This window comes from Vigna angularis, chromosome 10 (assembly GCF_016808095.1).
Source record: "Vigna angularis cultivar LongXiaoDou No.4 chromosome 10, ASM1680809v1, whole genome shotgun sequence".
NCBI lineage: Eukaryota > Viridiplantae > Streptophyta > Magnoliopsida > Fabales > Fabaceae > Vigna > Vigna angularis.
Genome location: NC_068979.1, coordinates 18,021,091 through 18,093,179, shown reverse-complemented (window position 1 = coordinate 18,093,179; position 72,089 = coordinate 18,021,091). Strand labels below are relative to the sequence as shown.

Genomic DNA, 72,089 nt, shown 5'->3' with positions numbered 1-72,089 from the left:
AGTCCTCCTCCTCATCATCATCTTCCTCTTCTTCATCTCCATCTTCATAATCATCATCTTCATCATCATCCTCCATGGCCAAAACTTCAGCTGCTCCAGCTCCACTAGCTTGTGCCTGATCCTCTGGTCATCCCACCACAGTGTTAAACTCGTCCATCGTTCACTACCGTCTAGGGGGTGTATCATACATCCCTATAATCATCTCTGTAGTGTTAAACTGCTTTTTGCTTATGTTTTTGGAAATAAGAGAGTTGGACAAGTTTTATGCTTGATTTTCTTATTTTTTTGCAGGTTTTGAGATGAATTTGATGAAAGAAGTGAAGTGGAACATAGATGGAATCAGAAAAGGACACAAAAAGTGCAAAAGAAGAGAAACCACAAGTACCGCTCAGCGCCAATTACCGCTGAGCGACACTCTCAAAGACCCATTGGCACCGTTGAGGGGAGAAATGCCGCTGAGGGAAAGAATTGATCACGCGCTACTACCGATGAGCACCACTTTTCTGGGCTTGGGCCTACTTTTCTGTATTTTTTAGAATATTATATAAGGTTTTAGTTAACCTAGGTCAGTCATCTTTGGTTGGAACGAAGCAGAAAGACATTTTTCACCCCTTGGGGGTAGAATTAGAGATGGTGACGGCTCTCCTCTTCTCTTTCTCGGGTTTTTCTATCTCTTCCATTCTTTCATTCCATTGTTCATCTAGTTCTTCCATGACGATGAAGAACTAAATTTTTATTGTTGTTGGGGAGTCAATGTAATCCTTTTGAAACTCTCATGTATTGAATTTGTTCTTCAAGATCTTTTATAAGATACATGCTTTCTTTCATTAATTGTTAGGGTTTTTCCTCTTTGCTCAAAGCATGCATTATTTAACTCATTTGATGTCATGATTATTAGTTTTGTCGATATGGACACATACGGGGAAATCTAGATCTGGGGAATCTCTCCCAACAGTAGAATAAACCTAGACATAGGAGTATGATGGTGGTTGCCTTTAAGCTTCTGTTCACTATAATGCATGATTAATTGCTAGGGAGACAAGACATTGTAAACTAGTGATTATGATTAGGCTTTCTTCACCGAGACATCGGGTTTAAGGTAATTTAGAGAGTGGCATTAACATTAATGAAAAGAAAGACGAATTCATGAATACATGAGAGTGCATAAGGATGAAATTGATAAACCCCAACAACATATTCATTCATATAATTCAAATCACATGTTTTGTTTCTTCTTACCATTGATCAATCCATACATTCATATTTACTTTTGAGTATTTGCATTTAAATCTTAATCAATCGGTTTTGCAAGTCTTAGCTAATCAACAAACCACATAACTATCTAGGCCGTGAGTCCTTTAGGAGAACGATACTTGATCTTACCAGGTTTATTACTTGATACGATTCAGTTACACTTGCCGAGGGTTAACAAGTTTTTGACTCCGCTTTCGGGGATTGAAAATTTGTTCATCATGTTTTTGGCGCCGCTGCCGGAGACTCGTGGTTTAACTATTCTATTTGTGTGATTATTGATTACCTTTGACTTGATTTTTGAATTTTTATCTTTTTGTTTAATCTTTTGATTTTATTTTTATATGTTTATCTTTTTGTTTGTTGTTTTTATTTTATCTTTCGATATTGGAACTCATCCATAGTCCACCTGTGTGTTGGGAGTGTATCATATAACCCAATAATCATCTCAGCAGTTGCCACCTATCCTCTGTGGATGGATTGCATTTGTGCACCTATAAGAGACATGTACATGTCTCTCATCTGGAATGGCTCTACCTCATAAGTCTCTACAGATGTTTGACTCTGTGCTGGTCTTCTTTCTCTTCGAGGACGTTGTGGTGGAACTGGCTGAGCTGCCTCCTCTCCTCCACAATTTTGCCTATAATAGGCCTCATCAATGGATTTTCTCGGCCTCTCCAATGGTGAAGCAGAAGTATCCACCCCAGCTATCTTGCACAGGTATGTAATCAAGGAAGGGTGCCCTAAAGGTGCTTTGTTGTTCATTGTGTTGGCACACATTTGTATTTCATTGGCAATCACTTGGCCAATGTTAATGGTCATATTTCTAAGCATACAGTAGAGGAGAAGTGCCCTATTGAGAGTGATGTCTGAAACATGAGAGGACGGCTGAATGTTGGCATGGGAGAATGCCATCCAATACTTAGCAAGAGGAGTCAAATCAGTCCTCCTGATATTCACTACTACACCATTTATGTTCCTCTGGAAGTGTCCTCCAGGTACACATAGAACACTCTCCACATCATTAAAATCAGTGCCTTCCTCCATACAGAGAGCAAACTAGCACTGCTCTCCCACCCATTCAATATCCAAAAAGTTGTTGATAGAGTTAGGATCATACTTAATAGTGTGGCCTCTAACATAGGTTAGGTAATCCTCAGTCGGATAATCACCCAAACTTCTTGCATTGGTGTAAAATTCCTTTCCCAAAGCTATATTGGCTGGTGCAGGGTATGTGGCCAATTTCCTCTAATTTCTTCCCATTAGTTGCTCTCTAAATTGAGGAGCAAAGTTAGGTATCATTCCAGCTTTCCTCTCCATCAGGAGTCTCCTATCTTGAACAATTTTAAAATGCTTCTCATGTTTGCGAGATAGGAACCTACTAGAATGAGGATGTTCAGGTTCCTTGTCTTCCTTTTGGGGGCAGTGGTCTTCAATCTTTTGCCAGAAGAGGATGCCATCCCTAAATCAAACACAAACTACAAAACCACAAAACATGTCGTTACTCATTAGTAAACCATAACTAACACCCCAAATCCATTCTAAACCACCACTGAGGGTTAAAAGAACCCCTCAGCGCAACCAGTGCACCAAGCCAGCAAGAAAAAGAAGCCAAAAACCAAGTCTGGCAGAATCGCACTCAGGGGAAATTTCCGCTGAGCGACGATTCTGCAGATTTTGAAAAATCCATTTTTTATGCTTCCTAACTCCACCCACATGCAATTTTCATACTTCCAGACCAAAATCAAGCATTTTAATCGGTTCAATCATCAATTAATTCATCAAATCATGCATAGAAATCAAAATCCCTAAAAAAATCATGCTTTGAACATCCAAATTCATACTAATTCATGCTTTCAAGAACCCTAGAATGAAAAATGCTTGACTTACTTGGGTGGAGATGCTAGATGAGTAGAAGATGCTCTACAATTATGAAGAACTCAGCCCCAACAACAATGCTCTCTCCATACCCCAAACTTAGATGGAAAACTAGTGAGAAAGTGAGTGGAAGAGGGATTTTGTAAAGGGGAATGAAGGGAAAAGATGTAGAGAACTCTTAGAAAAGTTTTTAGAAGTATGTGAGAGGAAAGAAATCTGAAAAAAACCATTCATACATAATTAAAGCCTAATGGGCTCGGGTCCCGCTAAGGGCAACCCGAAAAAAACCATTCTTCATAATTAAAGCCTCACTCACTTCATGCATTTAAGTTCTCAAATCATTCATACATTCAATCCGTAACATGAAACTAAAGCAGAATCAAAACAAACAAATAAAATATAGTAAATCAACTGGGTTGGCTCCCAAGTAGCGCTTGTTTAACGTCACGAGCCTGACCCAAAATCCACCAACACCTATCAATAGGTGTAATTTTACCTTACCAACACCCATCAGTAGGTGTAACAAACCTGTTAATAAACCTAGTATCCTTCAGTAGATACTTAACCACCTAGCATCCATCAGTAGATGCTAACTCAAAAAGTTTCAACATAAAAGTAATGTCCAAAAATTACAACCAATATCAAAATTTGAAATAATGTTCTTAAATAACTGGGATGCCTCCCAGAAAAATTCTCTTTTAACGTGACTATCTTGACCCAGTAAAGCTCACGTTCCATCTTCAATGTTGGTGTCTATCTTTCTATCATCACACCAACTCATCAGATGCTTCTGGTCCACCTCTTTGACTCTTTTTGAATGTGGAGACTCAATTTCTATCACTCCATCTTCTTTATAGTCTTTAACAATCCACAACCTGTTTTTGAATCTCACATGTTTACCAGGTTTAGGTTGTGCTTCCCTTGAATCATCATGAACCGTCCTTCCTTTGTTATCTTGTTCTTCTTCCTTATCTTGAAACAAAAAACAATTTTTACCTTTGAAGCTTGGCTTTGAATTTGTAGAACTAGTCATGGGTACATCCTGACATGTAGCTTTATAACTAGTCTTTGTCTGTTGTTCCTCTTTGAAGACATCAATCACCTCATTTTTTCCTCGGTCTTGAAACACCACTATTCCTTCATCTACATCAATGATGACTTTAGCCGTTCTCATAAACGACCTTCCAAGAATAATAGGAACCCTTTCATCCTTCATCTCCATCACCACAAAGTCCACCAAGAATTTTAGTTCTCCAACACAAACCATAACATCCTCTGTTATACCATACAGATTCTTTGAAGAGCCATCTGCCATTAATAAATTCGTCTTTATAGGCTTGACTTTAAGATCACCCATTTGTTCAAGTAAAGAATAAGGCATTAAATTAACGCTTGACCCTAAATCAAGTAGGGCTTTATTTACCTTTTTCTTTTCTATGACACATGGAATGGTGAAACTTCTTGGATCTTTCTCTTTTGGAGGGAGTAGCTTCTTCTTGATCGCTTTATAATCATTTGTCTCCTGTTCTCTATGTCTTTTCTTTGTGGAGACTTGTTCTATGGGTTTTGTATAATTTTCAATTTGTTGCAATATTTCCTTCACAGGTAAATCACCCTCCAATTGTTTGAATATTTATGTAAAATGCCCAAATTGTCTCTCTTTCTCTAATCTTTCATAATCTGTTGGAAAAGGAAGAATATCTTCAATTTTTATCTCTTCTCTCTCTTGTTTTTCTTTTCTCTCTACTCTCTTTTCTTTTTTCTCCACTCTCTCTTCTTTTTCTTCTACTCTCTTTTCTTTCTCTTATTTTCTCTCTAACTCAACTCCTTCAACATCTACACTCACTATAACTCTACACTCTTCTTTAGGGTTAACCTCAGTATTAGCCCCAAAACTCTGATCAGGCCTTTCTTCCAACTTCATAGTTAACTGTCCGATTTGCATCTCCATACTTATAAGGGTTGCTTGAGTGCTGTTATGATTGGAGATGGTTACCTACATAAACTGGTTAAGAGTTTCTTCCAACTTTGTATGCTTTTCAGTGAGTGTAGACATATGTTGTCATAATGATGGTTGTTGTTGTGGCCTATTAAATTATCCTGATTGCCCAGCTTGTCCATATTGTCCCTGACTTTGGCTCATGCTTGGGTAAGGTTTCCATCCTTAGTTGAAATTACCGTGGCGGTATGGAAATTGATTGTTCATGAAATTTACATCTTCTAGGGCCTCCACTAGAAAAGCACATTGACCATTAATATGGTCACCACCACATAATTCACACATTTATTGTTGAACTTGAGCAACAGTTTTTAATTCCTTTGGCAATTGAGCAAGTGTCTTTGTTAGATTCTCCAACTGTTGAGTTATAATCTTATTTTGAGCAAGCAAGGCATCATTTGACTGCAATTGTAGAACCCCTTTCGGTTGAATAGAGGCTCCTCTTTCACTATGCATTTCATTGTCATTAGCAGCCATGTTCTCTATCAATTCTGTTGCTTCCTCTGGAGTTTTACATTTAATATTACCTCCAGCTGAGGCATTTAGCATCAACTTGGTTTGTGAACCAAGACCTCCAAGGAAAAGTAGAACTACTGCTGCTTCATCAAAACCGTGCATGGGAGTCTTTCTCAAAAAGCTTTTGTACCTGTCTCATGCTTGACCTAATGTCTCCTCCATGCCTTGTCTGAAAGAAGAGATCTCTTGCTTCCCTTTGTTGACTTTAGATTATGGGAATTTGTTCAAAAACTTTACAACCACAGCTTCCCATTCTTTAAAACTACCTTTTGGAAAAGAATTTAACCACAACTTAGCATTGCCTCCCAATGAGAAAGGTAACAAGCTAAGCTTGATTGCTTCATCTGACACTCCATTTATCTTTACGGTGTTACAGATTTCATTAAAGGTGGTGAGATGTTCATACGGGCTTTCATGTGATAGCTCATTAAACTGATTGGTTTTTACCAACTGTATCAATGCTGGTTTCACCTACATCTTTGTAGCATTGACCCTCGGCCTTGCTATACTGTTAAAATGTTGAGGGCCAACCAAAGTGTAGTCTGCAAGAGTCCATCTACCATTATTTTCCTCAGTCATATTTTCAGTGCTATGGTAAGACCTTGGTGAGAAGGTTGTAAGAGTGTCTCACGAGAAGGGAATAGTTCTCGTGAAGTTCTAATTCTCCTCCTCCTTCTACTTTCGTCCATGCCTTCAAGAAGAGGTTCAGAAATCTTTTTGCTTCTAGTCCAAATATTACCCTGCATACACAAGGAAACAAAACCCTAGAAAAATTTTGTTAGCACAACAAGATAGAAAAAAGAAGAAATAATCAAAAGATATAATTGAAAAGATAAGAGGATAAGAAATAAAAACCGAAAAATAAAAACAGAAAATAAAAACAGAAAAATAGAAAAATAAAAACAGAAAAACAAAATTCACAACAAGTCAAAAATAATCAAAAATCACACAAATAGACTAGTTAAACCACGAGTCCCCGACAATGGCGCCAAAAACTTGTTTACCCCTCGGCAAGTGTAACCAAATCGTATCGAGTAATAATCCTGGTAAGATCAAGTATCGTTTCCCAAGAGACTCACAACTAGACAGTTATGTGATTTATTGATTAATTAAGACTCGAGAACAAATTATTGTAAGTTTCAAATGCAAAAGACTGAAAAGTAAATATGTATGCATGTGATGATCAATGGGCAAGAAGAAACAAAACACGTGAATTGAAATATATATGGATGAATATGTTGTTGGGGTTTATCAATTTCATCCTTTCCACTCTCTTGTATTTAGGAATTCATCATTCTTTTCATTAATGTTAATGTCACTTTCTAAATTACTTCAAACCTGATGTCTCGGCGAAGAAAGCCTAATCATAATCACTAGTTTACAATGTCTTGTCTCCCTAGCAATTAATCATGCATTATAGTGAACAAAAAGCTTAAAGACAACCAACTATCATACTCCTATGTCTAGGTTGGTAATATACTGATGGGAGATATTCCCCAGATCTAGATTTCCCCGTATGTGTCCATGTCGACAAAACCAATAATCATGACATCGAATGAGTTAAAGAATGCATGCTTTGAGTAAAGAGAAAAACCCTAACTATTAATGAAAGAAAACATGTATCATATAAATGATCTTGAAGAACAAATTCCATACAAGAGAGTTTCTAAAGATTTACATTGATTCCCCAACAACAAAATAAGTTTAGTTCACCATATTCATGGTGAAACTAGATGAAATATGATGGAAAATTGAAGGATAAAACCCTAGAAAGTTGAGAAATGAGCCTTAGCATCCAAAATCCTCCTCCAAGGGGTGAAAGAGTGTGTTTTTGCTTCGTCCCAGCCAAAGATACAAACCCTAGAACGTCCTAAAGCTTATATAATATTCTAAAAAATATAGAAAAGCAGGCCCAAGCCTAGAAAAGTGCCGTGATGACAAATTTATGAACACCGAAAAACGGCGCCACAAACTTGTTTAACCCTCGGCAAGTGTGACCGAATCGTATCAAGTAATAAACTAGGTAAGACCAAGTATCGTTCTCCCAAAGGACTCACGGCCTAGTTAGTTATATGATTTGTTAATTATTTAAGACTTGTGAATAAATTCTTGAGGTTTCAAATGCAAAAGACAATAAGTAAACATGTATGCATGAGTTTTGATCAATGGAAAAGAGGAACACAAACACTTGAATGAATTAGATGGATGAGTATGTTGTTGGGGTAATCAATTTCATCTTATCAACTCTCATATACTTTTAGGAAATCATCATTCTTTTCATCAATGTTAATGCCACTCTCTAAATCACCTTGCAAGAAAGCCTATCCTTAATTACGAGTTCATACAATTCCTAGCATCCCTAATAATTAATTCTGAAGCACAAGAGCTTAAAGGCAACCAACCTCATATCCCTATGTCTAGGCGATATTACTTCTGGGAGAAATTCCCCGGATCTAGATTTTACTGTATGTGTCCATATCACTAAAATCAATAATCATGACATCGAATGCGTTAAACAATGCATGCTTTGAGCAAAGAGGAAAAACCCTAACTAATGATGAAAGAAAGCATGTATCTCAAATAAGATGTTTAAACACAAATTCCATATATGAGAGTTTCACAAGATTACATTGATTCCCCAACAACAAGAAAGGTTTAGTTCACCATATTCATGGTGAAACTAGATGAACAATAATGAAAGAATGAAAGATAGAACCCTAGAAAGATGAGAAGGTAGCCTAAGCATCCAAGATCTTCCTCCAAGTGGTGGAAAGGTGTGTATTTGTTTCGTCTCCAGCCAAAGATACAAACCCTAGAAAGTCCTAAAGCTTATATACTATTCGTAATATTACAGAAAAGTGGGCCTAAGCCCAAAATACCACCGCTCAGTGGTAAACTGCCACTCAGCGGTACTAGCGCAAAGTCCAATCTCCCCTCAGCTGCACTTTCACCCCTCAGCGGAGCCAACGTGTGTTCCTGAGTGTCGCTCAGCGGTAAACTGGCGCTGAGCGGTACTTACAGTTTTTCTTCTTTTGCATTTTTTGAGTTCTTTTCTGATTCCATCTCTATCCTTCTTCACTTCTTTCATCAAATTCATCTTAAAACCTGCATAAAACATTGAAATCAAGCATAAACCTGTCCAAATATCTTATTTCTGAAAATATGAACAAAAGCATGATTCTAAGCTAGTTTCTAAGTGTTAAAGGTTGCTTTTAGTATCAATTTTAAGCATGAAAATAACAGTTTTTCAACTGTTATCACAACCCCAAACTTGGAACTTTGCTTGTCCTCAAGCAAACAAGATGTAACTCAATCTTCTACCAACCAATACAATGGTTCACACCATTCAAAAATCTTCTTTCAAGATAAGTAAATACTCAATTAAGCTCATGACAAAGAATTCAATCAAGACATGCACATGCTTTTGTGTTCACACAATCACCTAATAACCAACAAATTCTACTTTTCATGAATGATCAATCACTAAGCATGGATGTTCATGTGCTCATGGAATCTTTCCTCACTAGATAAAGTGTTTCACTCAAACACACAAGTGTATAAGAGGTAATCACTCATTCACTCTACTATCACAATGTCACAAGAATTTACTTTGCCTTTCATTTAACCATAATCAAATACATTCACAAGCATGCATCATCACAAGGACTTTTCAATGGCTTATAATGTGGCTGGGCTAACAAGAAAATTGGTTTTTCTAGATCACAAAACGATTGAGTTAAGAGAATCATATAAACACAACCATTCTTACTTATTCCCAACTTTCCTTTGCATTGAGCTTTGCTTTTTCTTCTCTTTTCTTTCTCTTTTTCTTTTTTCTTTTCACATACTTTGTTCTTAGCTCTTAGCTCAATGCTTTCAATTTCCCTTTCATAACTTCCCAACAACCCCAAACTTGAACATTTATCAATACCATCAGATATTATCTACTTAACTTAAGGTAAAGCTTTTCACAAGGGGTTTTCAAGTCATGTTCAAGGCTAAGGGTTCAAAGGATAGAACATATAGTGCTCTCTTTTAGTGGGCTAAATTCATGCATTTGGCTAACAAAAGGGTTGCCAATAAATGGCCTTGATCATATGATGCAAACAAGCAATTGATTCAATCATAGAAAACCTGGGCAAAATCATTCATGCTTTCAATGTAATAGCATTCAATCACAAAAATTCTGGAGCTCAAAACCTCACATATAAGCTCATTCACATTCCACTTGTACACATCCTGCTTAGCATCATAATCACAATCACAATATCAAGCATTTGTTCACAAAGCTTGTGAATCACCTGTATAAGCATATAATGTGCACATCTCAACATCCGTCATCATCAAAACATCATCAAGCATTACTTATCAAACAACAATCATAAGCAAACCATCATAACAGACCAAGTTCAAATTGAGTACATCAAACCCTATTCTAAAAAAAAAAAAAATAAGTTCAGAACACTGGGTTGCCTCCCAATAAGCGCTTGTTTAACGTTACGAGCCTGACCCAAAATCTCAAGGATCAACCAACTGCATCATTGTGGACAAGCGTTGCACTTCTCCTCCTAGATAAGGCTTGAGACGTTGACCATTCACCACCCAACTTTTCTGTGGATCATCAGCAGTTGGATCAAGTAATTCAATTGCTCCATGTGGATGCACTTCTTTTACTATGAATGGTCCTGACCATTTTGTCTTCAACTTCCCAGGAAATAGCTTCAATCTTGAGTTGAAAAATAGCACCTGCTGTCCTGGATTAAAGACTTTATTCACCAGCTTCCTGTCATGATAAAACTTAATCTTATCTTTATAAGCCCTAGATGAATCATATTCATGTAACCACATTTCTTCAAGCTCCAGAATCTACCTTTTGCGTGTGCTCTAAGTTTCATAAGGATCAAAATTCAAGAATTTTAAAGCCCACAAAGCTTTATACTCCAACTCTACTGGAAAATGACATGCTTTTCCATAAACTAATTGAAAAGGTGATAATCCCATGGATGTCTTCATTGTCGTCCTGTAAGCCCAAAGACCATGATCCAGCTTTAGTGACCAATCCTTTCTTGATGAAGTAACAGTTTTTTTCCAGGATCCTTTTTATCTCTCTGTTAGATACCTCAGCTTGTCCATTGGTTTGTGGATGATAAGGTGCAGCTACCTTACGTCTCACTCCATAATGTTTGAGAACTTTTCCTAGCTGATAATTGCAGAAATGAGATCCCCCATCACTAATTAACACTCTTGGAGTTCCAAAACGTGAAAATATCTGCCTCTTCAAAAATTTGATTACAATGCTAGCATCATTTTTAGGACAAGCTAATGCTTCCACCCATTTACTCACATAATCCACTGCTACCAATATGTATTCATTGTTGAAAGATGGAGGAAAGGGTCCCACAAAGTCAATACCCCAGCAATCAAAGATCTCAACCTCTAAAATGCCCTGTAATGGCATCTCATGATGTCTGGTAATTGTCCCTGTTCTTTGACACTTATCACAATTTCTAGCATGATTATTAGCATCTTTAAATAGAGTTGGCCAATAAAACCCTGATTGGAGAACTTTTACTGTTGTTCTTTCTCCATTAAAATGTCCCCCATAAGGTGAATCATGACAATGCCAGAGAATTCCTTCTACTTCTTCATTTGTCACACATCTCCTCAAAAGATTATCTGCTCCAATTTTGAACAAATAGGGATCATCCTAGACAAACTGTTTGGCATCATGCAAAAATTTCTTTCTTTGTTGCCAAGTTAGATCTTCTGGCATTACCCTTGTAGCTTTGAAGTTAGCCATATCAGCAAACCATGGCCTTTGTTGAATATACATGAGTGTTTCATCTGAAAAAGATTCCCAGATCTCTGATTCCTTGCTAGTAATTCCTTGCTAGTAACCTCCTCATTGACTAACCGTGACAAATGATCAGCAATCAAGTTCTCACTACCTTTCTTATCATGGATCTCCACATCAAATTCTTGCAAAAGTAATACCCATCTAATCAGACGAGGCTTGGAGTCTGGCTTTGTCAACAAATATTTGATAGCTGCATAATCTGTATAAATAATAACCTTAGACCCAATAAGATAAGGTGTAAACTTCTCTAAAGCATAGACTATAGCTAGGAACTCCTTCTCTGTAGTAGCATAATTCAACTGAGCATCATTCAGAACTTTGCTGGCATAATAAATTGGATGAAAGATCTGCTCTTTTCGCTGGCCAAGAACAACTCCTATTGCATAATCACTAGCATCACACATTAGCTCAAAATTTTTATTCCAATCTGGAGTTATAATTACTAGAGCCAACACTAATTTACTCTTCAATGTGTCAAAAGCTTTCAAACATTCTTCATTCATCACAAAAGGAGCATCCTTCATAAGAAGATTACTCAATGGTTTAGCAATTTTTGAAAAATCTTTGATGAATCTTCTATAGAATCTAGCATGACCTAGAAAACTCCTGATTCCGTTTACATTTGTTGGTGGAGGCAGTTTCTCAATGACTTCTACTTTGGCTCTATCCACCTCAATACCTTTAGCAGAAATTTTATGTCCCAGCACAATTCCTTCTGTTACCATGAAATGACATTTCTCCCAATTAAGAACAAGATTTGTCTGAACACATCTTTTAAGAACAACATCCAAATTAGCCAAACACCTTTGAAAAGAATTTCCAAAGACTGAAAAATCATCCATGAAGACTTCAATGCACTTTTCTAGAAGATCTGCAAAAATTGCCTCCATACACCTCTGAAATGTCGTTGGAGCATTACATAATCCAAATGACATCTTTCTGTAGGAAAAAAATACCAAAAGGACAAGTAAAAGCCGTCTTCTCTTGGTCTTTTGGATCTACCACAATTTGATTATATCTAGAATATCCATCTAGAAAGCAATAAAAAGCTTGACCTGCTAATCTCTCCAACATCTGGTCCATGAAAGGAAGAGGAAAATGATCTTTCCTAGTGGCTTTATTTAGCTTCCTATAATCAATGCACATTCGCCATCCAGTAACTGTCCGAGTAGGAATAAGTTCATTCTTCTCATTATGAATTACTGTCATCCCGCCTTTCTTTGGAACCACCTGTACTGGACTTACCCATTCACTGTCAGAAATTGGATAGATGATACCAGCTTCCAAAAGTTTCAACACTTCTTTTCTAACCACCTCCTTCATTACAGGATTTAACCTTCTCTGTGGTTGAGCACTTGGTCTATAATCATCTTCCATAAAGATCTTATGCATACAATAAGTTGGACTGATACCTTTAAGATCTGAGATTAACCACCTGTTGTGACCTCGGCAAGCGCACCGGATCGTTCAAGTAATAAACCGGTAAGTCCGGAAATCGTTTCCCAAGAGATTTGTTTTGATTCACAGATTGATTAAAGTTTACTAATTTAGCTAATAATAAACGTAATTTTGTAGCAAACTTAAGATTAGCATATAGATATGTAAAATAAAGTGGTGAAAACAGATGAATTAAAGTTCACTGGGGTTGATTTTCAAGTTCATCAGTCAAGTAATTTTTCTACTAACACAATTCCTCAAAATTAAGCATCAACATCCTAGGCGCATGCAGTCCTAATCTCTCAGATGACAGTTCAGAATCATTCAAACTAAATCCTAATCTCTTAGATAATTCAGTTATCAGATTTGCCTTAATCACAATGTCACAGATGACTAAAAATTTCCTCCTATGTCTAGGACTCGAAATCCTTTAGCAGTTCTATCCTAGGTCCGCGATCTCATACATTTCTCAATGATTTAACCGTTCAAATAGCTCAGATTCTCATCATAGGCATGAATAATAAAGATAGAACACAAAATTTATACAAGATCATGCATTAATATAGAAATTACAAAGAGTTTCAGAAATGTACTCTCAACCCCAGTGAAATGAAGTTCTAGCTACACATATACATCATAGAAGCGATAAAGCATGGATTGGATGGTGGAAATTGGTGATTTTCCACCTTGGAAGCACCCAAAACGAGCTCTGCAGCGTCGTCTGGTCTCCTCCCCTCCAGACCTCCTCATTTCTGCCTCTGAATCGCGTTTTTAAAGAGAAGGGCTGTAAGTGATTTTTCGCTGGGCGACGAACGTACGTTCGCTGGGCGAGCGTCCGTCGCTGGGCGAGCGTCCGTCGCTGGGCGAGCGTCCACTTTTCATCTTCGCTGGACAAACGTCCAAAGCTCGCTGGACGAGCATTCTCGCTGGGCAACGAGCGTCCACTCGCTGGGCAACGAGCATCCACTCGCTGGGCGAGCGTCCACTTTTTGTCCTCGCTGGACGAACGTCCAAAGCTCGCTAGACGAGTGTCCTAGCTGGGCGAGTGTTCGCTCTCTCGCTAGGCGAGCGTCTTCTTTTGGGTCACGGGGCGTGCGTTCGCTGGACGAACGTCCACTTCTTGCTGGGCGAGCGTCCACTTGCTGGGCTTCTTGGCGGGACGAGCTTCGCTGGGCGACGAACGTTCGTTCGCTGGGCGACGAGCGTCCACTCGCTGGACGAGCGTCCGTTCGCTTGGCGAACGTCCGTTCTCGCTGGCTTGGTTATTTCATCCATCTTGCTTCGGCCAATGACGCTCTCCAAGTATGTGATAGTATTCAATCCTTATTCTACTCCGAAATAAGCATCAAAACACACTTAAACAATCAAAACTACATTTAAATCAACAATTATATACTTTTCATGAGAATTAACACTTAAACTTATTCAAAAGCACAACAATTTAAGGAACAAAAACAAGTAAAATTTACACCTATCACCACCCAATTGCTTCTTTGTTAGCTTTCAGAATTTCTATCATTTGTTCTTCTTCTTTAGGAAACATACTTCAGATGTGATGGTAGTGTTTTTAATGACTGGCTTTGTTCCATCTTTGTCTAGAAAAACGTACTTCAGATGTGATGGTAGTGTTTTTAATTCTAACTTCTTTGCTTCGACTTCTTCTTCCTTATTAATTATCTCAAACTTTATATCCTCCTCTGAAATCTCCTTCAATGTTTCCAAATGCATCATGCATTCTTCAATTAATTTCTCTTCTCCTTCATCTAAATCTTCACATGCATCAATAAGAGTTTTCTCTAATGGAGAAACATGATGCATCATCCTTTCTTGCTCCATACAAACTTCATCAAGTTCGTCAAGTTGAAAACATGTTTTATCATCATTTGGATATGTCATGGCTTTGAATATGTCAAAGTTTACTTCTTCATCATGAACTCTCAATTTAAGCTTACCATTCTCCACATCAATCAAAACTCTAGTAGTCTTCATAAAAGGTCTCCCAAGAATGAGAGGCACATCACCATTCCCTTCCATCTCCATTACAATAAAATCCACTAGGAATACAAACTTGTCAACCTTCACTAAAACATCTTCAACCACTCCATATGGATATTTAAGAGACTTATCTGCCAATTGAAGAGCCATCCTGGTAGGTTTGAGTTCCAAACCTTCAATTGTTTTAAACATGGATAGCGGCATTAAATTAATGCTAGCTCCCAAATCAATCAATGCTCTTCCAACTTCCAAATCTCCTATGGTACACGGAATAGTGAAGCTTCCTGGATCTTTAAGCTTAGGAGGTAATTCTGTATGATTGCACTACAGTTACCCTGTACTTTGATAGTTTCCTTTTCACTGTACTTGCCTTTCTTTGTAAGGAGTTCCTTCAAAAAATTTGCATATGATGGCATCTGTTGCAATGCTTCAGAGAATGGTATAGTAATCTCCAGCTTCTTAAACAACTCCATGAATCTTTCCAACTGTTTTTCCTTCTCCTTCCTTGAATAATTTTTTGGATAAGGAAGTGGTTTTTCAAACTCTTTTTCTTTTTGTCTCTCATCTCTCTCTTCTCTTTCTTTTTCCATTCATTTTCTTCTTCTTTCTTTTTTTCTCTCTTAATTCTTTCTTTCCACTCACATGTTTCTTTTTCACTCTCATTTTCTTTCTCCTCTCTCTCTATTTTTCTCTCCTCTAACAATAGTCTTACACTCCTTTCTGAGATTACCATTTTTCATTTTGTCAACTATTTGCTCACTATGGATCTTCATATTTCTAACTGTAACTTCCAAATTCTTACAATAAGATGCATTCGTCTTCAAGAATTGTTGGAAAGTCTCGTCAAGTTTTGTTGTCTTCCTAGATGGAGTAGGTTGTGTTTGCCATCTTTGCTGCTGCCATTGAACCATTGAAACATTTTGTATTTCTTGTGGTAATTGAGAAAGTTTCTTAATTACTTCTTCCAACTGCTGAGAAATAATCTTATTTTGAATAAACATGGCATCATTAGATTGAAATTGTAGCAACTCCTTTTGACTAGGAACTCCTCTTTCACTGTTCAGTTCATTATCACTAGTAGCCATGTTTTCAATTATTTCATTTGCTTCCTCTAGAGTCTTCCATTTAATATTGCCTCCAGCTGAGGCGTCTAGAATCAACTTGGTTTGTGAAACAAGACCTCCAAGGAAGAATAGGACTACTTTTCCTTCGTCAAATCCATGCATAGGAGTCTTTCTTAATAGGCTTTTGTACCTATCCCATGTGTGACCTAGTGATTCCTCCATGCCTTGCTTAAAAAATGAGATCTCTTGCTTTCCTTTATTCACCTTGGATTGTGGAAAGTATTTGTTTAAGAACTTTGTGACTACATCTTCCCACTCTGTAAAGCTCCCTTCTGGAAAAGAATTCAACCAAAGCTTAGCGTTGCCTCCCAAGTAGAATGGAAACAGGCTAAGTTTGATTGCCTCGTCAGGCACCCCATTTATCTTCACTGTATTGCAAATTTCATTAAATGTAGTGAGGTGCTCATATGGGCTTTCATGCGACAACCCATTGAATTGGTTACTCTTCACCAGTTGGATTAATGTTGGTTTTACCACCATGTTAGCTGCATTGACTCTTAGTCTTGCTATGTTATTGAAATGCTGAGGTCCAACCACATTAGTATAATTAGCAAGAGTTCGTCTGATATTATTATTCTCCATCTCCTCAATGCTATGGTAGGAACCTTGTGGTGAAGGTTGTAAAAGGATTTCCAGAGGAGGAAAAAGTTCTCTGGATGTACGGATTCTTCTCCTCCGTCGACTTTCGTCTAAACCTTCAAGAAGATGTTCCGAAGTTTTCTTGCTTCTAGTTCGAATTGCCTCCTGCATACACAAGAAAACAAATCCCTAGAAAAATTTGTTAGCACAAAAAGATATAGGAGAAATAATATGAGAGATAAGAATAAAAACAGAAAAATAAAAATAGAAAACAGAAAAATAAAAACAGAAAAATAAAATAAAAACAGAAAATAAAATAAAATAAAATAAAAACAAAAAAATAAAATAAAAATAAAAACAGAAAATAAAATAAAATAAAATAAAATAACAACTGAAAAATATAAACAGAAAATAAAAACAAAAAATAAAAACAGAAATTCAAATTTAAAAATTCAAAATTCAAGTCAAAGATAATCAATAATCACACAAATGAACTAGTTAAACCACGAGTCCCCAGCAACGGCGCCAAAAACTTGATGACAAATTTATGAACACCGAAAAACGGCGCCACAAACTTGTTTAACCCTCAGCAAGTGTGACCGAATCGTATCAAGTAATAAACTAGGTAAGACCAAGTATCGTTCTCCCAAAGGACTCACGGCCTAGTTAGTTATATGATTTGGTAATTATTTAAGACTTGTGAATAAATTCTTGAGGTTTCAAATGCAAAAGACAATAAGTAAACATGTATGCATGAGTTTTGATCAATGGAAAAGAGGAACACAAACACTTGAATGAATTAGATGGATGAGTATGTTGTTGGGGTAATCAATTTCATCTTATCCACTCTCATATACTTTTAGGAATTCATCATTCTTTTCATCAATGTTAATGTCACTCTCTAAATCACCTTGCAAGAAAGCCTATCCTTAATTACGAGTTCATACAATTCCTAGCATCCCTAATAATTAATTCTGAAGCACAAGAGCTTAAAGGCAACCAACTTCATGTCCCTATGTCTAGGCGATATTACTTTTGGGAGAAATTCCCCGGATCTAGATTTTACCGTATGGGTCCATATCACTAAAATCAATAATCATGACATCGAATGAGTTAAACAATGCATGCTTTGAGCAAAGAGGAAAAACTCTAACTAATGATGAAAGAAAGCATGTATCTCAAATAAGATGTTTAAACACAAATTCCATATATGAGAGTTTCACAAGATTACATTGGTTCCCTAACAACAAGAAAGGTTTAATTCACCATATTCATGGTGAAACTAGATGAACAATAATGAAAGAAGGAAAGATAGAACCCTAGAAATATGAGAAGGTAGCCTAAGCATCCAAGATCTTCCTCCAAGGGGTGGAAAGGTGTTTATTTGCTTCGTCTCCAGCCAAAGATACAAACCCTAGAAAGTCCAAAGCTTATATACTATTCGTAATATTACAGAAAAGTGGGCCTAAGCCCAAAATACCACCGCTCAGCGGTACTAGCGCAAAGTCCAATCTCCCCTCAGCTGCACTTTCACCCCTCAGCGGAGCCAACGTGTGTTCCTGAGTGCCGCTCAGTGGTAAACTGGCGTTGAGCGGTACTTACGGTTTTTCTTCTTTTCCACTTTTTGAGTTCTTTTCTGATTCCATCTCTATCCTTCTTCACTTCTTTCATCAAATTCATCTTAAAACCTGCATAAAACACTGAAATCAAGCATAAACCTGTCCAACTCTCTTATTTCTGAAAATATGAACAAAAGCATGATTCTAAGCTAGTTTCTATGTGTTAAAGGTTGCTTTTAGTATCAATTTTAAGCATGAAAACCCTAGAACGTCCTAAACGGTGCCGCTCAGCGGTAGTAACGCGTGACCACTTCTTCCCCTCAGCGGCTTTTCTCCCCTCAACGGTGCCAACGAGTCTTTGAGAGTGCCGCTCAACGGTAATTGGCGTTGAGCGGTACTTGCGTTTTCTCCTCTTTTGCACTTTTTGTGTCCTTTTTTGATTCCATCTCTATTCCTTTTCACTTCTTTCATCAATTTCATCTAAAAACCTGCAAAAACAAGGAAATCAAGCATAAAACCTGTCCAACTCTTTTATTTCCAATAATTCAACAAAATCATGAGTTCAAGCTAATTTCTAAGTCATAAAGGTTGGAATTGAAGTCAATTTTAAGTATAAAAATAACAGTTTTTCAACTGTTACCAGGTAATAATTTGAATCAATATTATGCTAAGAATTATAAACAATAATTAAAATAGTATATTAATATAATTTGCTGCGTCAGTTGCTTTTAAAGAGGAAAATATGATTTTAAAAATGGACAAATTTTCTGAAAATAATTATAATTAATATTATTTGATTTCTTTTTCTTGGAACCAAGACACTTTCTTTCCGTATTTTGTTCGTTTTCAATTAATTCACAATTAAGGGCAAGATTATCATAATATTACAATGTGTGTATATAAATACGCACCCTGTCACGGAAAAAAAGGGGATGGAAAATAGAGAGAGACTCTGAAATAATAGAGATAGCAAAAGTATGGGAGAGTATAGAGAAAAGTAAGTTCTCATGCTAGACGGACTCTGCCAACAGAAACTATCAAGGAAGAACTAGAGGAGTATTGAAAGCTGAAAAGGTATGTCATCTCTGCACCCTTCTTTTTCTCTTTTCGTTGAAGGTCTTTCTAAAGGTATTATTTTTTTTACTACACACCAATAATGTTTTTTTTTCAAAATAAAAGAATTTCTTCAAAATAAAAAAAACGATGTCAATCCTAATCGAGTTCACTTTTCAAAAATCCGAAATAATCTATAATAATTTTCAAACAAACTCACAAACATTTTCCTAGATAAAGAACTACGCGATCCTTTATTGTCCATCATAAATGGATATACGTAGGAGCAAGATCAATCCTTGTAGGGTTCATAAAACAAAAAAAATATTTTTGTTTCTTAATAATTTCTTTATATTTTTATTTTTGGGGAAAATTAAATATTTTGGAAAACCACGTCAACTTTACACATTTAATTAAAGGTACTATCTTTGGGCAGGCGCGGTAGGGTGCTAACACCTTCCTTACGCGTACCATGTCTTATTTTATGGTTTTCGCAGACCATGTCTTATTTTATGGTTTTCCATAGTTTTTCTATAATAAATTATGGTGGCGACTCCCAAAATATTTTCTTAAACCCTTTTTGTTTTTCGGCTCGCCGTCCCGTCGCGATCCTGGTTGCGATAGATGGCTACTCCACTAGGGACACTAGAGAATCAGGCCTTGTTAATTAAATGTGCAAATTGATGTGGTTTCTCTTTATTTTATTTTATTTTATTTTGCCTTTATTTATCTAAATGTTTGGTCTTTGTTCCTTTTGGTAATTTATTTATATTCTTTTATTATTATTGTTGTGCTTATCATGAGTGGGATCCTATACCCGGGTCTGAGTGCAACATAGAATTAGAGGGGTTGCGTAGCGGTGTCACGTCTGGACTACTTCCAGTTTGGCTATCGTGAGAATCTTAGCCAATGTCTGTTCTCTTCACATGCAATTTCACACCTAGTTGCTGTTGGAACAATCGGTACCGTTATAGAGTTGCGCAGCGGAATAAAATACTCAGAAAGCGTGTTACTGTCACAAATCAAGTTTCGATGGTCCGTTTTAGAAAAACAATTTTCTTAGAGAAAATTTATCAAACAGTTGATGTGCATAAAACAATAAAAAGAGTAGGGAGTAGAAAAACTGATACACTGGATTTTTATCCTGGTTCGATTCAAAAGAATCTACGTCCAGTTGTTAATCACTATAAAAAGTGATTAACGTTTTCACTAAAATCAGTTTCACCAATTACAATAAGAGTGAATAAAAAACAGAGAGATAAAACCTTAACGAACCGGAAGATGACCACCTTGCCAACTCGAAGAGAACCGCTCCAACTATCGACACACGAAACGCGAGCTTCTCCTATTCACGAGACCAGGCAAAGCACTTGAACTAGCTTTTTAGAACTTCCTCAGACAAACTGTATTCTCAAAAATCTCAGAGTTGTGTTCTTAGAGTTTTGGAAGAACCTTATATAGCCAACTATTCTAATTTCGCAGATATGAATTATAACTGCCACAGATAATCGATTATTGTTAGTGATAATCGATTATTCGAGTCCGTTACAGGGTTTTCAAAGAGTGATAATCGATTATATGATGTGATAATCGATTATTCCTGTATGACTCTGTGATAATCGATTATTGCCATTCCATAATCGATTATTGCAGTTAAAAATGAAAGTTTACAAAGTTTACAAGAATTTCCTACTACATTTAATCTCTACAAATTGCTTTTAACTAATTCTAATATCTTCTTCAACTAAAACTTCTTGCAGCATCATCAAAACACATTTCTTCAAGATTTACCAATACTCCTTATTGGTAACAATCTCCCCCTTTTTGATGATGATCAAAAATACCTTCTTGTTAAAAGCATTTCTAATTTCCTGCACAGATTTCATACTTACAAACATGTTAGTAATAACTGCACTACTAAAATTAGAAGTTTTCTCCCCCTTTTTGATCATAAGCAAAAAGTAAAAAAGTGGAAAAACTCCCCCTCAAATTTTTCTCCCCCTCAACAAAAGAATTGATGCATTTCAAAACAGAAATAAAATTGAAATTTCATAACATGAAAGAACAGAATTCCTCATGGAATATAAGAAAAACAGAAATTCAACTCTAATTAAGAAGTACAAACAATATTAATTAATCCATAATAGAGATAAAAACAAGATATCTAACAAACTCATATATCTTCCCTTGAATGTAATAATCCCCTTTTAAAAACAGACTCAAAAAAGTTTTTTTTTAAAAAAAAGTTTTTTTTTTTTTTTTTTTTACGCTGTGACTTAAGATAATCGATTATTACTTTAAATAATCGATTATTTGCGAGCCAAATTGCCAAGATCCAAATTTTGAGGACGAGATAATCGATTATTACCCTTGGTAATCGATTATTTACGTTAATTTTCGAAAAACACAAATTTGGGCCAAATTTTCAACCTAAGACACATCTAACATTCATAAATTATTTCAAAGCTCTTAAAAAATACCAGGATACCATAGAGTCTTCTTTTCCTTTTGAAAAATTAACCTGCAAAATAAAACAATAGAGTTTTGGTCCCCATAATCTCATTTGGGTCCTTTGGGGTTAGAGACAATTTACTTTATAACAGGAATCCAAGCATATTTTCCATTTGGAACATCAAAATGTTTAATTCTACATTTGTTAGAAGTGTGTCCCTTTTTCATACAATAAAAGCATGTGACAACATTTGGGTTTCTATAAGACACAGTTCCTTTTTCAACCCATACCCTACGGGTTCTTTTAATTTTGTTCTTACTTTTAAAAACACTTTTGTTTTTATAAACCTTTCTAACAGTTATTGGCATTTCAACATTATTATTTCCAGTTGCAACTTCAAGAAGATTTTCAAGAATATCAATATCAAGCATATGACTCTTACATGAAAGACATTCAACAGGATGTTCAACATTTGAAGACTCTTTCATTTCCAAGTTGCAAATTTTATTTCTCAAACTTACTTCCTCATCTAATGCTTTCTCATATTTAATTTGCAATTCTTTAAACTCCTTTTTCAAATTTTTATGAGCAGCATTTAATTTCTCAGATTCATCAAGCAATTCAAGAAAAGCTTTTTGTACATCAAATTCACTAGTGTCAAGGCTAGAGCAACTTACTTGACTTGTAGTGTCATCAACATTAGCTGTCAAACATAAGTTGGCTTCTTCAACAGAATCACTTGAACTAGAGGTGGTTGATGCATTATCCTCCCAAGCAATGTGAACCTTCTTCTTCTTGTGAATTTTCTTTTCTTTTCTTTCTTTACTTCTTTTGTTGCTTGAACAATAAGCTTTCACATGGCCTCTTTCACCACATCCATAACATTTGAAGCTTGATGAGGAGCCTTGATTGTCCTTCTTTTTCTTCAAGAGTTGGCTTTTAGATGATTCATTTCTGGCCATTAAGCATAGATTTTCTTGCTCATTTGAATTGTTTGAGCTTGAGGAGCTTGAATCAGACAACGTCAACTTAACAACATCTGTGACTTTATCATGAGTGACTCTTAAAAATTCCCACATTTCCTGAGCACTTTCATAAACAGAAACTTTGAAAAAATCATCAAGGGTTAGTGCAGATAAAATTATATTCCTAGCCCTAACATCATATTGTGTCATTCTATTTTCATCCATAGTCCACTGTAAAAAAGGTTTTTCTACTTGCATATCATTTACAAAAATAGTGGGAACAATTGGTCCATTCATAACAACTTCCCAAATACCCCTGTCAATAGACTCCAAAAATATTTGCATTCTAATTTTCCAAAACGCATAATTTTCCCCCGTAAACAAAGGAGGTCTATAAATAGAAGCACCCTCAGCATAAACTTGGTTATGACCGCCCATTTTCGAAAAATTTGAAAAACTATCAAAGCAAGCTCTGATACCAATTGTTGGAACAATCGGTACCGTTATAGAGTTGCGCAGCGGAATAAAATACTCAGAAAGCGTGTTACGGTCACAAATCAAGTTTCGATGGTCCGTTTTAGAAAAACAATTTTCTTAGAGAAAATTTATCAAACAGTTGATGTGCATAAAACAATAAAAAGAGTAGGGAGTAGAAAAACTGATACACTGGATTTTTATCCTGGTTCGATTCAAAAGAATCTACGTCCAGTTGTTAATCACTATAAAAAGTGATTAACGTTTTCACTAAAATCAGTTTCACCAATTACAATAAGAGTGAATAAAAAACAGAGAGATAAAACCTTCCTTCGACGAACGAACCGGAAGATGACCACCTTGCCAACTCGAAGAGAACCGCTCCAACTATCGACACACGAAACGCGAGCTTCTCCTATTCACGAGACCAGGCAAAGCACTTGAACTAGCTTTTTAGAACTTCCTCAGACAAACTGTATTCTCAAAAAGCTCAGAGTTGTGTTCTTAGAGTTTTGGAAGAACCTTATATAGCCAACTATTCTAATTTCGCAGATATGAATTATAACTGCCACAGATAATCGATTATTGTTAGTGATAATCGATTATTCGAGTCCGTTACAGGGTTTTCAAAGAGTGATAATCGATTATATGATGTGATAATCGATTATTCCTGTATGACTCTGTGATAATCGATTATTGCCATTCCATAATCGATTATTGCAGTTAAAAATGAAAGTTTACAAAGTTTACAAGAATTTCCTACTACATTTAATCTCTACAAATTGCTTTTAACTAATTCTAATATCTTCTTCAACTAAAACTTCTTGCAGCATCATCAAAACACATTTCTTCAAGATTTACCAATACTCCTTATTGGTAACAGTTGCGTCTCAACTGTTGTGGAAAACACTGTGAAAAGGACCATAGCTCTGGTGGCCTTGATGTTAGGTTTAGGAAGTCATCCTTGTGAGATTGCATATATAATTCTTAAACTTTAAGACGTTGGACCTACCTTAAAAGCATAAAAACATGTTGCCCTTTAATCATTATTTTACCGGTCATAGCGGAAATCACATGAATCAAGAATTAGTGATTTATGCTTGTTATCAGCATGCATCAATTTTGCATATTCAATTTCATCTAATTCAAATTAACAAAACAATATAAAATTAAGTAAAAAAGCAACGACGGGACTTCCACGACATCCTTATAGGACTTGAGCAAATTCTGAGGCTATGGAAGTTTGGGAAGAGGAACGTGAAGCTATTAGGGTAGATATTAGCCAACTAAAAGATCAAGTCGGTCAAATCTTGGAGGCTTTGAAAACCATGAAGAGTGTAGGAGAGACTTCGCCTGTAAAGGCCGAGGATAATGCTCACCCTCAAGTACATAACATTGTAGGCACACAATTCACGTTTCCAATGTATGGTTTTCCACCAGGTTACACACCGCCCATTGGATATCATTCAAAGGCAGAGCACACTTCTTTGGCATTTCCCATAACAAATAGCGTACTTCCCATTAGTACTCAAGGACCTATCCTCATGACAGACAAGAAGGTGAATGACACGTCCAAGTCTCCTCACACAGTTGTTGCCCATGATGTTTCGACTAAGGCCACCATACACATGGGCACAGAAGAAGAGAAAAGTAAACTTAAAGTACTGGAAGACAGGCTAAAGGCCATAGAGGGGTTTGAAAGTTACGGATTTGGTGACGTGGCAAAGTTGAGTTTGGCCCCAAGAGTGACAATTCCACACAAGTTCAAGGTGCCAGAATTCGAGATGTATAAGGGTAACACATGCCCCAAGAACAACTTGACCATGTATTGCCGAAAAATGGTTGCTTACGCTCATGACGAAAAATTACTTATCCATTTCTTTCAAGACAGCTTGGCCGAAGCAACGTTGAGATGGTATACACATCTGGAATCCTCTCATATCCGTTCTTAGGCAGATTTGGCAGATGCCTTTGTAAGGCAGTACAAATACAATATGCACGTCGCGCGAGACATGTTACAATTACACCATATGGCAAAGAAAAAGGAGGAGTCTTTTAAGGAGTACGCGCAACGATGAAAAGAATTGGCAGCGCAGGTTGAGCCACCTCTATACGACAAAGAGATGGTTGTAATGTTTGTGAGTACACTACAACAACCCTTGTATGAGCATATGATTGGAAATGTGACTTCCAAGTTCGCTGATATTATCATCATAGGCGAAAGAATCGAGATCGGGCTGAAGAATGGGAAAACTACATCTCAAGACACCACTCTAAAGAAATCTATTTTTAATCCGAAAAAAGAGAAGGAAGGGGGAGTGCATGCAACGTCAGAAATACCCATATGGGGAGGTCATGCGCCCAACCATATCTATCAACCAAGTTTGAGTTACCCTACTTGTGTGAACGATGCAGTGTCTGGTCCCCAAACAAGATCTCAACCGCCAGGGTATTATCGACCACAACAAGCTTCGAATAATGCCTGGGGCACTAGAGTCGGCTTGGGTCCCAATCAGAACGTTGACCAAAGGGCTCATCCTAGGAGGAACCCAGAGAAAAATTTCACTTCCATTCCTATGACATATACGGAACTGTTACCCCATCTCCTTACGAAAGGTCTGGCCGTTGTTTGCCCAATGAAACCCTTACGACCTCCATACTCTAAAAGTTTTAATCCAAATGCGAGATGCGATTTTCACGGTTGGGCATTCAACGGAAAAGTGCACGTCCCTTAAATTCAAAGTACAATCTCTAATTGATGCATGATGGTTGAAGTTCCAAGAGGATAAACCTAGTGTTAAAGTCAATCCCCTTGCCGAGCATGGAAATACCTCAACAAATGCCATCGAGGTTGGACGACACAAGCTAGTAAAGAATGTAAGTGAAATTCGAAGTTCAAAAAGGTTTATTTTTGAAAATCTGGTAAAACTTGGTTTGCTAAGGAGTGAAGGTGACCTTGAGGAGGCATGTGGAGTCCATCCAGGAGCCGAGCATGTCATTAATGAGTGTACCAAGTTTAGAAGCCTTCTCCAAGATCTGATTGACAGAGGTTTCCTACAAATATACGACAAGGATAAAGAAGAAGTATTTGCAAACCCAAGAACTGGAAGATAAAGAATTTGCCTATGATGCTTATTGAAATGTAATTGTTTTTTAATTAACCTCACTGCTTTGCCCGGAGCCTTGGGGTTTGTGCGTTACGGGTTGACACTTTCTTTTGCATTTGGTTTAACATTAAATCATGTTTGTTTCATTTTTTTCCTCATCTCATGTCTTAAATTTTTTAACTCAAATAATACGGATATGACAATGAATGTTTTGAAGAAAATAATGTTGATTTTCCTAATTTTGAGCACCCTATCAATAACAAGGAAGATGATTATGATTGACCCGGAACCCTCTCAAGAGTTAATGAGATTTGTGAAGCAAGATTCTAAAGAAATAAAACCCATCAAGGAGAGGTTGAAATCTTTAATATAGGAAAAGAAAGCGAGAGAAAAGAGGTAAAAGTCGGCACTAGCATGAAGAAAGAGTTCAACGCGAGTTACTACTCAAGCTAGAATGTCTTCAGATTCAAAGATGAAGTACGAAAGCAGTTTGATGCGAGATTCTTAGCTGAGGCAAAATACTCCCAATAGGTGGCAAGTATCGTGTCGAAGAAGGACGATAATGAGCAAATGCATGTCGACTATCGTGATTTAAAGACAATTTCTCATTGCCGCAAACCTGAACAATCAAACTTCACATCGTCGTCCAAAGATGAATAGGCAGTCAAGGTCGCTAATAAAAAAAATATCAAGAGGATTGTACCTTCGATTTACACGGTTACTACACATCGGTACGCATGTCGACTAGGGAAACACCCTTTTTTTGGTATATGGAACAAAAGCAGTACTACACTTCTAGGTAGAAATCCCATCCCTACAAGTGTTAGTGGAAACCAGTTACAAGAAGCAGATTGAGTTCAAACCCGGTTTGATCAACTCAATCTCATTGAGGAAAAAAGATTGACCGCAACATGCCATGGGCAACTATACCAGCAAAGAATGAAAAAGGCATTTGACAAGAAAGTACATCCTAGGGAATTCCAAGAAGGTGAATTGGTGCTAAAAAAGATTTTGCCAATACAAAAGAATCACAGGGGCAAGTGGACTCCAAATTATGAAGGCTCGTATGTGGTAAAGAAGGCTTTTGGTGGTGATGCACTTATTCTTACCAAAATGGATGGAGAGGGGATGGCTTTGCCAGTTAATTCTAACGCAGTCAAAAATTCTATGCATAACTCAATAAATATTTTTTCATCTCTTTCATAAGGTCGCTCTTAACTTTCAAAATGTCTCCCAAAAATAATGAGCATCACAGGCAGATTCACTGGGTGCGAGTGTATTCTTAAAGGATGTCATGGAATTAAAACAAAACGGGAAGTATTTGGGTCTCACATGAATTTTCATCCATACATTCATGCATTCATCATAGTGCATGCATCATCATAGGAAAAGCATGGCACACCATGCATCGCCAACATTCAACAGGAATTCGTGAATTCGATAGAAATCAGTTCAAGGAAAGTACATCAGTGACAAAATCCAAAAAAATTTTTAAAAAAAAAATGCCCAGTTTTCATCCTGGCACCAAAGCCCAGTTTTCATCCTGGCATCCAAGCCCAGTTTTCATCCTGGCACCCAAACCCAGTTTTCATCCTGGCACCAAAGCCTAGTTTTCATTCTGGCACCAAAGAATTCAAAAAAAAAAGGGAAGCTTAGTTTTCATCCTGGCACCAAAGCCCAGTTTTCATCCTGGCACCCAAACCCAGTTTTCATCCTAGCACCAAAGCCTAGTTTGTATTCTGGAACTAAAGAATTCAAAAAAAAAAAAAGCCTAGTTTTCATCCTGGCACCAAAGCCTAGTTTTCATTCTGGCACCAAAGAATTAAAAAAAAAACAGTTTTCATCCTAGCACCAAAGCCCAGTTTTCATCCTGGCACCCAAGCCTAGTTTTCATTCTGGCACTAAAGAAAAAAAAATACAGTTTTCATCTTGGCACCAAAGCCCAGTTTTCATCCTGGCACTAAAGAATTAAAAAAAAGAAGAAAAAATTATGAGGTTTATGCACCTCTCCATCAAATATTATGAGGTTTGTGCGCCTCTCCATCAAGTACTATGAGGTTCGTGCTCCTCTCCATCAAATACTATGAGGTTCGTGCGCCTCCCACTAGTGGAAAAAGATGATTCCATGACGGGCTATTATGATAGGTGAAATTCACCTATCATAATATATTGACCGGTGGCAATTTTGTAATAAAATTAAGATATACTATGATATATTTTAAGAAACCTATGATAATAGGTGTAACAATGGCATTTTCGTAATAAAATTTACATATATTATAACAGGTAAAAGTCACCTATCATAATAAATTGAGCGCAGTGGCAAAATGGAAATTATGATGAAAACATACAGTGATAGATATTAAAATAACTATCATAATACGATGCAAAACCCCTCCTTCATTTCGTTTCTTTCATTTTCGTCTTAGAGCACAACGGACACTTACACATCTCGAAACTCCAGTTTGCGTCTTCCTTCTCGAGTTTCTCATTCTCGAGACTTCTTCAACAGGAGCGTACGTCTTCATTCTCTTTGCTTCTTTTTTTATATTTCGCATTCGCATATCACAGAACCTCATCTTCGTTGTTGCCTTGCGAGTCTTCTCCAACTCTAAACATCATCCTCTACTAGGGTTTCATACTTCTCCATGATTTCCTTCCTATTTTCACCTTTTTCTTCGATTTCACCGATTAAATCATCGTTTAAATCATCGTTTATTACCTATTCCACCGATTAAAAACACCTTTTTTCCATTCGTTCCTCATTTCTACCGTTCAATCTCGCCTTTGAATCGATTAATCAGTTCACCTAGGGTTTCCACCAGTAGATTCCCTTTATATTGCTGCATTTTATGGAATTAGGCAGTGTTGGTTTTAAATAAAGAACCAAATAATCAGTCTCGATCTTTCGCTCACTCTGTGCTGTTGCATGTTCTTCTTGTTCCTGGAAACCTAGGTGTGGCCTTGATTGTGTACTTGCCTGATTATGTTTCCTTGTTAGGTTTGCTTGGTTTGAGCCTTTTGGTGTTTTTTTATTATTGCAGGTGTTGTTTTATTCTACAACGACTTTGTGGAATTTCTATATGAGTTGCTGGAGGGAACTGCGTCTGGGTCTGATTGGTATGTAAAATAACGGAAGCACTTTCTTTCTAGCTACTTATATGGATATTTGGTGACCATTAGGCTCACTAGTGATGTTTCTGTCTGAGCAAACTCTGTAGATCTAGACAAGTAGAAGCTACCTTAGATCGTGTAGAAGAGTTGGAGTTGTTAATTTTCGTAGAGGAGAACCAAGCACTAGTAAAAAAAATCTATTTTAATGCACTATATACGCCTCGATTTTACTGAAACCGAAGCGTATAAAAGCGCGGTGGCAGTTTTGTAAATACTGAGTGATTATATGCCTCGGTTATTTTTGAACTGGTGCCTATGTCTGTTACTGTCTCGGGTAGAAGGACAACCAAAGCATAAAAGTCATGTCACTTCACCACTGCCAAGGGGTTTTTTTTTCTGAATAAGCGCTATCACCTCGGTTCAACTCAGAACCGAGGCATAATATGCGTTACTGCTTCGGGTACAGGTCCAACTGAAGCATAATGGGCTGCCCTTAGGTTAAAATCTGAAAAGGCTTTTCTCTTTCTCTCTCGCACGGGATTTTCTCTCGCACGCCTCTCTCATCTTTGCCTCTCCGTTGAGCCATCAAGATGGTCTGTGCCTCCCTCCGCCGGTGCTTCTTCCAAGGACTCCACGGTACCTCTTCCAAGGACTCCACGGTGCCTCCAGTTCTCTCGCTGTTGCCGCTTATTCCTTTGACAACTGACACCGCTGCTCCAGTTCTCACCTCTCATCGATCTCTCTTCTCTTCCTCCGATTCTAACTCAAACCCTCCCGCCAGACCCTCTCAACCCATCATCATCCAACCAGTTTCCTACCCTGTCAAGCCCAAATCCCCGTCGCTAGAACCCTCGCCGAAATCCTCACCACCACCTGCCGAACCGCAATCCCTCCGCCCGCCGTTGGACTCGCAGCGCGCATGGAGGCCAGATTTGTGGTCATCGTGAGCCTCCAATGCCAAATCTATGGTCATCGTGAGCCTCCGTCACGATCTGGGGCACATGAAACAATCTCCGGGCGCATCGACCACCTTCAGTGGTCCCCCGATGGCCTCTGAATCATTGCCTGCGGCGAAGGCCTAGGATCTTCTCGAAGCTTCTCTGTGTGTGTGTGTGATATTATGTTTGACTTCATTTATACGTGTGTTGTTGTTCTTACTGAAACATGCTTTGAGTTCTTACTATGCTATGAACCCCGAAAATGAAGCCTTGAGTTCTTTGTATGCTTTGTGTGTTGTTGTTCTTACTGAAACAGGTTTATTGGTTGGCTGACAGTGAAGAGATGATGCCTAGGCCAAAGGATGGTTGTTTACCACCTTTGGGAACATTAGAAGATCATTTCACAGTGAATCAGTATCTTAAAATTAAAAAGAAAAAAAAAAGTTACCACCTCGGTTACCTAAAAACCGAGGCATAATCCATTCTTTTATGACTTAGTTCATAACCGAGGCATAAAACCAATGTCTTATTACTTCGTCTGAATATGTTTCGGTTGTAAAACCGGTGTGTATAAACAAAAGCAACCGGTGCCATTTCCTCGTAATGCAGTAGTGAAGGAATCCAGGTAGGGGAGCTAATCTTGGTCTAGATTGTAAGATACCTTGTAATGTTTTCTGAGTATTATAGTCCTATACATATTGTTGATCTGTGATTGTGAATAAATGAATGAACATCTCGGTCTGCTGGGGTGAGATTATTTTCGGTGTATGATACTTTCTCTTGAACCATGATGTACTAAAGTTGTTTGGCCAAATTCTTTCATGTACGCAAATCATTTTTGCTTCTCTGTTGCAACATATTTCATTTAAAGTTTATGGACACATCATGTCCTTCGGTGGCCATACTTTGCTGCTGCCTTTGTATTATAATATTAGAACAAACCATAATTCATCATAGTTTAATGGCTACACGTGAATTATAAAATTTTAGTACATGTTTCTCTATAAAACCGTGATGTATCTTACCTCCTTCAAACATGATGTTATCTTCTTTTAAGGTGTAACTTTATTCCCTTTTGACCATGTCTATAGGTGGTATAAATATAATATCATTATACATTGTATAAAATTAAAGTTGATATGCTATTAAAGCTGATGAATTGTGCCTATAGTTGAGTGTATAACTCTATTCAGATTGGAAGAGGATGTGGTATTGATGGAAGCAGCTCCATGATGTGTAGAAGGATGCTTCAAGACGCAGAGAATGGTAGTGGATGGAAGATGACAGTGGATGTCCGAATGCACTCAAGGTGTTTGTGAAATTTTCTAGTGGTGTTTGGATGAGTGTTTTTGTAGATTTCTAACTCAGTAGGCTTTCCAAAAGGGAAAGGAGCTATAGGAGGTGCAAGATAGCAAAGCACAGAGGTGAACTTGAGAGTAACAGCTATAAATTGGCAGCATTTATTTACTTCAATTCAAGTTACCATTACAAAGGATTTGGCTTCTCTTTTATAGATGAAGAGAAACGTGCCTAGCAAGCTACTGGACATATTAGCAATGTACATAAAGCTCTATAAGAAGTGTGCAAGAGAAGCTATACAACTGGCCACATGTTCCATACGGTAAACATTGAAAACATGCTTTAAAAGAAAGTGGAAACGCTGGTTTGCTTGGTTGGCCGTATGTTGTATATCAGCTTTGCTTTTCCAATCCAAAAGCACTTCCTTTCTTCCTTTCTTTACCTCCTTTGCTTCCCTTAGCTCACCAAGCTTTTTTGGTTGATTGGCTATGGTTTTCCACTCTTATTAGTGACCTACAAAACAAGGTAAATGTATTTAGTTAATGAGAACATTCTAAGACTTAGAAAGAAAAGATCAAGTCCTTATTCAACTTCCCTTTTTTAGTCTTAGTGTTAAGTTGATACTTCTTTGGATGGGAAGTCTCTAAAGGGATTGCCATCAGGTATTCTACAATTGCTTTAATTCCTTTGAATTCTGAAGCTTCTGAAACTGGTATATGGATCGGTGTCGGTTCTAGAAGCTTAATTCTTTCTCTATTATGTTTAACGAACTGAACCAGGGAGGAGGACAACTTTGTCATGTGTTAATCAATGCTGAATGGTAATTTATGTAGACTATAAAAGAATTAGATTACGTCTAAATCAAATTACATGATAAATGATTTTTTTTGTTTCTTTATGTGAATAGTTATTAAGTCTAGATGGTAGTTTTCGTAGAGAGAGCAAAAACATGTAGCTAGCAGCATGGCTTTATTATAGTTATCCTTCCAACTTTCCTTTTGCATATTTGGCCAGTGATGGTTTCGGAGGAGAAGGCCATTCTCGATACACTATTTTTTTGGCCTTCCCTGAAGCTATTGATTGCTTGCTTTTACTACTGTTAATTGCAGAATAAAGATGAATTATCTGCACTGTCATTCTATCATATTTCAACAACATATGCATTTTTCCATTTTAGTCCTAACTATTGCCAGTCTGGGAATTATGTTTTTACAGCTATATGTAATATTTAATGATCAAGTTATTTTAAATCTAATTTAATTTCTGTTATTTGAACCATTCAGAATAAGAAGGAAATACTATTATAATTATTTTTTATGATTATATTTATATTATTATTATACTAAAATTTTAGTATTTCATTTGGTTATGTCTTGAAAACAGTAAATTGAACTATAAATTTTAATAAAATAGTATAATAGGATTAAATAAAAGTAATAGTTAAAATATTTATAGAACTATTTTTATAAAAGAATATATTATACATAATTTTGTAAAAAAATGGTAGTTTTCGCAAATTTAGTGAAATAAATTTATTGAGTATAGATGATTGTGGATGAGGTGACATGACAAAAGATTAAGCTTTAGACCTGTAATGAAATGTCACTTTTGGATATGTTTAAGGGGGGATATGGACAGATTTTGAAGGAAAACCTGTTGAAGTTATTATCAATTTTAATTATTTCTATATTTTTAAAATTATCTTTTCAGAACTTGATCTTGATGTCATACAAAATATTAGTCCTATATTTTGTCTAGATTTTAACACATATATGATGTTTATAGCTTTGAAATGAAAACATATACCGTACTGGTGATAAGTACAATGTGATTCCTCCATCATTTCTAAAAGTGCAAAACTGAATCTAATCTAGATAATACAATTATATTTTTCCTTCTCTTAAAAGGAAAGAATGGAAGTATACAGCTATTTAATTATCCTTGTTCTATGACCCCGAACACCATAAGAATGCCTTGGATTAAAATATGATGTTTTTTCTCTTCAGATATCAGTAGACTAATTTAAGTCACCTATTTCATTGACAATTAAATATACGTCCAATGCTATAAAGACTAGGGAAGGGTGGGTCCATTAGGTTTATTGTTGGTCAGTTTAACCTCTTGATTCACGATTAATATCACTGCAAAGTTTAGATATATGTTTGACAATGTTATCATGAGGTGTATATACACTAATTATTAGAGTATGTTTTATGCACACATTACAAAATTGTTCTAACTTAAATATTTTATTTATAGATCTCTAATGATTCATCTCCAATGGAAGCTCCAGACATTGAAGATATTAGAACTAAGTGAGCTTCCTTTATTTTAAGTGTTAGTAAATTGTAGAAACTTGACTACAATGTAGTGTAGGTTAATTAATGTTATATTTGGATTTAATATATGGTTTGATATACAAATTATGTATTAATAGTTATTACACAATTTAATGTTTGAAATGAATTTCATTATGTTAGTTTAATTGAATATGTTCATTTCATGTTATATTGATTGATGAGATTATAATACAGGAAATTAATTGCAAATTGAATGAATCTGTCAAATATAATAATGAATTTTGTTTTTTACAAAACAAGTTTTTATGATAAGTGAACATGTATGTAATAAAAGCTTATTTTTGAAAAGTATATATTATGATAGGTGAATAATTACTTGTCATAATATATTCTACATATTATGATAGGTGAAAAAATCTACATCATAAAACCCTACATATTATGATAGGTAAATCCAGCTGCATCATAATAAATTCGCTATATTATGACTGATAAGTGAAAATCTCTCATAATACACTGAAACTATTATGATAGGTGACAGAAAGTACGTCATAATACGCTGGACCTATTATGATGGGGTTTTCTGTATGTCATAAAATGCGCAGACCTATTATGATGCCCAGAATTATGATGCCAGATTATCTATCATAATAGGTCATTTGTACCTATCATAAAAGGCGATTTTTACACTAGTGTCCATCAAATAATACGAGCAAAGTTCATAGGGTATGACACACCATCCACAGGTGTCACGGCTCTTCAGCAAAATCCACAAAGTTGCTACACTTTCTACAAGGTACGCTCCGAGGTAATCTTTTTCCTTCTCTTTAGACCCAAACGAAATTAGTGTCTTTATCTTTATTTAGTTTTTACTATGATAACACAAAAACTCTAAGGTTCATGTTATCTAGCAAAATCTAAATAAAGAGGGGCAGCTGTCAACTCCCAATTTCGTCCGAGTAAGCAAATAAATAAAAATAAAAAAAATAAGAGATTAATAATTAATGGTGGGTAAAAAGGATAATAACTATAATACCGGACACAATATTTTTGAAATTTTAGTTTAATATCGTAATAATTTGAATCAATATTATGCTAATAATTATAAACAATAATTAAAATGTACAAATTTTCTGACAATAATTATAATTAATATTATTTGATTTCTTTTTCTTGGAACCAAAACATTTTCTTTCCCTAATTTGTTCGTTGTCAATTAATTCACAATTACGGGCAAGATTATCATAATATTACAATGTGTGTATATAAATACGCGCCTTGTCATGGATAAAAAGGGGACGGAAAATAGAGAGAAAGACCCTGAAATAATAGAGATAGAAAGAATATGGGAGAGTATAGAGAAAAGTAAGTTCTCATGCTAGAGGAAGTCTGCCAACAGGAAGAACTAGAGGAGTATTGAAAGTTGAAAAGGTATGTCATCTCTGCACCCTTCTTTTTCTCTTTTCGTTGAAGGTCTTTCTAAAGGTATTAATTTTTTTACTACACACCAATAATGTTTTTTTTTTCAAAAAAAAGAATATCTTTTTTCATCTCTTTTGATATTGGTTATATCTCCTGCATCACATGATGTCTATTTTTTATAAAAATAAATAAAAAAATATTTCTTATCACGTATTTTCCTATAAAAAGATAATAGTAAGTCATAAAATAAATTCTATAAGTACTCGTCAACCTATGGCCGGTTTCTTTCCTTTTTTCCCACCCTTTTCAAAATAAAAGAATTTCTTCAAAATAAAAAAAAATGATATCAATCCTAATCGAGTTCAATTTTCAAAAATAAAAAATAATCCATAATAATTTTCAAACAAACTCACAAACCTTTTTCTAGATAAAAAACTACGCAATCCCTGATTGTCCATCATAAATGGATATACGTAGGAGCAAGGTCAATCCTTGTCGGTTTCATAAAACAAAAAAATATTTTTGTTTCTTAATAATTTCTTTATATTTTTATTTTTGGGGAAAATTAAATATTTGGGAAAACCACGTCAACTTTACACATTTAATTAAAGGTATTGCCTTTGGACAAGCGCGATAGGGTGCTAACACCTTCCTTACGCGTAATCGATTCCCGAACCCAAAATCTAGTTTTCGTAGACCATGTCTTATTTTATGGTTTTCCATAGCTTTCTATAATAAATTATGGTGGTGACTAGGGATGGCAAAAAAATTCGCGCCCGCGGATATCCGTGGATAAAACCCGCAACGGATAGTTACTATCCGTGGATATTTATTATCAGCGGGTAACGGGTAACGGGTATTTTAATACCCACTTCTAAATGGGTCGGATGCGGGTATTATATTATCCAACCTGCAAATACCCGTTACCCGAAAAAAATAAAAATTTAATTAATATTTTTTAAAACTAAATTTTTTTTATTACTCTTAAAAAAGGGAAATTTTAATAAAATGACTTAGGATTCCTCTCAATTATATTTCTTTTAAAAGAAAAAAAGAAAAAAAGGAGTTACATTACTTTTGACCTAACCCTAATAGAGATATCAAACATATACATAGAATCTCATTAGAAAATTCTCTCTTAATGGAGGACTCTTTTCTTCTTCCTTCTGGTTCAGCTTGCGTAGGGAGTAGACTTCATTCCATCTTCTTCTCTCTCTCTTGGTTCTGATTGAGATTTTGTTCCAATTTGGGATTTGAAATTAGGGTTTTATTTGTTATATGATTTTTGAGGTTTCTTTTGTACGTTTTGATCCTCGTTTTGGGAGTTCATTTTTTTTTATTTCTTCCCTATTGATTGGTGACGCGATTTTGGGGTTATGATTTGAATGAGTGTTTTGAGTTTTTTTTGGATTTTAGTTCATTGATCCAAAATGAATTTTTTAAGACCCTGGTGGTTATCGCAGTTTGGATATTTCTGTGATTGTGTTCATTTTTGGAATTTGGGTTTAGAGTTCCTGTTTGCGTTCTCTTGAAAATTCTTTATCTCTCTCTTTCATACATTAATAGATATTTGTGGGTTAATCCTATGACTAAATTGAGACTTCACTTACTGGGTGTTTCTTCCTCATATCTTTTATTTTTTTGGCTTAATACCCTATTTTGTCCTCAGTTTCACTCGAAAATGTCAAATTAGTCCATCCTTTAAAAATTGCGTCAATTACGTCCTTACTTAATAAAATTTATATCAATGAAATTCCTTCCGTTAAATCCGTACAAACGGCGTTAATTATTTTTCTCTCTTTTCTACTTTTTCTGCTTTTTGTGTTTTTTCTGTGCAAAGCAGCAGCTTTTTTTCTGCTTTACGTCCTGCAAAGAGCTCTCTGCCTTGAAGTAACCAAGTCTTATTGATAAATTCTCTAAAGAACTTGGCGATGAATCAATATCGATAATAGGGCTTCTATTTACAAGAGACAAAGGTATATGTCCTGATAACTGATTCTGCCTCCCATCATATGACTGGAAAGCAATTACTTGAATTCTTCCAACCTGAACACAACCCAGAGGTATTTGACGATAAACTTAAAGAAAATTTACAATTGAAGAATCTTTTGGCCATGCATTGAAGACAAACCTTGTTTACATCTTCACTGAAACAGGAAAAAATCAAGCCAATAAATCCAGAGTCAAGAAGCTGGTACGTTGCCTGGGTTTTTACATCAACATAGGAAGGGAGAACTGTAATGTGCGGGTGTGAATGGTACCAACCAATTACCCTTGTCGTAGTTCCAGTGGCTATGGTCATTCGCTCAGCGAGGGCAGTTGCAGCGGCCAAGAGCTTAGGGTCGGTTTCCACTCGATCCTTTCGCCGATCATACCTCTTCTGAGGAGACGCCCCCCAGATCAATGGAATCCTGTTCCCGTTTTTCGAATGCTGAATCAACCCAACCCATAACAATCATTAATCGAACCTGGTATTGTGTCTATGCGTTTCTTCAATTGACTCGATAACATAGAAAGAAATGTTAGGTCAGATTACCTGAATGTCCCCAAAAAGAAGACCCATAATCTCTTCGGTTTCAGTGGACAATGCATGAGTGAGGCAACTTAACCACACTTCTTCCGACATTTTCACGCTCGTTAGCGACATTTTTCGATTCAATCGATTGTTTCTTCTTCTCTTCGATACTCGTAGACCCACCGATTCCAAATTCCTCTCTCTTCTTTCTTTATCTTTCTTCTCCGCCCAACAAAATTTCACCAACCACTCCAAAAACACGAACTTCAGCTTCTCTTCCTCTTCCTCTTCTTGTTCTTTCTTCTTCTTTCTTGATTATTAAACAGAAGCTCTTCTCTTTTATTACGCTGCATACCCTAATGTCATTCTCATTCACCAAATGCAAATTTAGTTTCATTTAGGAAAATAAATTATCACAGGAAAACAATTTTTCACACTGATCAATTAAAAATCATAAAATTTAGTTATGTAATTATCTAATACAGATTTAGTCATGTAAAAATATTTCAAAGAGAGAGTAGAAGAGAGAAAAAAAGCTGCTGCTTTGCACAGAAAAAGCAGAAAAAGCAGAACAAGTAGAAGAGAGAGAAAAATAATTAACGCCATTTGTACGGATTTAACGGAAGGGATTTCATTGATATAAATTTTATTAAGTAAGGACGTAATTGACGCACTTTTTAAAGGATGGACTAATTTGAAATTTTCGAGCGAAACTGGGGACAAAATAGGGTATTAAGCCTATTTTTTTTCAAAAGTTGTTAAGTATTTGTTTTCTTTAACTTGTTTAAAAATTACGTGTCTTTTTAATAGGTAGCAAATATATTAAATTGTTCTGTTTAAACTTGTAATTTAATTTAAATCTTATTTAAAAATTCACAAAATATATTTTTTAAATATTTGTGGGGTGAAAATAGGTATCCAACGAGTATCCGCGGGTTGAAAAAAATCCGCGGATTTTTTTTATGCGAATATCCAGCGGGTAGCGGATCGGGTTGCGAGTACGGTTTTTTGCATGCGGGTCGGGTTGCGGGTAGGCACTATCCGTGTCCGACCCGACCCGTTGTCATCCCTAGTGGCGACTCCCAAAATATTTTCTTAAACATGTTTTGTTTTTTGGCTCGTCATCCCGTCATGATCCCGGTTGCGACCATTTGTATACATATCCGAACAATTTACATTTTTTTCACTAATTACTCGATCAATTTTAAAATATGTAATCACATTTGAACTTTTTAAATTGAAACAATTAATTTTTAGTAAATATTAATTAAATGAGTGGTCTTTGTTTATTTTTTCTAAATTTATATGGTTCGAAACGAAATATTAAAAAAGAAATTAAAGTTCTACCAGAAGCCTTAAATTATATTAAATATTATTATTTTTAAACTCATTTAATGTTATAGAATATTGTTAATAGTTGTAAATATTATCATTGTTAAAATAAATTCAAAATTAATAATTTTAAAGTTTATTTAAGTTTTAAGCGTTCATAAATTTGGTATTTTCAATTTATTTATTATTAAAATGTTTGTTTTATTGTCTACAATATTTCTTATTTTTACTTAAGGGCATGTTCTTTTAATAGTACTCTTAATAAAATTAAGGTTTCATTATAGTTGACTTTCCATCTTTAATTTATCAATCAACTTGTCTATCCTCTCTACTATGTTCTAATTTGTCCATCCATTTGCTGGTGGAGAAGGAAAAAATAAATTAATCAACGAGTTAAAAAATTGGCTTAAATTAGGAGGACAATGGGCTGTGTAAGATATGATGTTTACGTATTATATTCGTTATTTTGTTCTTCGGTTACTAGAGGTCTATTTAGAAAATATTTGTGGATATTTAAAAAAAATATTTTATAAATGTTTAAAATAAAATTTAAATGATATTGCAATAAAAATAATATAATTTAATATTTAATTTTAATTAAATTTATCTTAATAAAATATAAATTAATTTTTATTTTAATTAAGTTTAACTTAATAAGATATAAATTAAATTTTAATTTTAATTTTTTTGCAAATAATGAATATATGTGGGTATGAGTAGTATGATACCCGCACTCAATCCATTTATAATCAAATATTAAAACATCTGTTACTCACCGATAATAAATACATACGAGTACCAACTATATATTTATGTGGACACAGATATTTTTGTCATTCCTAGTTTAAACCTTTGGTTAATTGCTTATTTGTTTGAAAATCTCAATCAGGTTCTCAAATTTTTATTCGTTTCAATTGAATGCTATTTTTGAAAATGTGATATAATTTGGCCATTTCTATTAGTATTATGCTATAGCTACATTAACTCATGTGCCACACATGTTCATTTGTCTTTTTAACTTCATTTCAATTTTTTTAAAAATCATTTTGCTACATGTCAAATGAAGATCCTGTTATGTGACAAAGATAATGTGATATCATAATAACAGTGTCAGTGTAACTGTTAGGACAAATGTTATGTAAAATTTTTTAATTTAATTCATGTATTTATTATTTTTTCACAATTTAGTCCTAATATTTTTTAAATAAAACAATTTCACCACTCTTCAAATTGAGACCAAATTTAACTTTTATATAAATGTTATAATGATATTTATATTAAAATTGATATTTTTATTAAGATTAATTTATTTAAATTTATATTTTACATTGAACTTTATTTAAAGTTTGTTTTAAAATTTTAAATATATCTGTTTTAAATTGTTATAAAATGTTTTGAAATTTTACATTTAAATTTCTAAAAGTGTTATTTTTAAACTAACTCTAACATTTATATAAAAGTTAAATAAAATTGAATGGATGGTCTTATCACCTTGCAAAGACAGTGAAAATGATTGATATATAAATATTTAAAACAAAATTTAAATAGTTTAATATAAAATATAAATTTAATAAACTTAATATTATTAAAAATATTAATAAAAATAACAAGTTTAATAAAAATATCATTATAACATTTATAAAAAAGTTAGATTTAGTTTCAATTTTGAAAACAAAATAAAATTGCTCCCAATTTGAAAAAAAAAAAAAAGAGTGAATTGAAACTAACAAATATAAAAGCTAAATTGAGACTTTTCACGTAATGACACTACCATATCATACGTAATGACACTACCATATCATACTTACTTTGTCATGAGAATACTTTAAATGACAAAAATAAATAAAAAATTAAAAAACCTACAAGCTTATACATAACACATGAATTAATGTCGTTAATAATGCATTACAAACAAAAATAATCAAATTCATGAAATTTTCAAAATAAAGACTCAATTGATATCAATCAAAATCTCATAAACTAATTAAGATTTTAAACCTAAAAAATTATAGTGGAAAAGAAATGAATTAAAAATAAAAACAAAAAAATAACATCATCTTATTGGCACAATAAAAACTAAACGTAAATTCATAGACAATAAAAGAATATTTCAAACACTAAAATCGAACAATTTTTTTTATAAAAAACCTAATTGAATACAAACAAATTTATCGTATCTCTAAATTTTAACTAAATCTAAGTTTTACAGATTTTAAGGCCACCAATGTTGAAATTGCTCGACTATAAAACTATGATTAATAATTTTATATAGTTTAGTAATTTAGACAAATTTCATGAAAAGTTAATGGATTAGATTAAGAATGAATCAATATATCCAATCCATCATTCATTACCCTTTTGCTGTCGAATTCTCGAACGAGTGTGCAATCTTCTTCGGAGATGAAAAGTTAAAGAATTAGTTTATTAATTCTTTCTTTTTTTATTTTTCTTCTTTTTTGCGTCTTTAACTGATCGCACCAATTTTATAAAGCGAGCATCAAAGTAGCGTATCAATCAAAGCACACAAGGTTCATAAAAGAGATGGAAACAAAAGACTAGAGTGAGCTTCGAGTACACTACCGTATGCAACAAAATTAGAAACATAAATTAATAATTCAAAACTCATCTTAAAACTTCCATTTGATAACTCTACGTAATTTAGCAACTACGATTCGGAGGAAAAATCTGCTGCTGGCAAAACTAAACTCCATCTGCACATGATACCTATACCGACAAGCTATCACTATTGTTATCAACTGTATCATCCAACCGCTGTAACGGTTTCAAGATCAACAATATAAGGCTAAACTGCGAACAAATTTCTATACTTTCCCTCCATAAATTGGTTAGAACTAAAAAATTTGACATGACGAGTTCTTACCAGTAATTGCCGGCAGCATATATGCAAAATTAAAAGAAAAATGCTCTTTTATAAAAAAATATTTATTGCAGAATATAATGTCTTCTAGAGGAAGATGTTGATTTCCTTTTCGGTCATCTCCAAGACATGGTCTCTTGCATCAGCCAAGGCACCCTGCATGTGAAGTATATTTAAACTCACGAAAATAAAATGAAATTGACATTAAACTGAGCAAAAACAATAGCAATAGCACAATATACATCACCTGCCCAAATTTTGTAAGGAAGTTACTTGCAATGTTAAGGGATGTAACAGCTACATCATCATTAGACTTGAGTGCTTGAGCAATAGCAAAAGCTCCGTCATCCTGTGAATCAGACAAAATTAGAGACAATATAATCTCCTAAGGAACCAAAAACATATATTCATACCCTTATTTCATTGAATCCTAAATCTAGGGAGGTTAAAGCTTCATTAACCACTTTCAAGCTGCGAGCCAGGCACTGTGCACCCTGCAGTAGTTGATTTTCATAAAACAACAGCATACTCAGAATGACTGACGAAGGTCTGAAAAGAGATTAAAAGAAAAATTGACTCAAGGTACTGAAAACAAACTTCATCTCGTAGTCCGTTCGCTCGCAAGTCCAAAATTGATATTGTGGTATTGTATTTTAAAGCATCTGCAATGAACTCTGCCCCTTTTGCTCCTATCTGTAATGTTATTCTATGTCACAAATAAAAGTTATAACATACAATTTACAAGTAGTGCATGGTCAAAAGGTTACCTGGCACCAACCAAGCTTAAGGGTTTTTATGTTCCCATGAAACTTGAGAACTTCAGCCAAGGTCTTGGCTCCATCTGGTCCAATGGGATTATAACTAAGTTCCAACTAAGAATGAGACAAAATCTGTATTAGAGTATAGAAAAGACAAGCAGAACAAAGACGAGAAATTAAATAACTGTTGAGACGCTTACAGTGGTAATCACTAAATTATCTTTTAAAACTTGAGCAACGGCATTAACACCATCAGCGTGAATGTTATTTCCACCCTGCAATGTTAAACTCAGACAAATCATGTCCTCAGCAATAGTATTACATTACAGCCTCGATATTTTTTTTTTTAATGATCAGAGCAGGGGGAGTAACAAGACATGTACAGAGAGCAAACATAAGGAAACAAAAATAGGATCTCTTCTTACCAGATCCAATGTTGTTATTGACCGATTTTCCTTTAAAGCAGCTGCAATTTTTCCGGCTCCCTAACAATTATACACAACTAGTTATTGAATATAATCAGAGATCCTTGTCCTCTTAAAAATCTGCCTTTGCAGAACTATTTATTTTGTTGTAGTAGTTGTTACTAAAGAATACTAAGGGAAAACATAAGTTTTCTCAAGTATGGCAATCTGGACATACAGGGTGATACATGGTGATAAGGTTTTTTAAAGAACAAAAAAGTTTAAGTGAAGACTCAAATGGAATATGGATGATTTTTATTCTCTGCAGAACAAGAAAATCAGTAAGATATGAATATCTCACTGCCAAGAGCCAAGCTCCTCAGAGAAACCAAGAATGGTTCCCTTTCCACTAAACAAAATAACCGTCCTCCCCCAAAACTTCTCTGATTCTTTTTAAAACAACCACACCCCTTTCTCTCTCTTCTAACCAACCTATTCCTCCCTAATATGCCACGTCACCCTTCATAGTCTTTTTTCTCTCATATACTCTGCCCATCAATTCTTGATCTTTTCTTCTTGGATCAAGGGTTCATTGAGCCCAATAAAGTTTGGGTCTGTATCAATACCCCTTTCTTGAAATAGAGCCTTGTCCTCAAGGCTAAATTCTGGAAATTGGCTTCGAATTATCACTTCATCTTCCCAAGTAGCTTCATCAACATTTTGTCCCTTCCAATGCACCAGCACTTGCTTCTTATTTTCACCCCTCTGTGTGTTGTTCCGAGTCACCAAGATCCCCTCGGGAACTAATAATTCCGCTCTGTCATCCTCCAACCCAGTAGGAATCTCCTCCTCAACCTTATACTTACCCACAGCTCTTTTTAATAATGATACATGAAAAACAGGATGAATCTTTGAATTTGGTGGCAATTTCAGCCGATATGCCACTTCCCCAATTTTCTCCACAATCTCAAAAGGGCCATAATATCTAGCACTTAATTTTGGGGTGACCCTGTTCATGACAGACTGCTGCCTATTCAGTTTCAATTTTAAAAACACAAGATCACCCACAGCAAAGTGTCTTTCCTTTCGATGCTTATTGGCTTGAGTCCTCATCCTGTCCTGGGCACGGAGCAAATGGGATTTTAGTTGTCTTAACACCTCATCCCTCTCTAAAAGATCTTTCTGGACAGCTTCAACTCTCACTTCTCCTTGCACCACTTGCACAATCTTGGGGGGTGGTCTCCCATAAATAGCTTCAAAAGGAGTCATTCCTGTAGATCCATGATAAGTGGTGTTAAACCAAAACTCTGCCCAAGGCATCCAGAGCACCCACGTTTTGGGTTGGTCAGTGATAAAACACCTGAGATAAGTTTCCAAATACCTGTTTGTTACCTCAGTTTGTCCATCCGATTGTGGATGATAAGCTGTGCTCATTTGTAATTTGGTGCCCTGCATCTTAAAGAACTCTTTCCAAAACGAACTCATGAATACTGGATCCCTATCACTCACCACAGAATTGGGAATCCCATGAAACCTCACTACCTCCTTAACAAATATTTCAGCCAGAACCTTTGCAGTATAAGGATGTTTAAGGGCCACAAAATGACAGTATTTTGTTAAACGATCAACAACCACCAATATGGCTTCGAACCCTCTAGATCTTGGCAGTCCCGTAATGAAGTCAATACTTAGATCCTCCCAAGTCCTTTTCGGAATTGGTAGTGGTTGTAGTAAACCACCAGGAGCTGTTGTGATGTATTTTTGCCTCTGACATGTGTCACAAGCTTGGACATACTGTTGGACATCCTTTTTGATCCCTTTCCAATACAAGTTGGCTGCTAGTCTCCTATATGTATGATAGAAACCTGAATGACCACCTTGAGGAGTAGCATGAAATTCTTCCAAGAACTTAGGAATCCAATCTGATTTTTCTGGAACAAGAAGGCGATTTTTATAATATAATACTCCCTGCTTGTATTCGTAACCCGCATGAGCATGCCCACCCTGTCCAGCCTTCACCTCTTCAATTATCTTCTTTAATTTATCATTAGCATGCACTTCGGCATTGAGTTCTTGCCAATCTAACCAGATTGGAAAATACACCATACTATTTATTTCCATTTCTTCTCTGCTGCGAGACAAAGCATCAGCCCCGTGATTCTCCTTACCAGGCTTGTAAACAATCTCAAAATTATAGCCTAACAACTTTGCCAACCAGTTTTGTTGTGCCCCAGTAGTTATACGTTGCTGCATTAATTGTTTCAAACTCTTTTGATCTGAGAAAACAGTAAATTTTCTACCCAAAAGATAAGGTCTCCAATGCTGTATTGCCAATGCTACCGCCATCAATTCTCTCTTGTAGGTCGATTTTGTCAAATTACGAGGACTCAAAGCCTTGCTATAATATGCTATTGAATTTTTTCCTTGCATCAAGATAGCCCCAATTCATGTTCCTGACGCATCACACTCCAGGACAAACTCCTCATCAAAGTTCGGGAGTTGTAATATCGGTTCGTTGGTAATCCTTCGTTTAAGTTCTTCAAAGGCTTCTTGAGCCTTCTCATTCCAACCAAAACCATCTTTTTTAGTTAACTCTGTTAGGGGTTTGGCTACCTTACCATAATCCTTAATGAATTTACGGTAGTAGCCTGTAAGACCCAGAAAACCACGAACTCCCTTCACATTCTTAGGGATAGGCCACTCCATGATGCTGTTAATCTTGGCCGGGTCAACCGCAACTCCTTGTATTGAGATAATGTGCCCCAAATATTCAACACTTTCCTGCCCAAACATGCATTTTTCCTTGTTTGCAAATAACTGGTTAGTTCTCAACACTTCCAACACCCTTTCCAGTAATTGCAAATGTTCTTCCCAAATACTACTGTATACGAGAATGTCATAAAAAAACACCAGTACTCCTTGCCGTAACAACGTACGAAAGACTTCATTCATGAGTGCTTGAAAGGTTGAAGGTGCATTCATTAATCCAAAGGGCATCACCAGGTATTCGTAATGACCCTCATGTGTTCTGAATGCAGTTTTTGGTATATCTTCCTCCTTCATCCTAACTTGATGATAACCCAAACGAAGATCGAGTTTAGAGAAAAACCTGGCACCATGCAACTCATCCAACAATTCCTCGATAACCGGTATGGGAAATTTATCAGGAATAGTGGCTTTATTCAATGCTCTATAATCAACACACATACACCACTTATTGTTTTTCTTTTTCACCAAAATTACGGGACTGGAATAAGCACTCTGGCTGTGCCGCACATAGCCCACCTCTATCAATTCTCGCACTTGTTTCTCAATTTCATTCTTCTGATGGTAAGCATAACGATAGGGTCTCACATTAATAGGTTCCTGTCCTAGTTTAAGATTGATCCTGTGCTCCTTCACGCGTACAGGTGGCAGCCCTTTTGGTTCCTCAAACACCTCACTAAATTGCTGCAACATATTGTCCAAGACGCTCCTCTGCTCCGAGCTCAGCCCATCCTTCTCCGTTTTTCCTTGATCTTCCAATAAACCACAAACTGACATTACCAAGGAATTCCCATGAGGAACCCCTCTCAGCAACCTTTCACCTTGATTAGTTTGTACTTTCATAATCTATTTTTTCCAATCCACCGTGGTTTCTCCCAACATCGTTAACCACGACATTCCTAATATTATATCCATATCCTCCAAGTCAAAGAGAAATGCATCAATTTCAAATTCTCCCTCATCAAACCTTACCTTTATACCTCTACAAACACCTTGAGTTTCTGATTTGTGTCCATCTCCCATTAAAATCTTCATTTGTTTTGTCCTTTCCCACTTCCATCCCAACGCTTCAACAAGTCTCCTAGAAATAAAATTGTGGGTAGCTCCACTATCTATCAAAAACAACATAGGAATCTCTCCAATCATTCCACGCAACTTCATTGTTCTCGGTTGATCATCTTTGTCGCTCTCAATAGTATAGATATTTAATGTCGTGCACGGAGCTACAACCTCGTATTCCTCTTCATCGTTGTCGCTTTCCTCTTCTCTCTTATCGCATTCGACTTGGATTTCCTCGTCAACCATAATGACCCGAAGTTGTTTCACCGGGCATCAATGGAGGGGTCCAAATAACCCACCACACTTATAACACAAACCTTTTTGTTTTCTATCCAAGAGATCCTGATAGGTGAGATGATTGGCTCCTCTATCTTTAGGTCCAGTTCTACTTTGCCCACCCTAATCTTTTTTTTCACTTGGGCCTGGTCCATTTCCTCCCCAATTGCCCCCATTCTGTTTTCGGCCAGTTTTACCCAACACACTAAAGACAGGTCGGTTTTTCCAATTGGGTTTTACCATCACTACGTGGCTCACCTCTTCCCTGCAACATTTTGTTCCTCCCTGACATCTCCACATCAATTGCACGAGCCACATTCATCATGCGCCCCCTAGAGAGAGGGTTTGCAACGTGTAAACTTCGCATTCTTGCACGAATTTCAGCTTTTAACCCTTGAGTAAAGTATGAAAAGAACTGTTTGTCATGCATTCGCGGTACCTGTGTAATCAAATATTCAAAACTTCTAATATAATCCTCCACACTTCCTGTTTGTTTCAAAGAAACCAATTGATCATAAACACTTCCTTGGCCCATCCCTCCATATCTCTCTAGCATCTCTCTTTTCAAATCTTCCCATGTTAACTCCTCATATTCATTCAATAGAGACTGAAAAAAATGTATCGTGCTTCCTTCCATACATAGATGGGCAAGGTTTACACGAACGACTTCTCGTGTCTCTTGGACATTAAAATAAACCTCTGCCCTCGCAATCCACCCTACGAGATCTTCACCGTGGAATGACGGCAACTCTATTTTCTTCATCGATTGGCGAAATTCCAACAAATCTTCTCCATCAAGTTGTTTCATACTCAAAAACACCTTCGGTATAACCTTTACCGAATTTGTTTTCTTCTATTCCACCAACCCCTGTCCTTCTTCCTCGTTCTCTCTTCCCTTTGTAAATTTTGACATTAGGTTGAGCAACTTTGATTGATTCTCAGCTGCCTCCTTACGTAATATTGCGATTTGCTCAGCGGCGTCCTTACAAACATTCTCCAAATGGGTTTGGTTTTGCAACGATTGCGCAACTAGCTCCTCAACAACTGCCTTTAGTTTGGTCACTTCTCCCGCAACGAACCCTACCTTCGTCTCATCATTCTCCTCAGCTATCGGTTCCCCTTGAGTATTGTTCTTCTTCGGTGGCATTGTGTGCGACTATCCGGCAGGTCGGACCAATGATAAGGTTTTTTAAAGAACAAAAAAGTTTAAGTGAAGACTCAAATGGAATATGGATGATTTTTATTCTCTGCAGAACAAGAAAATCAATAAGATATGAATATCTCACTACCCAGAGCCAAGCTCCTCAAAGAAACCAAGAATGGTTCCCTTTCCACTAAACAAAATAACCGTCCTCCCCCAAAACTTCACTGATTCTTTTTAAAACAACCACACCCCTTTCTCTCTCTTCTAACCAACCTATTCCTCCCTAATATGCCACGTCACCCTTCCTAGTCTTTTTTCTCTCATATACTCTGCCCCATCTATTCTTGATCTTTTCTTCTTGGATCAAGGGTTCATTGAGCCCAATAAAGTTTGAGTTTGTATCACATGGTTATTTCTGAGTTATACACATCGATTTACTATTCATATATACTTGATAGTTTATGCATCATATAAGTGATATTTTGACAGAATAGAATGCAATTTCTACTGATAAGTTACGGGGAAAAATAATCCTTAAACATCTTAAGGATCGTAATTATCATATGACCTCACACTAACACAATATCAACAAGATTTATAATGTGAAATAGGGGACAGAATACCTCATCGCCAATGTCATTCATATAAAGGTTCAACCACAAAAGGCTTCTGCTCTTCTTCACACACTCAGCGACATGGAATGCACCTTTAGATGTTAATGAGTTGTTGCCAATGTCTAGAAGTGTAAGTTTCCCTTCAGAACAAAGACTGCTTGTCAGTTAAATGTGTAATACTGAAATGAAATTGTGGAAGCATAAATGACAGTCAAAATCATAAATTAGAACAAGTTAACCTTTATGCGCAGATAATCCTGCCATCAAAGAACGGATTCCTTCATCTCCAATAGAATTTCCATGTAAATAAAGTTCCTGTCCATATATTAAAGTTCAGGGTAAATTGTTCTTGTTTAAGGTTGCAGCCAAATATTTTTCTAGTGGATGCGGCAACATTTTCTAATTGTGACTAGATCATACATGTTGTGATAGAATTTTAATTATGTAGATGCTCTATTTTAATTTGAATAATGTCCTAATTTATCAGGAGACGTAGTCATAGGAAGTTTTATTGTTTTTCTCTTTCTGTTACCACTAGCCTTTAATTTTGCTAAATGGGTTGTTTCACGGTTAATTGGGCTCAGCCCATTCTGTATTAAGGGCCTTGGCCCATATCTTACATTATAAATAAACAACCCTATGTGTATGCAAAAGACACAAGGGATATTTCTCCCAATCTTCTCTATTTCTCACATGGTATCTAGAGTATAGGATTAGTTCCAGCTAACTCCACGGTCTCCGGCACACATCACTGTCGTTGTCGCCGCCGTCGTTGCCGTCGCCGCCGGAGTTCCAGAATCGACCGACGACCACACCATCGGAATCGTCTCGATCGGGCGACCACCGTGGTACAAAGATCGTGGCGAACGGACCACCCACGCGCCGCCACGCACCGCCGCAACAGTTATCGGCGCTGCCGCTTCCCGCCGCGCGTGCCGGAGCTTCCTGGGAGAGTTCCGCCGCCGATCAGAACCATCGTGATCGCCTCCTCGTTCTCTTTCTGGATCTGTGGTCGTTGCGTCAATCGGAGCACTTTGGATTTTTAGGGTTTATCCCTCTCCATGGCGTCTTCCTTGTCTACAAACACCTCTGTTGGTGGCTCATCTTCTGATCCCTCAATATACACCAATTATGTGAATGTACACTTGTCCATTGACAAGTTAGATGGCACAAATTATGCAACATGGGCGTCCGACATCAAACTTTGGTTGAAAAGTTAGGGGTACTTAGATCACCTTACTCAAAATGTGACTATTGCTACCACAGATGACACTTCTCGCTGGATGAAAATTGATGCCCAGTTATGCATTGTTATAAAGTCCACCATTCACTCCTCACTGAAACAAATGTTTCAATCATATGAAACATGTTCAGAAGTATGGGCACAAGCGAAGTTATTATACACAAATGACACTCAACGTTTTTATGGTGTTTGTCAGGACCTATTAACTGTTATTGGTCTGCGCAGTCTTAGTCCCATGGCAAAATATTTTGGTAAAGTTCATGCCCTTCTTCATGATTTTAATGAGATATTACCTCTTGCTTCCACTCCTGCTGAAGAACTGAAACAACGATCAAAGTTCTTCATGTTGTTGGCATTATACGGATTCTCTGATGATGTCTCTCATGTTCGTGATCAGATTTTGGGTTCTCCTGTCATACCCAACTTTACTTCTACTTGTTATGCTCTTTTGCGTATACCGAGCAAACCAGTCACTAAGACATCTCATAATGATGATTCCTCAGTTATGGCTGCCCAACGTGATGATCGAAATCGGTCTCGCAAGTTAAGTAAAGGACGTCCAAAATGTGACCACTGTGGCAAGTTAGGCTACAAAATTGATAGATGTTATGCGCTTCATGGACGTCCTCCTTGATCTGTAGCAATGGCTAATTTTGATCCACCTCCCCGATCACCGTTTACAGACCATCCTACTTCATCTAATACTGTAGAAAACCCTGCAATCTTTCACGAAATTCTCAGATGGTATGAGGATCGTCAACACTCTAGTTCCACTACATCTGCATCTGTTGCACGTACAGGTACACCTTTTGGGGTTTCTATTTGCACTTTACGCAGTGATAATGGCCGTGAATACCTTTCTCAACCGTTTAAACATTTTATGGCTTCTCATGGCATTCTTCACCAAACCTCATGTGCTTATACCCCTCAACAAAATGGGGTGGTTGAGCGCAAGAATAGACACCTTATTGAAACAACTCGTACACTTCTAATTCATGGTTAAGTACCCTCACATTTTTGGGGTGATGTAGTTCTAACTGCATGTTATCTTATAAACCGCATGCCATCTTCAGTCCTAGATAACAAAATCCCTCATTCTATCTTATTTCCTCAAGACCACCCTCTACATCCATTACCTCTTAGAGTTTTTGGGTCTACATGTTTTGTTCATGATTTTAGACCTGGTCTTGATAAGTTATCTCCTAGGTCTCACAAATGTGTCTTCTTAGGATTTCTACGGTCACAAAAGGGCTATAAGTGTTTTTCCCCTTCCCTCAACCTGCTTTTGATGAATCTTCTTTTTACTTTTCACATCTATCTTCTAGTTTTGTACCTCCACCTGCTACTGTTGATATTCCTATTTTCTGTGATCCTCCTCGTGATGTCTCACAGTGAAGCGGATCATTCAGTGTTCTATCGCCACTCAAGTTCTGGATGTATCTACTTAATGGTGTATGTCGATGATATTGTTCTCACAGGAAGCGAATATCTTGGCATCTCTCAGATGAAACAACACCTTTGTCATCATTTTCAAACCAAAGATCTTGGCAAACTCCGGTACTTTTTGGGTATTGAAATAGCACAATCCAACACTAGTATTGTCATATCTCAGAGGAAGTATGCGTTAGACATCTTGGAGGAAACAGGGTTAATGAACTCTAAATCTGTTGAGACACCAATGGATCCTAACATCAAACTCCTACCAAATCAGGGCGAGCCTTTCTCAGATCCTGAACGATACAGAAGATTAGTTGGTAAATTAAACTATCTTATTGTTACACATCTTGACATTTCCTTCACAGTTACATTGGTGAGTCAATTCCTAAACTCCCCATGTGAAGACCATTGGGATGCATTTGTTCGCATACTAAAGTATATTAAAGGATCACTTGGAAAAGGTTTGCTATATGGTCCTAACAATGATACAAAAATCGTTTTCTACTCAGATGCTGATTGGGCTGGTTCCCCTTCTGGTAGGAGGTCTACTTCTGGATATTGTGTCTTTATTGGTGGCAACCTGATATCTTGGAAAAGTAAGAAGCAAAGTGTTGTGGCAAGGTCTAGCGCAGAAGCAGAATATAGAGCTATGGCATCAGCTACTTGCGAGCTTGTGTGGCTTAAACAATTACTTAGTGAATTGAAATTTGGAGATGTCACTCACATGACACTTGTATGTGATAATCAAGATGCTCTCCATATTAGCTCTAACCCTGTCTTCCATAAGAGAACCAAGCACATTGAAGTTGATTGTCATTTTATTCGAGAAAAAATTATATCCGGAGATATCAAGACTGAGTTCGTTAACTCAAGCAACCAGTTGGCAGACATATTCACTAAGTCCTTACGAGGACCTAGAATTGACTATCTTTGTAACAAGCTTGGAACATATGATTTATATGTTCCAGCTTGAGGGGGAGTGTTAGAAGTTAAGATGTGTGTTTAAGTTAATTGGGCTCAGCCCATTCTGTATTAAGGGCCTTGGCCCATATCTTACATTATAAATAAACTACCCTATGTGTTTGCAAAAGACACAAGGGATATTTCTCCCAATCTTCTCTATTTCTCACAGACTATTTAAAGTCAATATTGCAGTTAATAAAACTTGTTTTCAGTCCAGGCTGTTGTGATATGTTCAGTTTTATTCTCAACATGTAGAAGGGTTAGCTCTCAATTTTTCTAAGATACGTTTTCGAATTTCAGGTGTTCTGCATGAAAATTCATGAAAACATTGTGTTCTATACAGCACAGGCTTTGGTACTGGATAAGATAAAAAGATCAAGTGGCCAAAGTGGGAATTCTGAAAGCTATAATAAGAACATAAAGGAGTGAGCAATGTTGGAAATTTCATTAAAAAGAAAACAAAAATAGTACCCTTAACGACTTGTTGCTCTCAAGTGCTTTAGCCAATGCATTAGCCCCCAAAGCACCACCATAATTGCCACTTGAATAGTGATAATTTTGGAAGAATTCACAAAAATGGAAAAGAATAAAGTAATGAGTTTAAAGATTTACTCAAAGCAAATCCAAAAAGCATGAAGATCATAAATTAAACTGCTACTTCCTCAAAATTTTGGGGAAAATACTTGATGTGACAATCTTACTCACTTGAGATGTATACTTCGTATGCTGTTATTCTCAAGAAGTGCTCCAGCTAAACTTGAAAATCCCTGCCTCCATTTCCGAGAAACATATTAAAATAATGTTTGGACACTCACATCTACGCTCTTAGAATAAGCTTAGGTAAATTCCATACAGAATATTCAATCATGTTATTGTTCAGTTCAAGAACCCTCAAACTTGAATTTTTCTTCATCATTTCAGCAATAGCTTTTGCACCCTGCATAGCACAGTTAGCATTTCTTAGTTCCATTTGGTAGCCATTATATGACAAAAACAAATCATCAAGCTAACCTCATCACCCAAGTCAGCACTGTTTAGCTGGAGCTTCTGAATGCTAGAGTTGTTCGCCAATATGTCACATAAGCACTGTGAAGAGTGAACAAGGATATTGACAATCAATAGTTAAATACAATAATTATACACAAGCGTATGACAGGGAGTCAATGATCAGCACTAACTGTCAACAAAATTATAGTCTTTTATCTGTTTGAGAGAGGATAGAGATGGGTGATAAGCATATCTCACACAGTTCTGATAACAATCATGGTTAGCTATGTAGGCTATAAGCTTCTTAATCTTTAGTCCGTGGTTCTTAATGGCAAAAGATAAATGAATATATTCTAGCAAATACAGTATAAGAGATGATCTTTGTGTCATAACTATTCAGTGAACAAATACGGCTATGTATGTATGTCAATTTTATAATAATCCATTATACTCCTCATCTGCACTTGAATGGATACGTAACTAGCCACAAGATCGACACTCAACAGATTCAATATATTCCAAAGGAGCTATAGTACCATAAACCAGTGAACCAAGCTCCATTAAAATATTTGACTTGTTCTTTCTTGTACAATATTCAATATTATATTTGATTGAAGACAGCCTCATAAACATAAGAAAAATAGCAAATACAGAGATACTATTTATAAACATCAATCTCAATTTATTGTGCAACAGTAACGATTATGAAATTATCTCCATTGAAATATTTGACTTGTTCTTTCTTGTATAATATTCAATATTATATTTGATTGAAGACAGCCTCATAAACAGAAGAAAAATAGCAAATACAGAGATACTATTTATAAGCATCAAACTCAATTTATTGTGCAACAGTAATGATTATGGAATTATTGGAGGCAATATCAAGGATAATCACAGAACATGTATAAACAACCATTGACCAGTCAATAACAAAGCCTCCAGGAAATGATGCCAACAATTTTAGTGACTTGTATAAAGAGAAAGTAGTCTAGAATAATAAGAAAAAGAACAACATTAACAATAACAATAATGAAAATTATGAAATAAAGGAATATAAGGGCCTATGATATATATATATATGCATGAACTTTATCTAAATTATTATAATCTATCATGACCATGGTATCAAAGCCTCAATGACCAAGTGGTCAATAGATGTCACCCCAATTTCTAAATAAAAAGATTGAACTTCAACATAAGGTACGTTGGCTTGTGCCCTGCCACATTTAAAAGCCCAAATGGCTCTTGTCTAAAGGGAAATTTTATAAACAAAAACATTCACAAGACTTCACTCAACAATTCAAAATTGTGTTATTGACATAAGTATATGAACACGCAATTTTTATAAAAATACAACCTAACATATGTTTTAAGGACCTTTCAAATAATTATAGAAAATAAAGGAACTGTGACAGTAATGAACCCAGATCCTGAATTCAGAGAAACACTTGGGACTGACCTTGGCACCTTCATCTCCAACTAGGTTTCCTGAAAGATCAAGAGTCTTCAATGTGATGTTTGATTGAAGAACGCCATCAAAAGCCCTCAACCCAGCTGCAGTTATTCCATTTGCAGCAAAACTCACTTCCTCTGCAGTCTTTATAACAAAATATATTTAGCATGTGCTCAAAGAGAGAGCACCAAAGCGCATCTTTCATTAGACTACTTTCTTATGAACTATAGATCACAGATTGATATTATGAACCAAAACCCAACTTCCACACAGCTAATTTCTCTATAAACAAGATTTGGCTGATATAGATTATAATGGATTAAGTCTCTGCAATCTTGTACTGTATTAAACTACTAATTTATGTGTTTCTCAGTTAATCAACAATAAACAAATGTAATTAATTATTGTAACATATATGATCCTGAAGAAATATAATTCTTTTTGAAAATCTGGTCTATCCAATGTGTTCACAAATTCACTATAAGAAATAAGAATATTTTAGGAGATATGTGAATTCCTAATAAGAATGTTTATTTTTCTAAGTAACCTAGATACTTGATAATAGATATATTCAGTATTACTGAAAAGGGGCATGGCAGCACCACAAATAGTTAGTAGTGGGAAATCAGGTTTTGTATAGTGGCTCCTATATTCGGCATTGTGATGCGGTAGTTCAGAGCAGAAATGGCATACCAAACAGAAATGGTATGAGTAATGAAGGAGAAGAAGCCTACAGTCAGCACGACCCGACCCAAAGGCACTATGCAATATTCTTGAATAAAATTAAGTCCATTCTGCTGCGTGGAAAACACACTTGAGCAAAATCAGAAAATATTTATTTCTCTCTTGACACCCTTTCTTTGGAGCATATTTCATAGACCAAAAGTAGAACCTATGTCCAAACTCATTAAGTGGGGTTTTTCAAATACTCATATTAACTGGCCATATAACCTAACAGTTGACCTCGAATGATTACAAGACTAAGTGATTTAGGGAGCATATTTCATTCTCAGATGTTACCTGGTTAAATGCCAAACTCTCAGAAAGGAAGAATAATCCTTCATCACCAAAGTTGCGCCCTGCCAAATTTGAGGTACGATAAATCAATTACTTTTGCTTATACTTATTCATTCTATTCTATTGTACCCACATTTTAAAATAGTCATTCAATCCAGTCAACTGCAACAAAGCAAGAAATATCGACTGTGTTATGAGTGATTCAGATATTGATTTGCTATGTTTTGATATGAACTAATTGGACTTAGAAATCAAACCCTATATTTGTTATCCTACTATGAAAATATGATTTAAATCTTTTTACAAAACACATTTGCGATAAAAGGAAATTTAGTTAGGTAATTTACTTTATAACAGGTAACCCAGAAAAAGCATGGGAACCCAGAAAAAGCTAAGTAATTCACTTTATTATCCTTATTAAGATTGCGGTAAAGTGGGTGAACTAATAACAGCAAAATTTTCAATCAAATAATTAAAACTAAAATGAAATAAAATCCAGTCACAAAATGAGTATATTTCTAGATTCATACAAATCCAAAGGATTTGAAAATCAAATCATTTTGAATTTCCTGAATTACTGAAAAAAACTATTTTAAAAATTAATTCCTAAAAGTGTGAAAGGAAATTAAGTTGAAAAGAGAAAAAAAAAAACTAGGAGACAGACACCTTCAATTGGAAGATGTTACAGTCTTATAGATTGAGGAAAGTCCAATATCAATTAGATTAAAAAATAAAAACTTTGGTATTCATGAAAACAAATGAATCATATCCAGTCTACAAATGACAAAATAATGAAGTTATTTTGAAAAATTATCAGACAAGAAACTCCATTATTGAATCTAAAGAATTCCAGATAACCATAAATTTACTCATTTATAAAATTTCCAATCCTGCCAGCATACCTGACATATCAACACTAGGAAATGACCTCAGTTCCCGAGCAAACTCGTTGAGCTTATGTTTAGATTGTCTCTCAATCTTTGCCCCAAGTTGGGACATCAAATTTGTCCCAGCAGCAAAAGACCATTTGAGTCCTTGTGAAGGGAGTTGACCTTCCACAGTCGAAGATTTCAATGGTTTCGGAACAGGAACAAGAAGCTTCTCCACTAATTTCCAGATAACTGTAAACTGAAAACAAATTAATACAAAAAAGAACCGTGCTAATTGCACCCGGTACACATGAAAAATTTCTTTAATTGAGTCATGGAAGAGGGAATGGATTGCCGAAAAAATATTAAAGAAAAATATATAGTATGTAATATTGATAGGGCTTCAAAACATTAAAAGGGACATGGAATTTCCAGGGAGACAAAGAAAAAATATCTTTCAAATTAGACATTTCACAAACGTAGAGTAAATGTCTTGTTGACATTGACACACCATTTGTGTCCCAGCTTCGTAGGAGTGAAGAAGTCCTTCCTTGGAATGTTGATTCATAACTTGCCTACAGACTTTAAAAGAGAGTGTACCAAGTGTTGGTCTAGCAACATGGTGTAAGTTAATCGAAACCGCCTACCCGATTCGATACTGGCACGCACAGTTTCAATGCATCATCGATTACCATGCAGGCAACGATATGAATAACTAAAGAGTACAGAAATAAAATAACAAAAAAAAATAAAAATTAAGCAGGTACCAAAAGTGAGGGCGACCAACACGGCGAAGGGGCCAACAACGTTGGCAATCTGCTTCATCGGTGCACTGGACAGCGGTGCATGGACCTGAGACTGCCGATAGATTCTGCGAGAACCGACTGGGCGCGGACGAGTTCCTTCCACGCTGGAAGAAACCTTAATTACAAAGGTTCGGAATCGCACGATGCTTCGGAACCGCATTCTCTGACAGCTTAGAGCGGGAAGCGGCGCAAATTGAACGACGCAGGTCAAGGCAAGCGATTGCAGGCTCTGGTTGCGAAGGCCAACCTGTTTCAACGAAGCATTTCAATGAAACAAAAAAAAAAAGGAACGGTTATGGTTAGCTGTGCGTGAGGGAGATGGTTACCTGCGGGTGAGGATAGAGGGACAGAGGGGAAGTGCAAGCCATAGCATGTTATGACTGAAGGAACATAGAAGAGAAGATAGATGAAAGAAGGAATGCTATTTATAAATAAAGAAATGGCTTTGTGTGCAGATTCTGGCGGAGAGGAAGAAAATTGAAAGCAGAGAAGAATGGAGGAGTCACTCGCTATGAAGTGTCTCAGTGGCTACATTGCCTTCTATTCTATCAACTACTCTACAGCAACTACTGCGGGTGAACAGTAACTGAAGATAAACTCAGTATGGGCTTTTACTTTCTCCACCCCCACGATACCTATATAAATTTTCAAAATAACCATTTTACCTCTAAAAAATTGACTTACAAATTATATCTTCTAGAATTTTTCCCCAATCAGTTATTCAAAAAAATTTAAAACAAAATTTTCGAAACCTATAAAATACATTTTAAAATAATGTTTTTAGAATAGGATTTTGAAATACATATAAAATTTTATAAAATAAGTTTTCTGGAACATCCACATGAATTGTATTTTGAAATGAACCTTTTACAATAAAATTTCCATATTTTTTGAAACATATATTATGGAAATCATATGAAACTAGTGTGTACCGTGCAATGCAAGGATTTTAAAATTTAGGTTTAATTGCTTCCTTTGTCCCCAGTTTGGTTGAATTGTGTCAAATTCATCCTCATTTTTAAAAAAGTTTCATTGTCGTCCTCACGTGGTGTAAAAGTGTCAATTGAATCCAAACATAGAAAAAATTTGTGTCAATGTAGTCATCTCCGTTAAATACACACTAACGGTGTTAAGTGGCTGACATCCATGTCACCATCAGCGTCCCCAACAACCAGCTCCTCGCAATCGATTCCTCCAACGCCACCGCCTCCTCCTGGATCCGCAAAAACGTCGCCGCATTCTGCCCCGCCACCCGAATCTCCGCCGTCTCAGTCGGCGACGAGGTCCTCACCACACTCCCCTCCGTCGCACCGCTCCTCCTCCCCGCACAGCGAGCTCTCGACGACTGCCTCGACCTCTTCGACGAAACCGTGGAGGAGCTCAAAACCACCGTGGCGGATCTCTCCCAAAGCACAATAGGGTCGAAGCGTTACCACGATTCGCAGACTCTCTTAAGCGGCGCCATGACCAACCTGTACACGTGTCTGGATGGCTTTGCGTATAGCAAAGGGCACGTGAGGGAGAAGATTGAAGAAGGGCTGTTGGAGATTTCGCATCTCGTAAGCAACTCGTTGGCCATGCTGAAGAAAGTGCCCGAAAAGAAGAAACAGTCGAAGAACGAGATTTTTCCCGAATATGGAAAGATGAAAGACGGGTTCCCGTCGTGGGTTACCCCTAAAGACCGGAAGTTGCTTCAAGCTCCGGTGAATGAAACCACCACGTCCTTGTGGAGGTTGGACTCCACGAGGGCGGCGTGGAGGGAGAGGAGTGCGGGGAGGAGGAGCGGCGCGGCGGAGGAGCTGGTTGTTGGGGACGCTGATGGTGACATGGATGTCAGCCACTTAACACCGTTAGTGTGTATCTAACGGAGATGACTACATTGACACAAATTTTTTCTATGTTTGGATTCAATTGACACTTTTACACCACGTGAGGACGACAATGAAACGTTTTTAAAAATGAGGATGAATTTGACACAATTCAACCAAACTGGGGACAAAGGAAGCAATTAAACCTAAAATTTATAATATATTTATAATATTAATTTAAATTTATTAAAGTATAATTAGAATTTAATATAAATAGTTTATTTATATAATTAAATAATAATGTTTGATTATCTTTATAATGAAAATATATTTAAATTATTATATATATTTTAATAAAATATATTTTATGTAATTGTTTTAAACAAAAATGTTAAAATAAAGTTAATTAAAACAAAGAATCCAAATTCAAATGAAATAATATCTAATAATCATATAATTGATTAAAAAAAATTAGTATAATCTTATCGTGTTTTAGAACTGTGAGACTCAATTATTTTAATAATAAAAATTTAAAATATAAGTATAATTTTTATAAATGAGTTTCATTATTTTAAAAACATGTCATTTCTAAGCTTTTTCCTTTTAGAGTTTTCTTCTTTCTTTTTAAATTTTCTCATGGTCAGTTCATCTGTTTCGGAGACCGTTATTCTTAAGGTGAGTTTCTCACTTTTGTCTAATCAATTTCTCCAATAGAGTAAGTTGTTTTTTGTCCTTTTCTTAGTTTGCATGTTCTTTTTGTGCATGTGGGTCATCTTGATTTGCATGTAGTATATGAACTTTTTGTAGGAGTCTATTAGTTATTTTAAAGGTGTGTCCTAATTATGTTTGTATTGTTCATAGAAGTAGATAAAGTTTCTTGTGTGTTTGGAGGTATTTTTAAGATTCTTAACAAGTTTAGTGTATCTTTCAAATAAAGCGAGTTAATTGCATTGTTTTTAAGTTATAGATATCTTAAAATCTATAATTTGCATGATTGAATTGTACGATGAAATTGATTTGCTGAATTCGTTTATCATATGTTTGTATTGCTGAATCGGCTTGGTTGGGTTGGATTGGTTGTAGAACTTAGAATCTGATCAATTGAGCCAATTAGTGTGCTTGACATTAACAGCTATTTTTGACAAAAAGTACTAAGAAAAGGATATCAATTTGACCATTTGAACAAGTTCTATTTTCCAAAATCACAAAATTTTCATTTGTTGTTTTATGATATAGCAATGAGTGGTGATTGATTGTCGTTGAGTGCTAGTTCATTGTACAGATCTAGGAGCATCTTTGCTCCAGACCGTTAAGTGCCAATTTTTTGTCGTTTAGCGTAGTAAAAATGGGAATGTTTTGGCATTGAGCGGTAGCAGGACACCGTTGAGTGTCATCTTTCACTAAAAGTCTAAGGCATTTTAGCTCTAGGGCCTTGAGCGTTAGGAAGTGTCATTGAGCGCCTACTTTTGCGAGAAGAATAACATTGAGTGTCAAGACTAAGCGCCACCTTTGAGCACTAATGTGTATGTTAAATTTTCTTCTACTTTGACTTGTTTGAGATAGATTTAGAATGGTTTTTATGTATGTTTAAGAATATTATGGTGTTTATAGAGTGATAATATTGTTATGAATGTGTGTGGTAAATGTTGTTGAAGGAATTTTGATAACTCTCTATTTTCCCCATTTTTCTGTGTTAATATTCCTCTTTTAGGTTATTTTAGCTTTTAATTTTCTAAAATTAAGATAGATTAATATAAATAGGATAAAAATAGGTTTTTTATAGAAATAGTGTTATTTTTCCCTTTTTAGTTAAATAAAATAGATTTTTAAATAATTAGGTATTTTCTCTTTTAGAAAAATATTCAGAAAATTTAAAATAAAATTTCATTTCTTTTAGGCTTTATTTTTTTTTATTTTTTTCTTTTACCAGTTTATTTTTTTATGTTAATGTTGCAAAAATTAATAAAAATGGGCTGGTGCAGAGAGGAATAATGTTTTGGGCCAAGCCACATTTAAGTAAGCACTGAATGGAAAATGAGTGATGCTCCCTCCACCACCCCATCTTCTCCTTACACCTCCCCAATTTTTTTTAAATTCCAAATTTATCCTTTTTACTTTTTACTTTTATCAATTTTACTTCTTATTTTTTAAAACCCTAATCCCAATTTCCTCTCACTTTCACTTTCCCTTTCACTCTCAGCAACAAGCCCCCCACCCCCCTCCCTCCATTGTCACTTTCTCTCTTCCACTTCCGTTAACACAACATTTTCTTCTTCTTTCTTTCTTCTCCCCACATAACTTATTATTTCTTTTTCAAATCATCTCAATAATCAATAATCTACACTTAATTAAGCTATAAAATAAATATTCTCTGAGTTGAGTTTTCACTTGTTGTGTTTGCTAAAGTCTAAATTCCTCCCCCACATAGTCTGAAAGATCTATGTAATATATATAACAAAAATGTTGTAAAAATATGAGAAATGACATCTTACAATTCTTTCAGATATCTCTCTGGTAGAGTTGGAAGTGTAGGAGCCTAATGGTCTTATACGGGCTAACTTCCACTTCTCGTGCCGAGATGGTGGTGAAGGAGGAGGAGGGTCACCACCCTCAGAAAGTGGAAGTCTACTATCTGACTTCTGCTTCATTATTTTTTCCTCAAGCTTCCTATATCCACCACGAGAGAGTATGTGTGGATTTTTATTCTGAGCACTTATTCCCTGTGCTTTTGACCTTTTTTCCTATGAAAAAATGAAACAATTGTCATAAACTCAGTATGGGCTTTCACTTGTTGTGTTTATTTATATAATTAAATAATAATGTTTGATTATCTTTATAATGAAAATATATTTAAATTATTATATATATTTTAATAAAATATATTTTATGTAATTGTTTTAAAAAAATGTTAAAATAAAGTTAATTAAAACAAAGAATCCAAATTCAAACGAAATAATATCTAATAATCCAAATTGACATCTCAATAATCAACAATCTGCACTTAATTAAGCTATAAAATAAATATTCTCTGAGTTGAGTTTTCACTTGTTGTGTTTGCTAAAGTCTAAATTCCTCCCCCACATGGCCTCCATGTGATCCCTCAAAATGAGGAACACAACTACCTAGTTTCTTGTAATAACACTTACCTTAATATTATTATTATTATAATAGGTTTTGATTATACCAACTGTTGCCCTACCTGAAAGCTCCTTGTTATAAATGATTGCAACTACACGAGCATTGTTTCAATATCTTTAGCTCTGATGATGGCTGATGTTCCATTGTACAGTATCACGTGCAATTAAACAATTATGACGATACAAACAGGAAGTATTTTGTTGAATGCATAGCGGAACAACGCACCACGCACCAACGAAGAGAAGAAAGAAAGAAGAAATGGAAATGGAAAATGTTGTGTTAACGGAAGTGGAAATTAAGAAAAAGAGAGAAAGTGGCAGTGAGGGGTGGGGGCTTGCTGCTGAGAGTGAAAGGGAAAGTGAAAGTGAGAGAGGATTGAGATTAGGGTTTTAAAAAATAAGAAGTAAAATTGGTAAAAGTAAAAAGTAAAAAAGGTAAATTTGGAATTTAAAAAAAATTGGGGAGGTGTAGGGAGAAGATGGGGGTGGTGGAGGGAGCATCACTCATGGAAAAGTTGCATCTTTGCTGGGTTGGAATTTTACATCTTGAAGTGGGTCGTTGGATGTGCTGGCAGTAGCTGAAACTGCAATGTTGATTGGGTCAGTGGACTGAAGCCCGCTTTAGCTATACTTTAGTGAACAACGCGTTTTGGTGTTGGAGCTGTTGTTTTTCTTTGGGGTTCAAATGCCTCGCGATTCATTTGGAGAAAACATAGCACTCTTCGAGCTAGGGTTTCCGGGAGCGAGGAGAGAAGAGCATAGATGAAGTCCATGGCTCGTGTAAGTGAACTAAACCAGAGAAAAGGAAGCAAGCCCAGAAACTAATTGGCCAGGAGGATGATCGGTCCGATGAACCGATAAGCTTCTGAGTTAGTTGGTGATTCCTCCCCCTTTCCCCCTTTTCTTTCTTTTTCGTTTTTCTGACTTTCCCTATATAAAGGGAAGTCTTGTAAAGTGTAAATACGTGCATTGGGTGTCAGACAATGTACTTAGAGTATATAGTGGTGAGTGACATACATCACTCGTGGGGTTTACATTGCGATTCAGTTTTCATTTTCTTGCTCTAGTTTTAGAATTTCCAGCTTTCGTAGAAGTAGATACAATCTTTGCTTCACTGGAGTACTTGGATAATTTCCATTGGGTGACATGTATTGGGAATCTAGGACTCTAGTATTGTGTAATTCTGATTTTTGCTTTCAATAAAGAACTTTATTGTTTTAGTTTTGATGCATTTTATGTTTGCGCATGAGTTACTTTTCTAAGCTTTCATATTCATTGATTTTACTTTTCAGTATTGAATTATATGATGCTTTTGAGTTTGTTTCCTTTCTTTTATGCTTGTTCTCTGCATTTCCATTTAATTCTTTCAGTTTAGGTAATTTGTTTTAGAGGATTATATATAGTGTAAGGGAAAGTGCAGTTGTAGGCAATTGGGTTTAAATTGAAATTTAAAGAAAATTGTGCATATTATGGGTATTAGATTCAAATACCTTAGGACCTCGACCCCAAAGAGGGCCTATTTTTCCAAGATGTCTTCTTGAGACATAGTATGCTTTAAGTGTTCATATTAATCATGTTGCCAAGACTGTATTGATCTTATTCTATTTTTCTGATTTGTCCAATTATAGATGATTAGGTTTAGGTGTTCGTGTTTACTTATAGTTGTTATATGTTACTTCTGTTTTCACCATTCACGATAGCTATTTCAATTGCTTGTTTTACATTTCATTTTTTATATGTTGCTCTGCATTGTTAATATGATAAGAATATTGTTGTAAAGTTCCATTAGATGCACTAGTATATCATTTTAGGTTAGGAGTCATGCATTATTTTTCTTTCTTTGTGTTTATTCATCCATGCATCATTCATTCTATTTCTTCATTATCAGTGCATCTATTTTTTTCATAGTTTCTGTTTTCATCACATTATCTTGCATTCATTGATTAATTTTAGTAGATACATACATTATTAGTTAGTTTCATATCAGATTACATTTTACATTTTATTTCCCTACTTAGTTTTAGTAAATAATAATTGGGCATTAACTCTACATTCTTATATTTAATAAGTATCAAGTCCTTGGATTGATTCCCTAGGTTGCCCCTATACTACATTAGTGGGGAATTTAGGTTTTGTTGACTTTTGTGCGACCAAAAGCCTTTCAAAAAATTTCAACGAGAAGTTTTTTGTGGTGATTCCATTAGTGTGTGCATTGATGTATGGATTCCATATTGGGAGTTATCATGTCGCTCTAATAACTATTCAATCTCATGTAAAGAATGATGAGATATGTGGTGAGAGGAACAAGAGGTCCTAGTCTAGGAGTCTTACCTTGACCAAAGATGTTAATAGATTAACTTTGTATGTGGTAGGATGAAACTCATTGACAATGATTCTATAGAGCAGTAGAGGTCACTACAAGTGCATAACTTGACAGGGTTGATATCAATATGTGTATCTGAATTATTGAGTCTAATATGAGTATTTCTATGTGTTATGGTTGTTATATGAATGATTTATATGTGATAATATCTATTTATTGTATAATTACTCTTTTTAAACATTAACTTACCCTTTTTCTTGCCTCGGTTAACATAAGACCCGAGGCCTATACCACTGCACAGTGCACATATTGCTTCGGGTTGACCGCAACCGTTGCCTAAACACATTTGCAAGTCTGAAAGTCCTCTGCAAGTCAGTCTGAAAATCTCTGCAAGTAAGGCCTTTTGGCTGACAACTCGCCTATTGCCTCGATCTGCTAGGCAACTGATGCCTAAACCTCTGCTACACTTGCTCCACCGGCTACGTTGCCTGGTACTTTGCCTGCTATGCCAGACCTAAGGCATCGGTTCAGCAGGGAATCGAGGTCATTGTCCACACTTTATACTTCCTTTTTGCTTTTAACTGGTGCTATATGGTGCTATTACCTCGTGTTTTTAAGTAACCGAGGTAGTATCTCCACTTCATTTTTTTTAACCCACAGACCTTTCATTTGCGTCACACAACTTCTTCTTCCTCTGTGTAACTTCGTCTTCCTCTGCGAGTTTGTCCACCACTGCCACTCCTTGGCTCGCCACGCTAATAACAGTTGAAAAACTATTATTTTTATACTTAAAATTGATATAAAAAATAACCTTTATGACTTAGAAACTAGCTTGGAATCATGCTTTTGCTTATGTTTGCGGAAACAAGAGAGTTGGATAGGTTTTACGCTTGATTTCCTTGTTTTTGCAGATTTTCAGATGAATTTGATGAAAGAAGAAAAGTAGGAAAGAGATGGAATCAGAAAAGGACACAAAAAGTGCACAAGAAGAGAAGAACCAAGTGTCGCTCAGCGAAAATTACCGCTGAGCAGTGTTCATCAAGACTCGTTGACATCGTTGAGGGGCAGAAGTGCAGCTGAGGGGTGGAATAGAGGACACGCACTTACCGCTGAGCGGTATTTTACCGCTGAGCGGTATTCTGATGGGCTTGGGCTCACTTTTCTGTATATTTTAGAATACTATATAAGGTTTTAGTTAACTTAGGTCAAGGATCTTTGGCTGGAACGAGGCGAAACACACTCTTTCACCCCTTGGAGGTGGATTTTGGATGCTAAGACTCCTTTCTCACCTTTCTAGGGTTCTATCTTTTCACTCTTTCATTGTAATTCATATAGTCTCACCATGAATATGGTGAACTAAACATTTATTGTTGTTGGGGAATCAATGTAATCCTTTTGAAACTCTCATGTATGGAATTTGTTCTTCAAAATCTTCTTTAAGATACATGCTTTCTTTCATTAATTGTTAGGGTTTTCCTCTTTGCTCAAAACATGCATTTTTTAACTCATTCGATGTCATGATCATTGATTTTGTTGATATGGACACATACGGGGAAATCTAGATCTGGGGAATCTCTCCCAATAGTAGTATAAACCTAAACATAGGAGTATGATGATTGGTTGCCTTTAAGCTTCTGTTCACTATAATGCATGATTAAATGCTAGGGAGACAAGACATTGTAAACTAGTGATTATGATTAGGCTTTCTTTGCCGAGACATCGGGTTTAAGGTAATTTAGAAAGTGACATTAACAATTAATGAAGAAAGATGAATTCCTGAATACATGAGAATGGATAAGATGAAATTGATAAACCCCAACAATATAATCATCCATATATTTCAATTCACATGTTTTGTTTCTTTTTACCATTGATTAATCTATGCATTCATATTTACTTTTGAGTATTTGCATTTAAATCTTAATCAATCGGTTTTGCAAGTCTTAGCTAATCAACAAACCACACAACTATCTAGGCCGTGAGTCCTTTGGGAGAACGATACTTGGTCTTACCAGGTTTATTACTTGATACAATTTAATTTCACTTGTCGAGGGTTTAAAACATGCCACCCCTATGCTGCTAATGGTCTCGCCTACCTCCGTCTTGCCATTGCTCGCGCATTCCACTGCTTGTCGTCGTTCTTGGTCACGCCTCCTCCCTTCGTCGTCGCGCCATTGGTGCCCCGCCGGTGCTACCTCCACCACTAGTGCCTCCGCCGGTGCTGCCTCCAATGTTGTTTCAATCTTGTTGCCTGCATTATGGTTGGTTGATTGTGTTTTTGCTGATAATAATTGAAGGTCGAAAGAGAAACAAATTGTATGTATTGGCTGTTTTCATTTGTTAATTTTTTTGGCAGTTTGTGTATTGGTTGTTTGGCTATTTGACAGTTGGATTGTTACGATAAATAGTGTGTTACTGATGACAAATTTATGAACACCGAAAAACGGCGCCAAAAACTTGCTTAACCTTCGGCAAGTGTGACCGAATCGTATCAAGTAGTGCCGTCAAAATGGATTGAAACCCGTGAGCCAACCCGGCTCACCACGGGTTTGACCCAGGTTGGGTTGGAAAAAAAGGCAAATTTTTTTATGCGAGCCAATTTTGACCCGGCTCACTAAGAACCCGACTCACACGGATTGAACCCGTGGTGGGTCGGGTTGGCTCACCAATCCACCTATTTTTTTTAATTAAATTAAATTAATTATTCAAATCCTATTTTTTTATTGAAATCAAATTAATTTAATTAATTATTCAAAATGCACAACCTTTACTTAGTGATGGACAAATTTGTAAGCACCAAAATATGATGTCACAAACTTGTTTCACAATCGGCAAGTATGACCGAATCGTTCAAGTAATAAACTTGGTAAGACCAAGTATCGTTCTTCCCAAAGGACTCACGGCCTAGTTTAGTTGTGTGGTTTCTTGATTAACTAAGACTTAAAGACGAAATAGTTTGATTTTATATGCAAAAGACGAAATTAAATATGTATGCATGAAATTTGATCAATGGCAAAGACAAAAGATAAACACTTTCAATGAAATATATGAATGAATATGTTGTTGGGGGTCAATTTCATCTCATCCACTCTCATACATTTTAGGAATTCAACATTCAAATCATCATTGTTAATGCCACTCTCTAAAGTACCATTCTAGATGGCTTCTCCCTAATCACGAGTTCATACAATTCCTAGCATTCCTAATGATTAGTTCATAAGTGCAGGAGCTTAACGACAACCAATATAATATTGGGAGAAATTCCCCGGATCTAGACTTCCCCGTACGTGTCCGTATCGACAAAACCAATAATCATGCAATAGAATGAGTTAAACAATGCAAGCATTGAGCAAAGAGGAAAAACCCTAACTAATGATGAAAGAAAGCATAAGTCTTAGATTAAGATGCAAGCATAAATTCCATATATGAGAGCTTCAAGAGATTACATTGATTCCCCAACAAACATACAGAGTTTAGTTCACCATATTCATGGTGAACCTAGATGAATTACAATGAAAGTATGAAAGAATAAACCCTGAAAAGGTGAAGAGGTAGCCTGAGCATCCAAGATCCTCCTTCAAAGGGGTGGAAGAGAGAGTGTTTTCCTCGTTTCTGCCAAAGATGCCTAACCCTAGGAAACCCTAAGGCTTAAATACCATTCGTAAATTACAAAAAGTCAAGCCCAAGCCCATTAAAGTGCCGCTCAGCGGTAACATACCGCTCAGCGGTGATTGCGCGTCTCGTTTTCTCCCCTCAGCGGCCATTTTGCCCCTCAGCGGACCTCCCGCAACCTTTTAAGTGCCGCTCAGCGGTGAAATGCCACTGAGCGATGCCTTCGGCTTCTCCTTTTGCACTCTTTGATTCCTTTTCTGATTCCCTCTCTCTCATTCTTCACTTCTTTCACTAAATTCACCTTAAAACCTGCATAAAAACACTGAAATCAAGCATAAACCTGTCCAGCTCTTTTATTTCTGAAAATAAAGATAAAAGCATGATTTCAAGCTAGTTTCTAAGTCTAAAGGTTGCTTTTAGTATCAATTTTAAGCATGAAAATAACAGTTTTTCAACTGTTATCACAACCCCAAACTTAGAACTTTGCTTGTCCTCAAGCAAACAAAATGTAACTCCATCTCCAACCAATTCATATGATGGTTCACTCATTCAAAATCCTTTTCTCAAGATAAGTAACAACTTCACTCAAACTTATGACCACGAGTTCATTCAAGATGTGCATATGCTTTAGTATTCACAAAGTCATTTAAATTCCAACAAATACTATTTTTCATGAATGATCAATCAATTAAGCATGGATGTTCATGTGCTTATGGACTATTTCCTCACTAGGTAAAGTGTTTCACTCAACACACAAGTGTATAAGAGGTAAAGTGTTTCACTCCTTCACTCTACTATCACAATGTCACATGAATCAATTTTGCCTTTCATTTTACCACAATCAAAAACATTCACAAGCATGCATCATCACAAGGACTTTTCAATGGCTTATAATGTGGCTGGGCTAACAAGAAAATTGGTTTTTCTGGATCACAAAATCCTTGAGTTAAGAGAATTATAACAACACAATCATCTTATTCATTCCCAACTTTCTTTTACCTTTGCATTTGCATTGAGCTTTACTTCTTTTTCTTTTCTTTTCTTTGCACATTCTTACTTTTTAGCTCTTAGCTCAATGATTTTCTTTTCATGTTTTCCCAACAACCCCAAACTTGAACATTTAGCAATACCACACAAGATCTTCTACTTAACTCAAGGTAAAGATTTTCAATCAAAGGTTTTCAGTGTATGTTCAAGGCTAAGGGTTCAAAGGATAGAACACAACGTGTTCTCTTTTAGTAGGCTAACTTTATGAATTTGGCCAATAAAAAGGGTTCCAACAAATGGCCTTGATCACATGATGCAAAACAAGCAATTGATTAAATCATAGAAAACCTGGGCAAAATCATTCATGCTTTCACAGTAATAGCATTCAATCATACCAAAAACTCTGGAGCTCAAAACCTCACATATAAGCTCATTCACATTTGACATACACATCCTGCTTAATCTCACAATCACAATCATAATATCATGCATTTGTTCACAAAGCTTGTGAATCACCTGTATAAGCATTTTAATGTGCACATCTATCTCAACATCAATCAATCAATAAGCATCATCAAGCAGTACTTATCACACAATCACAGTTAATAGCAAACCATCATAACAAACCAGGTTTTCAATAGAGTACATCAAACCCTAATCTAAAAACAAAAACAAATAAGTTCAGAAAACTTAAACCACAAAAGCATAATCATATAATAGCATTCATCAATAAATGCTATCTCAGCTCCTCATCAGTCTGAGATGTCCTCTGTATCTTCCTCTTCCTCCTCATCTTCATCATCATCAAATGCATCCTCCTCCTCAGCTTCATCTTCTTCCATATCTCTAGCTGAAGCTTCAGCTGCTCCAGCTCCTCCTCCATGTACCGGTTCTTCTGGCCAAGCTACTACATTATGGAATTCATCCATAGTCCACCTGTGGGCTGGAGGTGTATCATACATCCCCACTATCATCTCAGCAGTGGCCACCTGCCCTCTGTGAATGGACTGCAACTGAGCACCTATAAGAGACATATACATGTCCCTCATCTGAAATGGTTCTGCTTCATGTGTATCAGCAGATGTCTGGCTCTGTGCTGGCCCTCTCTCTCTACGAGCACGGCGTGGTGGAACTGGCTGAGCTACATCCTCACCTCCACAGTACTGTCTATAGTAGGCCTCATCAATAGCTTTTCTTGGCCTCTCAAATGGTGGAACAGAAGTGTCCACCCCAGCTAGCTTGCAAAGGTGAGTGATCAAAGAAGGATGTCCTAGTGGTGCTTTGTTGTTTGAGGTGTTAGCACATACACTAATTTCATCAGCTATCACCTGCCCAATATTAACATTAAGATTTCTGATAGCACAGTAGATGAATAGTGCCCTGCTGAGAGTAATATCTGACACATGTGAACATGGCTGAATGTTGGCATGAGAAAATGCCATCCAATATTTTGCAAGAGGAGTCAAATCTGTCCTCCTAATGTTAACCACTGAGCCAGATCTATTCCTTTGGAAGTGTCCTCCAGTTATACACAACACTCTCTCCACATCCTCAAAATCAGCACCTTCCTCCATGCAAAGAGCAAACTGACATTGCTCACCAGCCCATACAGTATCCAGGAAGTTGTTGATAGAATCAGGATCATACATGATAGCATGGCCTCTGACATAGCCCAAATAATTCTCAGCTGGATAATCACCAATCTTCTTTGCATTGGCGTAAAATTCCTTTACCACAGCTATGTTGGCAGGTGCAGGATAAGTGGCTAGCTTTCCCCAATCATTCCCTAACACTTGCTCTCCAAATTGAGGAGCAAAGTTAGGTATCATTCCAACCTTTCTTTCCATCAGAAGTCTCCTGTCCTGAACCACCCTAAAGTGCTTCTCATGTTTCCTAGAGAGGAACCTGCCAGAATGGGGTTGCTCTGGTTCCTTTTCCTTTCTCTTGGTTGCCATGGTTTTCAATCTTTTTCCTGATGAAGAAGCCATTCCTACATTCAAAACACAAACAAAACCACAGAACATGATGTTAATCATTAGTAAAACACAGAACACAACTCCTTTCGAAGCTAAACCACCGCTGAGGGCCAGAATTTCCCCTCAGCGCCACCAGTACCAAATTCCAACTCGCAAAATTTCATAAAAACCAAATCTGGCAGAGTGCCGCTCAGCGGCAGTTTACCCCTCAGCGGTAACTCTGCAGATTTTTGAAAAACCTGTTTTAAAGCTGGCCTAACTCCACCCAAATGCAATTTTCAGTATTCCAGTTCATAATAATGCAATTTAATCGGTTCAAACATCAAATATATCATCAAATCATGCATAGAAATCAAAACCCCTAAATATTCATGCTTTGACAATCACATTCAAATTCAAGAAC

General features: G+C 36.2%; 3 protein-coding genes across 5 annotated transcripts; 1 reads left to right on the top strand and 2 right to left on the bottom strand.

The window, feature by feature from the left end:
• Positions 1–24,374: 24,374 nt before the first annotated feature.
• LOC108334882 (uncharacterized) lies at positions 24,375–25,091 on the top strand. The gene has a single exon (XM_017570810.1). It carries the CDS (start codon positions 24,375–24,377, stop codon positions 25,089–25,091), a length of 717 nt encoding a protein of 238 aa, XP_017426299.1.
• Positions 25,092–32,083: 6,992 nt separating this feature from the next.
• Positions 32,084–38,188, bottom strand: LOC108334883 (uncharacterized). The gene is made up of 4 exons (XM_052870014.1): positions 37,856–38,188; positions 37,451–37,750; positions 37,183–37,365; positions 32,084–32,110 (listed from the first exon to the last, which is right to left on the bottom strand). The coding sequence occupies exons 1-4, from the start codon at positions 37,964–37,966 to the stop codon at positions 32,084–32,086; spliced, it is 621 nt and encodes a 206-aa protein (XP_052725974.1). The 5' UTR covers positions 37,967–38,188.
• A 3,585-nt stretch (positions 38,189–41,773) lies between these two features.
• LOC108336058 (uncharacterized) lies at positions 41,774–58,385 on the bottom strand. 3 transcript variants are annotated; one of them, XM_017572362.2, is made up of 18 exons: positions 58,170–58,385; positions 57,805–58,090; positions 57,071–57,289; positions 56,172–56,230; positions 55,158–55,295; positions 53,720–53,794; positions 53,562–53,645; positions 53,414–53,475; positions 53,180–53,249; positions 49,305–49,380; positions 49,075–49,205; positions 43,228–43,287; positions 43,003–43,077; positions 42,812–42,916; positions 42,642–42,737; positions 42,458–42,538; positions 42,292–42,393; positions 41,774–42,200 (listed from the first exon to the last, which is right to left on the bottom strand). In XM_017572362.2, the coding sequence occupies exons 1-18, from the start codon at positions 58,209–58,211 to the stop codon at positions 42,132–42,134; spliced, it is 1,830 nt and encodes a 609-aa protein (XP_017427851.1). In that variant the 5' UTR covers positions 58,212–58,385; the 3' UTR covers positions 41,774–42,131. The 3 variants fall into 3 exon arrangements, with proteins under 3 accessions (XP_017427851.1, XP_052725711.1, XP_052725712.1); XM_052869751.1 differs by lacking the exon at positions 58,170–58,385 and adding an exon at positions 57,549–57,695 and having other exon boundaries at positions 57,805–57,942; XM_052869752.1 differs by lacking the exon at positions 58,170–58,385 and having other exon boundaries at positions 57,071–57,296; positions 57,805–57,924.
• Positions 58,386–72,089: the final 13,704 nt, after the last annotated feature.

Coding starts and splice junctions, on each gene's coding strand:
- LOC108334882 (XM_017570810.1), top strand. CDS start 24,375: ATGGAAGTTTGGGAAGAGGAACGTGAAGCTATTAGGGTAGATATTAGC.
- LOC108336058 (XM_017572362.2), bottom strand. CDS start 58,211: ATGGCTTGCACTTCCCCTCTGTCCCTCTATCCTCACCCGCAG. Junction 42,917..43,002: donor ATAATTTAGTGATTACCACT/GTAAGCGTCTCA, acceptor TCTCATTCTTAG/TTGGAACTTAGTTATAATCC. Junction 42,539..42,641: donor CGAACGGACTACGAGATGAA/GTTTGTTTTCAG, acceptor CAACTACTGCAG/GGTGCACAGTGCCTGGCTCG.
- LOC108334883 (XM_052870014.1), bottom strand. CDS start 37,966: ATGTCGCTAACGAGCGTGAAAATGTCGGAAGAAGTGTGGTTAAGTTGC. Junction 37,366..37,450: donor TCAGTGAAGATGTAAACAAG/GTTTGTCTTCAA, acceptor GGTTGTGTTCAG/GTTGGAAGAATTCAAGTAAT. Junction 32,111..37,182: donor CAGAGAGCTCTTTGCAGGAC/GTAAAGCAGAAA, acceptor CTTGTTTTGTAG/GTCACTAATAAGAGTGGAAA.